Here is a 70845-nt window from a genome sequence, read left to right on the forward strand (position 1 = left end):
CAAACATAAACACAATTACCAAAACTAAATGGAAAACTTCCCCTAACACTTTTGTCTTATCTAGTCACCCTCCTTTAGAAGCCATTCTTATTGAACATAAATGTATCATTCTTCATGCTTCTCCATTTAAACTTCCTGGTTAAGAATCTGAAATTAAAAAAGTCATTGAACAAAATAATTATACCAATCAATGTTTAAAAACTATTGGTAAGCAATTAGATAAAATAGAACTACTTTTGAAGATTACTCAACTAGTCATATTTCTACTAGCAAATCTTTAGATAAACCTCTTATTAATCTTCCTAGCATAAGGAAGCGATTAAGCCTAGTCACCCAAGATACTACTACTGTTGAAGACATTGAAAAATTATTTACTAAAATATCTACCTCTTCTATAGATAAAGGAATTGTCTTGACACAACAATCACTTATTGAATCCAACAGTGACTCCGACACATCTAATGATAACATTAATCACTTAGCCCAACAATTCCAGTGTAACAACCCTCGTCACTGTTTACCGAATAACCACTGATTACCGTTAAACTGAAACTGATTATGACTGATAAGTGAACTGAATAAACTACTGAACTGACTGACTGAAATCTGAAACTGATTGATTAACTGTATCTGTTTAAATGCATTTCTATCTGTTTGACTGTTTGACTATCTGTTCATATTTTTGTGTTTAAACTCCAAATTAAAGGCCTTATCGGCGGCCGAATCCGAAACCGATTGATGTTCTACGATCGTTAGAATTTATGCGATTTTATAGCATATTTAATTAAAAGGTGATTTGGTATGATTAAATTGGATTAAAATGAGTTGAATTGCAATAGTTGGCTTAATTACAACATTGCCATCCCTAGTGGATCACTTAGGCAACATACTTGGAGGTTTGTATACATGTAAACAAAACATTTCTTCTCCCATTTCTTGCACGCAACCGACCAAGAGAGTGAGAGTGAGGGAATTGAGTTCAAGTGAGAGTCTAGCTTGGAGACTTGGAGAATTTGTAGGAGATTTGCCTAATTGAACTTCTACTCTTGTAATTGAAGACCTAGGTAAGGAAATTCAACCCCTCATTATTGTGTTTAAGTTGATTCTTGCATGGTTCATGTCTAATTGAAGGGTTAAGTCACGAATTGGTTCAAAAGTGTTGAATTGAAGCTTAATTATTGCATGCATGGTATACTCTTGCATTTTAGAGCTTGGTCTTCATAAATTTGCCACATGCATGTTCATAATTTTACATTAGTCCATGAATTCATCATGTTTTTATAAGAGTTAGCTCATTTGAGCTTGTATTTAAAGCTTTGAAATGATTTAAATTCATGCATGTTTGCATGTTCTTCATATTTATGGAAATTGGTTTGAATTGGATTTATTTGAAACACCCTTGGGCTTTGATTTTACAAATTGAGCTTTGAATCGTGTTAAAGTATGAGTTTTGATGTGTTTTCTGGAAAATTGGCCTAAGAGGATCGAATTTATGGTTTAAAAACTTGGTTTTGAGCTTGAGGTTCAAATCTGGAATTTCCAGAATTTGGACTCACGCTCGAGCGGGGTGACTGGCGCTCGAGCGTGGAAATCGTGCTCCCAGCATTTTTGTTCTGTTTTGAAGTCCGCTCGAGGGGAAGAATTGACGCTCGAGTGGGATGTTGTGTCTTACGCTCGAGCGGGTGTCGAGCGCCCAATCGAGCGTGATTTTCACCTATCCAGCACTTTTGACTGTTTTGCAGAACGCTCGAGCGGGTAAGTATACGCTCGAGTGGAAACCTTTGTCTGCATGTCCGCTCGAGCGGAGTAACCTACGCTCGAGTGTGACCCCTGTTTTCTGAAAATTCCGAAAATGTTTTTAAAGTGCATCTTTGCATCCTCATCTCATCCTAGGCATTATTAGGCCTAGTTTAAGACATCTTAATGAGGATATAGATGTAGAACACACCGAGGCAAATTAGGGATTAAGTTGTTATCTTTTCCAACTGCGTAGCTTAGTGTGTGTTCAATCTGTAACTGTGTAGGGTTGGCGACTGGGGACGCACTCTAGCTTACTGTAGCCCAGAACTCTGTGAGTAACAACTGTGTAAAGATATGTTCAAAATGATTATCTTCTGAACAACTGAACTGTACTATTTTCTGAACTGATTACTGTTAACTGAATGAATGTATGTCCTATATTCTGAACTGTATTGTGGCATCCTTAGCAACTACTGTTTACTGTTACTGCTACAGAGATCTCTGTCGGTTCCCTCGTTGGAACCACTACTGTTTACTGATTGATGGCCATCATTTACTGTTCGGTCTTTTAAGACCTACTGTTTACTGTACCGTTATGCTAATGGATGTACCACATATGACTGTACTGACTGAACGACCGAAATACTGATTTAATGAACTGTTTTCATTACTGTAGGGACATTCATTCTTAACCCCTTTACGCATTGTGTTATTCACTGGGCTTTAGCTCACTACTCATATATATATGTAGGTGTACAGGCACCAGACCGCAGCTAGAAGCGTCGGGGTAAACTCCAGTTTTGTCAAGCCAATCGTTGTGCCTCACTGCAAGGTTCCGAGCCTGTCAAGCTACGGCTTAGGGGTGTTTTTAATTTCCCCGTCTGTCTCTGTATCTATTTTGTGCGACTGTATAGACTGTTACGACACTGTTTAATAGGGATTAGGTCCCTGAACTGAATGATTGTATATATGTACATACTATTTTGTCTGACTATATGTATTTGAATGAAGAGTCCTTTTTGCATACAGACTGTCACAGCTCATTGGACATTGCTTATTTACTGTATTGGCTTCTACCAGCCCCTGTACTCTGTACTATTGTTTACTGTTAAGCAGGCCTTCGGTAATCTTAGATTACTAGCCGGTTACAGTGCTAAACCCATAAGGGCGGGTTTGGGTCGTGACAGAGTGGTATCAGAGCGATACTTACCACGAGTTATACCGCATACACGTGTCCAAATGAGCTATAGAGTGTCCTAGAAAAGTAAATAAGGCATCACATGAGCATGATAAGTGTGTGGTTATGACGTGACTGAATATATGCTAATGTGTTAATCTGTTCAAATGAATGACTGCCTATGTTAATAACTGTTATAACTGCATATAGTGAAATGGATAATGCGAGAACCGCAAATGAATCTAAATCCTCATCCTCTGAGGCAAGAATGGCAAGACTGGAAAGAATGATGGAATTAATAACTGAGAGATTAGATAAACAACAGAATCAACAACCCCCACCTCCTCCTCCGGTATAGCCGGAACAGAATGTGAATATTAATGATGGGGACATAATTGCTCTTACCCATAAGTTCAGCAAAATGAAACCGCCGTCTTTTCAGAGAGGCTTTGAACCGTTAAAAGCTGAAGCATGGGTTCTTGAGACTGAAAAATTGTTTGAGGTTTTTCCGTGCTCTGAAGCACATAAAGTGCTATTGGCCACCTTTACTCTGCAAGAAGAAGCCAGAAGGTGGTGGATGCTTATCCGTAATAACAACACCGTAATGACTTGGGCTCAATTCAAATGAGCCTTCTTCGAGAAGTATTTCCCTCAGTGTGTTAGGGATAGAAAAGTGATTGAATTTGAACAGCTGAGACAGGGCACAATGTCTGTTGCTGAATATGAAACAAAATTTACTGAACTTGCCCGTTATACACCACATATGGTTGACACTGACTACAAGAAGGCCAGAAAGTTTGAAGGCGACCTTAATGTTGCAATACCGGACAGAATTAATGTTTTGAAGCTACCGAACTATGTAAATGTTCTTGACCGAGCCTTGATGACTGAATCGAATATCGAAGCACTGAAAACTGAAACACCAGCGTCTGAATAACGTGATAAAAGGCAGGGTTTTAAATTCAAGAAAGGCAAGCATAACCCATTGAACAAGAAACAGAATACAGGGTCAACAACTAGCCCCAGCCAAGGGAGTGGTTTCATACCACCCTGTTCTGAGTGTGGCAAGAAGTACAAAGGGGTCTGTTATAAAATATTTGGAGCCTGTTACAGGTGTGGCAAGGTGGGCCACATGGTTAAAGACTGCCCCTCTGCTCCACAAACCAGTAGTAAAGCTGCACCAAGCGTGGCAGCATCAACTGTTGCACCAAAACCGAACCCCAAAGCTACCAGGAAAGAGCCTATGAGGCAGGGCCGAGTGTTCGTTCTAGTACCGGGAGACGTGCAAAATACCAAGACCGTTGTGTCAGGTATTCTCTCTATCTATACTCAAAATGCTTATGTACTGATTGATTCGGGATCTACGCATTCATATGTGTCGCATGCTTTTTCGCAAAAACTAAATAGACCATTAGAACCCATGAATTATCTGTTAGCTGTATCATCACCCATTGGGGGATCTATGACCTGTTGTAATAACCCTCACCACTACTTACCGATAAACACTGATTACCGTTAAACTGAACTGATTATGACTGATAATCGAACTGAATGAAATACTGAACTGACTGACTGAAATCTGAAACTGAATTGACTGAGTATATCTGTTCAATTGTAATTCTATCTGTTCAATTATTTGTTATCTGTTCGTGTTTTTAGTGTTTAAACTGCTAAGTGAAGGCCTTATCGACAGCCGAACCGGAAATTGATTAGTGTGTCTTGATCATTGTAATTTATGTAAGTTTGTGGTGTATTTATCTAAAATGTGATCTAGTATGATTAAATTAGATTAAATATTGATCAATTTCTTAAGTTGGGCTTATTTACCAAACTAGCCTTAGTGGCCACTACTTGATTCATTGTGAGCTTCTTTACACTTGAGCAAAACACTTCTTTAGCCCTTTCGTGAAGACCCTTAGCCGACCATAGAGAGAGAGACTTGAAGAGTTGATTTCGTCTCTATATTGCTTAGAATTTGAAGGAAATTGAAGTGTGGTTGCTAATCTAGTTCCCTTGCCTTTAATTGAAGACATAGGTAAGAGAAATCAACCTTTATTGATGTGCTTGAGCTTGATTCTTGCATGGTTTATGTCAGAGTTGAGAATTGAGCCAATGATTAGTTCTAGCATGTTGAAATAGAGCATAATTCATGCATACATGTTAGTATTGTTAGATTTTGAGTTGAGTTCATGGCAAATTGTTACATGCATGTCCATGTTTTGAGTATAGGCCATGTTTTCATCTTGTATGTGAATCAATTGGCGCATTAGAGCATGTTTTGAAGCTGGAAAGTTGTTTGAAGATCATGCATGTCATGTTGAGGATTGTTCTTGAAAATTGGTTTGAAATTGGGTTTGATTAAACACCCTTGGGCTTTGACTTCTCAATTGAGCTTTGAATCATGTTATTCCATGTGTTTACAAGTGTTTTTCTAGAAATTAGCCCAAGAGGATTGAAAATTATGCTTTTGAACTTGGTTTGAGCTTGGAGGTGCAATCTGGGTTTTCCAGATTCTGCACTTCCGCTCGAGCGGAGGCTAGTGACGCTCGAGCGGGGAATCCGAGCATCCAGTATCTCTGCACTGTTTTACATTCCGCTCGAGCGGAGGATTGGGCGCTCGAGCGGAGTCATGTGTCTCAAGCTCGAGCGGGCGTCGAGTGTCCGTTGAGCGGAGATTTCACCCATCCAGTACTTTTACAGTACGCTCGAGCGGGATATTTGACGCTCGAGCGTGTACCTTTGTTGCATGACCGCTCGAGCGGGGAAACCTGAGCTCGAGCGGGACTCTATTTTTCTGAAAACTCCTGAACTGTTTTCTGATCACATCTTTACATCCTCACCTCATCCTAGGTATTCTTAGGCCTAGTTTAAGACATCTTATTGAGGACATAGATGTAGAACACACCGAGGTAAATAAGGGATTAAGTTATTATCTTTCCCAGCTGTGTAGCTTAGTGTGTTCAATCTGTTAACTGTGTAGGGTTGGCGACTGGGGAGGCACGCTCTAGCATACTGTAGCCCAAACTCTGTGAGTAACAACTGTGTAAAGATATGTTGAAATGATTATCTTCTGAACAACTGAACTGTACTGCTTTCTGAACTGATACTGCTAATTGAATGAATGTATGTCCTATATTCTGAACTGTATTGTGGTATCCTTAGCAACTACTGTTACTGTTACTGTTACAGAGATCTCTGTCGGTTCCCTTGTTGGAACCACTACTGTTTACTGACTGATGGCCATCATTTACTGCTCGGTCTTTTAAGACCTACTGTTTACTGTACTGTTATGCTAATGGATGTACCACATATGACTGAACGACTGAAATACTGATTTAATGAACTGTTTTCATCCTGCAAGGACATTCATTCTTAACCTCTTTATGCATTATGTTATTCACTGGGCTTTAGCTCACTGCTCATATATATATGTAGGTGTTCAGGCACCAGACTGCGGCTAGGAGCGTCAGGGTTACTCCAGTTTTGTCAAGCCAACTACCGTGCCTCACTGCGAGGTTCCAAGCCTATCATGCTAAGGCTTAGGGGTGTTTTAGGACTTCCCCTTCTGTATTGTCTTGCTGTTTTGTAATAATCGAATGGATTGTATAGACTGAATGTTTATTGTACCGTTGCATAGGGATTGAGTCCCTATTCTGAATGATTGTATATATTGTGTATACCTTTCCACTGAATGTAAATATGTTTGGAAAGTCTTTTTGCATACAGACTGTCACAGCTCATTGGGCATTGTTTAATTACTGTATTGGCTTCCGCCAGGCCCTGTACTCTGTTTTACTGTACTACTGTTAAGCAGGCCTTCGGTAATCTCGGTTACGGTGCTAAACCCTTAGGGCCGGGTTTGGGTCGTGACACCTGTGCATATATGTATCCTGCTTGTGAAATTATTGTTGGAGACGCATATTTGTTTATTGACTTACTGCCTCTGAACATTGATCATTTTGACGTAATATTGGGAATGGACTAGTTAACGAAATACCATGCTGCCATAGACTGTGTAACGAAACAAGTAGTTTTCCGTCCATCGGGTTTACCCGAATTTGTGTTTAATGAGGTTGGAGTAGTACCTCCTCCGTATTTGATTTCATCTGTGAAAGCTGTTAAATTGATTAGAAAGGGGTGTAAGGGATATCTGTGTTTTGTATTGACTGTATCTACTGATGATAGTGCTAATGTGAACAGTATTCCTATAGTCAAAGAATTCCCAGATGTTTTTCCAGACAATTTGCAGGGGATTTGATTGACAGGGAGATTGAATTTACCATTGATGTGATTCCGGGAACGCAGCCAGTATCTAAAGCTCCTTACCGAATGGCTCCAACTGAACTGAAAGAATTGAAAGTGCAACTGCAAGAACTGCTGGATAAGAAGTTCATCAGGCCTAGCACTTCACCATGAGGCGCTCCTGTTTTATTTGTAAAGAAGAAAGACGGCTCACTGAGATTGTGTATTGACTACCGTAAACTGAACAAGGTAACTGTGAAAAATAAATACCCATTGCCACGTATTGATGACTTATTTGATCAGTTACAGGGTGCTCAAGTGTTCTCTAAGATCGATCTCAGGTCAGGATACCACCACTTGAAAGTTAAACCAGAGGACATTGACAAAACTGCTTTTTGAACGAGGTATGGACATGACGAATTTTTAGTTATGCCTTTCGGAGTTACCAATGCACCTGCTGCATTTATGACCTCATGAACAGAATCTTTAAACCATACCTTGATGACTTTATTGTAGTATTCATTGATGACATACTGATTTACTCTAAAAGTGTAGAGGAACATGAACATCATCTGAGACTTGCCCTACAGACCCTAAGAGAACAGAAACTTTATGCTAAACTGTCTAAATACGAATTTTGGCTTGATCATGTTATGTTTTTGGGGCATGTTGTTAGCAAAGATGAAATTTCTGTTGATCCGCAGAAAATTAAAGCTGTAGTAAACTGGCCTAGACCAACAAATGTGACAGAAGTCCGAAGCTTTTTGGGACTAGCCGGGTATTACAGAAGATTTGTCAAAGATTTCTCCAAAATCGCCTTACCGTTGACTCAACTGACACAGAAGGGGATATCATTTGACTGGACTGACCAAAGGGAATCTGTTTTCCAAGAGTTGAAAACTCGACTTGTGACTGCACCGGTTCTTACCCTACTTTCAGGTACGAATGGTTATACTGTATTTAGTGATGCTTCTCATAAGGGTTTGGGATGTGTTTTAATACAGAATGAGAGAGTTATTGCTTATTCTTCCCGACAACTAAGACCGCATGAAAAGAACTACCCAACTCATGACCTGGAACTTGCTGCAGTAGTATTTGTACTGAAAATCTGGCGTCACTATCTGTATGGGGCGACATGTGAAGTATATACTAACCACAAGAGTCTGAAATATTTCTTCACACAGAAAGAACTGAACATGAGACAACGGAGATGGCTAGAACTGATTAAAGATTATGACCTACAGATTTTGTACCATCCGGGAAAAGCCAACACCATTGCTGATGCACTGAGCCGAAAATCGATTAGAAATTTAGCCTGTTTGCTTACCAAACAGAAGGAATTGCTTTGCGACCTTGAAAAATCTGAAATTGAAATTGTTTTACGAGAACAAGGTGGAACCTTAGCTGCTATTTCTGCTCAACCAGCATTGATTGAAGAGATTAAAGAGAAACATCAACTGGATGACTTCTTGAAGAAGATCATCGAAGAAAGGGAAACTAAACCCAGACCGGGTTTTAAATTTGAAAGTAATGTACTGAAATTTCAAGAAAGACTGTGTGTATCAAATGATACTGAATTGAAAAGAAGAGTTCTGTAAGAGGGCCACAATTCGAAATTTTCTATCCATTCAGGGAATACGAAAATGTATCAAGATCTGAAACTAAATTTCTGGTGGCCGGGAATGAAGAAAGAAGTTGTTGATTTTGTATCGAAATGTCTTCATTGCCAACAAGTTAAAGCCGAACATCAACGACCCGCAGGCTTATTGCAGCCCTTACCCATACCGAAATGGAAATGGGAACATATTACCATGGATTTTATTGTGGGATTGCCTCGCTCCAGTAAAGGTATGGACTCAATTTGGGTTATTGTTGATAGACTGACTAAATCTGCTCACTTCTTACCTATTAAGACAATTTATAATGCGGACAAATTGGCTATACTCTATATTGATGAAATTGTTAGACTACATGGAGTGTCTGTGTCCATTGTTTCTGACAGGGATTCGAAGTTCACATCGAGATTTTGGCAAAGCTTACAGACTGCATTGGGTACTAAATTGAGACTAAGTAGTGCTTATCATCCTCAGACCGATGGCCAGTCAGAAAGGACCATCCAAACTCTGGAGGATTTACTGAGAATGTGTGTCCTTGATTTTCAGGGAAACTGGGAAAGCCATTTGCCATTGGCTGAATTCGCCTACAACAACAGTTATCATTCAAGTATTGGTATGGCGCCTTTCGAGGCATTGTATGGCAGAAAATGTAGATCTCCGATTTGTTGGGCAGAAGTTGGAGATGGGCCTTTCTTGGGCCCGGGATTGTATATGAAACGACTGAGAAAGTGAAATTGATACAACAGAGACTAAAAACCGCACAGAGCAGACAGAAAAGTTATGCTGATGTCAGAAGACGGGATAAAGAATATGAAGTGGGTGATCACGTGTTTGTGAAAGTGACACCGATGAAAGGCCAGACTCATTTTGGAGTCAAAGGCAAATTAGCGCTGAGATACGTCGGACCATATGAGATAATTGAGAAAATCAATCCGGTGGCGTATCAAGTTGCGCTTCCTCCTGAAATGGAGCATATGCACAACGCCTTCCACATTTCTATGTTGAGGGACTACCTCCGGGATCTTTTCCACGTGATAGAGCCTACTCGTGTAGTGCTAAGTGATAACTACACTTACGAGGAACGGCCTATTCAGATTGTAAACAGACGGATCAAGAAATTGAGAAACAAAGAAATCCCGTTAGTGAAAGTTGACTGGCAAAACCATGGTGGCGTGTATGCTACTTGGGAGAGGGATGACGACATGACTAAAAGATATCCTGAACTGTTTCCACTGAATCCTGTTTTCTTCCAAAATGAAGGTAACTCGAGTTTAGAGGACTAAACTTTTTTTAAGGAGGGGAGACTGTAACAACCCTCGTCACTGTTTACCGAATAACCACTGATTACCGTTAAACTGAAACTGATTATGACTGATAAGTGAACTGAATAAACTACTGAACTGACTGACTGAAATCTGAAACTGATTGATTAACTGTATCTGTTTAAATGCATTTCTATCTGTTTGACTGTTTGACTATCTGTTCATATTTTTGTGTTTAAACTGCAAATTAAAGGCCTTATCGGTGACCGAATCCAAAACCGATTGATGTTCTACGATCGTTAGAATTTATGCGATTTTATAGCATATTTAATTAAAAGGTGATTTGGTATGATTAAATTAGATTAAAATGAGTTGAATTGCAATAGTTGGCTTAATTACAACCTTGCCATCCCTAGTGGATCACTTAGGCAACATACTTGGAGGCTTGTATACATGTAAACAAAACATTTCTTCTCCCATTTCTTGCACGCAATTGACCAAGAGAGTGAGAATGAGGGAATTGAGTTCAAGTAAGAGTCTAGCTTGGAGACTTGGAGAATTTGTAGGAGATTTGCCTAATTGAACTTCTACTCTTGTAATTGAAGACCTAGGTAAGGAAATTCAACCCCTCATTATTGTGTTTAAGTTGATTCTTGCATGGTTCATGTCTAATTGAAGGGTTAAGTCACGAATTGGTTCAAAAGTGTTGAATTGAAGCTTAATTATTGCATGCATGGTATACTCTTGCATTTTAGAGCTTGGTCTTTATAAATTTGCCACATGCATGTTCATAATTTTACATTAGTCCATGAATTCATCATGTTTTTGTAAGAGTTAGCTCATTTGAGCTTGTATTTAAAGCTTTGAAATGATTTAAATTCATGCATGTTTGCATGTTCGCATGTTCTTCATATTCATGGAAATTGGTTTGAATTGGATTTATTTGAAACACCCTTGGGCTTTGATTTTACAAATTGAGCTTTGAATCGTGTTAAAGTATGAGTTTTGATGTGTTTTCTGGAAAATTGGCCCAAGAGGATCGAATTTATGGTTTAAAAACTTGGTTTTGAGCTTGAGGTTCAAATCTGGAATTTCCAGAATTTGGACTCACGCTCGAGCGGGATGACTGGCGCTCGAGCGTGGAAATCGTGCTCCCAGCATTTTTATTTTGTTTTGAAGTCCGCTCGAGCGGAAGAATTGACGCTCGAGCGGGTCTTTGTGTCTCATGCTTGAGCGGGTGTCGAGCACCCAATCGAGCGTGATTTTCACCTATCCAGCACTTTTGACTGTTTTGCAGAACGCTCGAGCGGGTAAGTATATGCTCGCATGTCCGCTCGAGCGGAGTAACCTACGTTCGAGCGTGACCCCTGTTTTTTGAAAATTCTGAAAATATTTTTAAAGCGCATCTTTGCATCCTCATCTCATCCTAGGCATTATTAGGCCTAGTTTAAGGCATCTTAATGAGGATATAGATATAGAACACACCGAGACAAATTAGGGATTAAGTTGTTATCTTTCCCAACTGCGTAGCTTAGTGTGTGTTCAATCTGTAACTGTGTAGGGTTGGCGACTGGGGACGCGCTCTAGCTTACTGTAGCCCAGAACTCTGTGAGTAACAACTGTGTAAAGATATGTTCAAATGATTGTCTTCTGAACAACTGAACTGTACTGCTTTTTGAACTGATTACTGTTAACTGAATAAATGTATGTCCTCTATTCTGAACTGTATTGTGGCATCCTTAGCAACTACTGTTTACTGTTACTGCTACAGAGATCTCTGTCGGTTCCCTTGTTGGAACCACTACTGTTTACTGATTGATGGCCATCATTTACTGTTCGGTCTTTTAAGACCTACTGTTTACTGTACCGTTATGCTAATGGATGTACCACATATGACTGTACTGACTGAACGACCGAAATACTGATTTAATGAACTGTTTTCATTACTGTAGGGACATTCATTCTTAACCCCTTTACTCATTGTGTTATTCACTGGGTTTTAGCTCACTGCTCATATATATATGTAGGTGTACAGGCACCAGACCGCAGCTAGAAGCGTCGGGGTAAACTCCAGTTTTGTCAAGCCAACCGCTGTGCCTCACTGCGAGGTTCCGAGCCTGTCAAGCTACGGCTTAGGAGTGTTTTTAATTTTCCCGTCTGTCTCTGTATCTGTTTTGTGCGACTGTATAGACTGTTACGACACTGTTTAATAGGGATTAGGTCCCTGAACTGAATGATTGTATATATGTACATAGTGTTTTGTCTGATTGTATATATTTGAATGAAAAGTCCTTTTTGCATACAGACTGTCACAGCTCATTGGACATTGTTTATTTACTGTATTGGCTTCCGCCAGCCCCTGTACTCTGTACTATTGTATTACTGTTAAGCAGGCTTTCGGTAATCTCGGATTACTGGCCGGTTACGGTGCTAAACCCATAGGGGCGAGTTTGGGTCGTGATATCCAGGCCACTATTCTTAACCGAATCACATATTCTAAAGTTAATCCTATTACTCTTACCAAAAATTGGTATACTAAACCTACACCTCCCTATCCTTAATTCGAAGAAACTAATATTAGCAATCAATTTTCTGTTTCTACTAAAAAATTATATGAATGGAATATAGATGGTCTTAGTGAACATTAAATCTTACAAAAATTAAATCATCTGTCTATGGTTGCAAATAGTTACCTTAGTAATTATCCTGATTACACTCAATATGAAATTGTTACTCTGATTACCTCTGGTTTTACAGGTATGCTCAAATCTCTGATCAAAGAGAATCTATTCAACATGCTGTTTAATTAGATGAAAATGGTTTTCCAATCTTTGACGAAGATATAGGATCTAGTACACCTGATGATATCAATACTTTAATTTACACTATAGTCAAACATTTTATTGGAACACCTACTAACATCCATTCCCAAATCCATGATCAACTCAGTAATTTAACTTGCCTTACTTTAAGTGATTTTAGATGGTATAAAGACATTTTTACCTCTAGAGTAATGCTTAGAGATGATTGTACTAAGTCATTTTGGAAAGAAAAATTTATCAATGGATTACCCAGTCTTTTTGCCCTTAAAATTAAAGATGTTCTTAGTCAACTTTCTAGTATTATAGAATATGATAATTTAACTTATGGTGACATAATTAGTATAATTCAAAAAGAAGGTTTAAAAATGTGCATAGATTTGAAACTTAGTCAAAAAGCTGCTAAAGACAAATATAAAGCTAAATATGAATTAGGTAATTTCTGTGAACAATATGATTTACCTCCCGTAACACCTTCTCAAAATAAAAATAGTAAAAAGAAATCTTCCTATAAATATTCCACTAAATATAAAAAGAAATATTTCTTTTCTAAATCAACCGATAAATATTTTACTAAACCTAAAAAGAAATATCATAAGAAATCTACTAACTTTCAGAAAAAGTCACCATTTATCCCAAATGTTACTTGTTATAATTGTGGAAAAAATGGTCATTATTCCAATAAATGCAAAGTAAAAAAAAAAACTTAAGGCTAAACTTAACCAACTACAGATTACTGAAGAAAATCAACAATAAATATTTGACATATTTAACCTAACCAAGTCTCCCAATCAATCTCCTGATACTTCTAGTGACACATCTAGCGATACTACTCCTTCTAGTGATACTTCCACTTATTATTCTCCCAGTGAGAATACGGATGATGAAATTGAATTAGGATGGAATGATATTTACTGTAAACAAGTCAATGTTCTTACTAATCCTCAACAAGAAGAAGATTTTTTAATAGAATTAATTAGTAAATTTAAAAATTCTGAATTAAAAAGAAAATATACGAATAAACTCAAATCTTTGCTAATGAATAAAGATAAAAAACCTCATCAAGATAAACCTATAATTAGTTTAACCAATATTTTAGAAAGGTTTAGAAAAGATAAACACAAAGAAGTAACTTTGCAAGACTTACAAAATGAGATTAACCAAATTAAATTAACTATTCAAGAATTAAAAACTAAAGATAAATTCTTAGAAAAAGAAATTGCAATATTAAAAATCAATAAAAGTTTTAGTGATTTCCAACAATCGAATGATAGTTCTTCAGAAGAATCTAGTTCTAGTCCTAATCCTAGCAACATCATCTTTGATAATCGATCAACTAAATCTAATAGTGATAATCACAACGATGGTCATTGTTTAAATATTATTAATAGAATTCATATTCAAAAATGGCATTCGAAAGTCAAACTAGTTATTAATGATTTTAAAATAGAAGTCATAGCCCTCATTGATACCAGCGCTGATTTAAATTGTATTCAAGAAGGTTTAATCCCCACAAAATATTATTATAAAACTAGTGAACAATTAAATTATGTTAATGGAAGTCAAATGCATAGTAAATATAAATTACCCAAACTACATATTTGTCAAAATAATGTTTGTTTTAAAACATCCTTTGTTCTAGTAAAAAATATGACCGATAAAGTCATCGTAGGAACTCCGTTTATCTTTTTACTATATTCATTTACCACTACTAACCATAAAATAACCACACAAGCTTTTGGTCAAATAGTGACTGTTAAATTTTTGTCTCCTCCTGAAATCAAAGAATTAAATCAATTAAAAGAATATTCTATATCCCAATCTATTAATAGATTAACTAAACAATTCAAATTTCTCAAAAAAGAAGTAAAATACAAAAGAATTGAAACTCAATTGACTAATCCAATTCTTATATCAAAAATTGATAAATTTAAAAACCAATTAGAAAATACCATTTGTTCCACTTTACCTAGTGCTTTCTAGCATGGGAAAAAAACATGTAGTTACACTCCCTTATATTAAAAATTTTAATGAAAGACAAATTCCTACTAAGTCTCGACCTATTCAAATGAATCGTGAATTAGTGAAAATGTACAAAAGAGATATTAATGAATTATTAAAAAATAACATCATTGGTAATAGTAAGTCGCCTTGGTCTTGTCATGCTTTTTATATTAATAAAAACACTGAATTTGAACGTGGTGTTCCACGATTGGTCATTAATTATAAACCGTTAAATAAAGTTTTAGAATGGATACGCTATCCAATCCCTAATAAAAAAGATCTTATTAAAAGACTTAGTCAAACTGTCATCTTTAGCAAATTTGATCTTAAAAGTGGATTTTGACAAATACAAATTCATCATGATAATCGATATAAAACTGCCTTTACTACACCTTTTGACCATTACGAATGGAATGTCATGCCCGTTAGATTAAAAAATGCTCCTAGTGAATTTCAAAACATTTTGAATGAGATTTTTAATCCCTTTAGTCATTTTTCTATTGTCTACATAGATGATATTTTCATTTTCTCTAAGTCAATCGATGAATACTGGAAACATCTTAATTCCTTTCTTCATATTATCAAATGTAATGGTCTAGTTATTTCTGCACTGAAGATTAAGCTATTCCAAACTAAAGTTAGATTCTTAGGTTATGATATCCACCAAATTACTATTCTTCCTATCAGTCGATCTGTTGAGTTTGCTTCTAAATTCCCTGATGAAATCTTTGACAAAACCCAGTTACAACGGTTTTTAGGTTCCTTAAATTACATTGCAGAATTTTACAAAGACCTTCGGAAAACTTGCCAACCCCTTTTTGATAGGTTGAAAGATAATCCTCCTCTTTGGTCTTCTACTCATACTGCTATTGTTCAACAAGTCAAAAAATATGTCAAGACATTGCTTTGTCTTGGCATTCCTACTGAAAATTCATTCAAAATTATTCAGACTGATGCTTCTGATGTTGGTTATGGTGGCATTCTCCTTCAGAAAATCACTCCCCAGTCATCTGAACAAATTGTTCATTTTTATTCTGGTGTTTAGAACAAAGTACAAAAAAATTATAGTACTATTAAAAAAGAAATTTTATCTATCGTTCTATGCATTAGTAAATTTCAAGATGACATTTTAAATCAAAAATTCCTATTATGTGTTGATTGCAAAAATGCTAAATATGTTTTGGAAAAAGATGTTCAAAATATTGCTAGTAAACATATTTTTGCTCGATGGCAATCAATTTTAAATATTTTTTATTTTGATATTGAATATATTCCTGGTAGTCAAAATTCTATCCCTGATTTTCTTACTCGAGAATTTTTACAGGGAGGATAGAGCATAATGCCTATTCCTTATTGTTCTACAAACAGATTACAAGTCACAATATACCGTAAAACTATTCGTTATTATAAGTTTAAAATATCCTATTTAAAGTCACTACAAAATGACCCTTACCTTCAATTCAATCAGATTATAAGCTATCGCGATTTCATTGCTCATTACACTAATCTAGTTAACTTTCATATAGATAGATTAGATGTTCTCAGTGGATGCTAATCTACTTCTGTCATTTTTCTTACAGACGTCAAGCCACAAACCTTCTACAAAACCTCTTGCTATTGTGTCATCCAGTCAACCCATTATTGCACCTCTAATTGATCTATTCAACCGATACCAAATTCTTGGTAATATTCCTAAACCTAGTTACAGTTCGGCTCTAGCTTCAGACTCTTTTGCTTGCCAGTCAATTACGCCAATGCCTCAAGAACAAATTATGTTCTTAAACAGTCATTCAATCTTTTTTACAAAGAACTAGTCCACAAAAATATCCACAATGTTCTTGATTTAGTCAAATCCTATTTCCCTAATGGATGGCATTTCATTCATTCCCATCCCGATAAGTCAATAACCTTTTATAAGGATATTATTTTCCATCGTAAGTCAATAGTCATTAAATCTATCTATGATTGAGTCTAGACCAGTAAAATCATTTATCATTCCTTGTACATTTATAATATTGTTTCCATGGAAGAATGGGGTCTCTCTTTTCTACTTCGAGACCTTCCCAACCATGATATATAATATAGTTACTATGATTACATTGATGCCTGGTTCAAAATCCTTATACATTAAAATGAGTCATATAATCATTCTTGGTTTTTCTCATTTGATCACAAATTCAAATAAGAATTCCCTTCTTGGTTCCTGAGATGGTGGTCACAGCATGGTGCCATCCTAGACATCATCCCTTCTGAGTTAATAGAACAAGTCAATTACTTCTCTTCAATTTATAAGCTCAGCCAACATAAAAGTCAGTTTCCTTGGTTACTCAATTTCATAACCAAATATAAAGTCCCTTGGATTTTTAAATGGCAATAGAGTCTATCTAATAACATAGTCAGTCGTCAACATTTTGTTAAATGGTGGGATGCTTTCAAAGTCCATCGTATTATTGAACAAGTCTAGTAGGAATTTCCAGTTAACATTTATGCACCAACTCCTGTAATGGTCCAGTCTCAGCAAAACCCAAATGCTTCAGTCACATAAGGAAGCCCACTTCCTCTCACTACATTCAGGCTTGGAAGCCCATCAACCAGCATTGGACCTTCCAAATCCAAGTCATCCAAGCCCAAGCCCAAGCCCAAGCCCAAAGCAAAGCCCAAGTCAACCTCTAGTGATGAATTGATCCAAATGGCCAAATTATTGATAGCCCAAGCAAAGTCACAAATTGAAGATGAAGTCTCGGACGATTTAACCTCCGTTGAAACCTCAACCAGTCATGATCCATATGGTCCACAATTTCAAGATATTCAGGACCCATATGCCTAAAAAAGTCATTGGATTCCATATATATACATTAGCTTCAGTCATTACTTTTACATTAGCTACTAATATATATATATATATATATATATGTATATTGATTCCCCATCAGTCAACTATGCAGTCAGGTTCCCTCATTGCAAGTAAAAAAAAAAAGAGTAGAAAAGTTCTCGGTCACAGAAAGATGCTCTTAGCACCTATGTACCTCTTATTTTCAGGCTTTTCAGAAGTCACAAGTTTCACAGTATTTTCTAGCTTTTGAAGTCACAAGTCTCACAGCTCCAGTTACGGGCCTCACTGTTCCAAGTTTACATACTTAACAGTTATCCACTTTGCCTATAAAAGAAGCTCCTCGATCAAGGCCAATTCAGAGTGGAAAAGAGTTCACAATTTTCTTTCGCAGTTTCTCGCAGTTTTTATAAAATTTTTGTTTGCTGTTTTAAAATTCAACTTTTAAGGATGCAAGTAGCAGCTGTATTTTCCAGTTACTTCCAGTAAACAATTCTACATTTTCCAATTACTTCCAGTAAACGCTTGTAAGTTAATTGTAAGTTTATTTATGATTGTAAGTTTATTTTATTTCTGCTTATCTGTTCATATTTAAAATATTCTATTTATAAGTTTATTTACTTTTCTTTATTTAATTTAGTTTATTTAACTTGTAAGTTTATTTACTTTTCTTTATTTAATGTAGTTTATTTAACTTGTTCTATTGTGCTGCTATCGCCTCTCTTTGAACTAAATTAAATAAAGAAAAGTAAATAAACTTATAAATAGAATATTTTAAATAAGAACAGATTAGCAGAAATAAAATAAACTTGCAATCGTAAATAAACTTACAATTAACTTACAATCGTTTACTAGAAGTAATTGAAAAATACAAAATTGTCTACTAGAAGTAACTGAAAAATACAGCTGCTACTTCCATCTTTAAAAATTGAATTTTAAAACAACAAACTAAAAATTTTACAAAAAATGAGAGAAACTGCGAAAGAAAATTGTGAACTCTTTCTCACTCTTTGGAATCAGACCCAAGTTATTGATATGTTGAGTTATTGTAAAAAATAAATATAAATATATTTAACAAATTAAAAATACTAAGGTACGCCATAGATGATGTAAGATTTGTGATACGTAAAATATATAATGTGAGAAAAGTTTCATTGGAGGCCAAGCACTTGGAAATATTTAAGTGGAGAGGGTTGGAGAGCATTAAGCGTATACCATTCTTTTGATCCATTGTTGCACATGCTCTTCCAAACCATACATACATACATTATGGTCGAGCTCAATAACCAATATTTGTCTATAAATCAAACATAAAGGATGTATATATAAATATTCAGTCTTCATTTGGCATAAATTAAAATAGAGTTTTTTAGTTAAAATAATCACAAAAAAATAAAATAAACTTTTTAATTTAATAAGATAAAATATTACATCTAAACCATAATCATTTTATTTTTTCTCTTAAAAAAGTCAAAAAATTTATTCCAAACGAGACTTTTTAACATAAGCTAAAATAATCAAAAAGTTAAAAAGCCAATTCACATCCTAAATGAACCCTCAGATGAAAGAGGAGGTGATTATAAATTCAAGAAATTAATAGATGCTGATTTAACAATTTTATACACAAATCATATTTCAAATATATTTAAATCGAAAGCACGAGGGGTATGCTTAGTATGGGTATGCATATGAGATACAGATATAATATAATATATGCATGATAAAATATTAAAGTGACAAATATTTTATTTTATTTAATGAGGTAGAACAAATTGGATTAAGTACTTTAACCGTAGATCTTGTTGCCAATTTTTAGCACTATATTAAAAAATTAATTTTTTAATTTTTACATAACTATGAGACCTTTTTAATTTTGTAAAACGTCTTTGAAACTTAATATGGTAAAAGTTATTAAGTTTGTAAAATATATTTGAAATTTAATATGGTACAAGTCGGTTAACAAACTTAAAATAATTATATATTAACTATAACACATATAACGTAACATTATTTCACATTTATTAACAAATATTCTTAGAATAATAATTAACAAAATGTTTTATATTATGTTACTTTTATTCGCGCATCTAAGAAAATTAATAAGAAATAAATTCAGCAAGACAAAGAAAAAAAAGGGAATCATTTTATGTCCTATGCACACAACAATTGCACCAAAACATATCACCATCAATTTATAAAGTGTTAATCATATCAAAATTTCTTTAACTATTAATAAGGTCTCGTTTGGGAACAGGCTAATTTAGTAACTTTTTGGTTATTTGGCTAAAAAAATAAGTAAAAAAAATTTATATGTTTGGAATGACTTTTTGGCTAATTACGAAAAGATGTGCAAAAAGTAAAGAGAAAAGAGAATCTTTGACTTTTTTGTATGAGTTGTTGGCTTTTTGGCTAAAAAGGTAATTTTTTAACTAAAAAAGTAAGTCCCCAAACGGGGCCTAAATATCACTTTACTCTATCATATACAAATTTATACATATTGATCCTCTCAATTTTAAAAATCATATAAAAAAAATCCCTTTTGAAAGTAATATGGAAGAAATAAAAATGATATATTTTTATAACTAAAAAGATGATAAAGGCGTTGTTGTAATTAACTATTTATAAATTGAATAAAGATTGAGACCCCCTTTTTCCCACCCCTTTTTGACCTCCTTTCTTTTTTGATTGGTCACTTTTTCTTTTTCTTTTTCTTTTTTTTCTCCTCCTCCAATCACCACCCGCCACGTGTGTGTGGGGTGATGGGGGTTGAAATTTGAGGAGGTCTAAATCACTGTTGTTATAAATTTGTGTCATATTTGACATTGAAATTATATTTGGGGGATTTATGTGTGGTCTTATTAAATAGACTTATTGTTTAGTAAGTTTTATGATAATTAATGACATTTTTTATCATATATTATTAAAAAATATTACTAATTATTAAATTTTAGCGACAGTTTAAAATTTATCACAAAAAATGTCACTAATTATAAATGTTAGCAATAGATTAAAAAAATTGTCACAAAAAAAAGTCGATAATTTTTAACTTTCAGCGACAGTTTGAAAAATTTATTACAAAAAAATATCACTAATTGTAAATTTTAGCGTCAATTTATAAAAATCGTAACAAAAAAGTCATCAATTATCAATTTTTAATGACATAAAAAATCGTTACAAAAAATTATTTTTAGCAATAATTATACTAAAATTTATTTTCAATAGACCATAATAAAAATTAAATTTAACTATTAAAATGCATGGATAATTTACTTATTATATTTGGCCATAATGATGGGTGGTTGATTATGCCGTGGGACGTTGGTTTGGGTGTTAGGTGGCATTTCTTGAAACATAAGAGGATAAACGATTCTCATTCCTTCCTTTTTCAATTGGATGGATTTAAATTATTACTTTCTGTTTTGATCAAGTTTTGACCACCACAATTCCCATTTCCCATTCCTTTGCCTTTTCTCTTTCTGAGTTTTGACCACCACAATTCCCATTTTCCATTCCTTTCTCTCTTTTTTTTTTTCTCTCTCTCTCTCTCCATTAGAACTTTCGGAAAGTGAGGAAAGACAACCTTTTATCCCAATCCCATTGTTGGAATATCCTTTCCTTCCCCACTATATTGTCATTTTTAACTTATTTATTTTTAAAAAGTAAAAAATTGACCAATAGCCCTCAATACGTAATTTTATAATTGAATAAGAACACTTCAATAAATTTAATGGACCTTAATTTATTACTTGAACATAGATTAAGATTTGTACGATTTTACCCCTTATCTTTGTGCTTCTACCACCATGACAACGATGATGAACATTGTCATTACCTTTGCCTCTCCATCTAACGACACGATGACTCGTTTTCGCCTGCATCACTGTTGAGTCTCATAGTCATCTTGCATGCATGGTTTCATCTTTTTTCGTTCTATGATGAGTCAGAGCATCATTGTAGCATACAGTGCTCTCTCTCTCTCTCACTCTCACTCTTAGTATTTGATTTCGAGTACCAAGTAATGAATTGTTGTGTGCTCAATAAAATTTAATGGTTTGTGAAAATTGTGTCAATTACCAATTGCGGGATTGACAAATGTAGCCAAATGGTTTATACAAATCTTGGTAATTGAAATAGAAAAATGTTATAAAAAATTTAAAATATATTATAATTTTTTTTACTAAGAGATACAATAATGATATTTTAAAATCTAAAACAGAACTCACTTCAATATAACCGGTGTCACATCTATAGGTAATAAAAATTTATAAAACTTATGAATTTGTATATTTACTCATTGAAAGATGACATATAACTATTGATAGTTAAAGTGGTTTATCTTATTTGAATTTTTTTTTTAGTCAATTTTTGGTCTCCATATTATTTGGAATAATTATCATTACTTTTTACAGTAATGCAATTTAATGTATTGATTTTTTTTTTTTTTTTTGGGGTCAAATTTTTCACTCCATATTATTTTGAATAATTAGCATTATTTTTAATTTTTAATTTTTATAGTAATGTATTTTAAATTTGCCTCGGTTTAAACGTGGTTAATGGGTAATTTTTCCTAAAAGAAACATGTCCATATCAATGAGTCAGCCGTTTATTTGTTTGAACGGTGAGTCAGCCGTTTAGAAAACCTGTATTTTGCTATACAAAAGTTTTTGATTCTATGTTTGGATAATATATTTAAATAAATATTTAATACGAATATTCAACCAATAAAAATTAGCAAGTATAAATAAATCATAAAGGAAGAAAAAGAGTAGGGAGATGTGGAGGCTGGGATGTTTGGATAGAGAGAAACCCTAGAAAACAGGTGGGAAAGCAATCTGGTTTTAAAATGAAAATAGAGGAAAATCTATTATCTATTATTATGATATTTTGCTGGGTTATACGCCTATTCACTACTGTCTTCGTTCGGGCCCCGTGACAAGAGGTGGTTTGACAAAAAAATTAAGATTTTTTTTAAGGAAGATATTATACAAATTCATAAATTTTGATTTTTTTTTTATTAATTGATGTGTCATATAATAGTAAAAATTGAAAAAATTCAAACAAGTCTCACTTTCATGATATAAATTTGTATACATACTCTTGTTTGAATTATAATTTTTGACACATATCACTTCTTTTAGTAAATGTTAAAAACTCAGCTAAATTTTAAAATAAATAAAGGGTATTATTATACACAAATGAATTTCTTATGAGATTTTTTATCACTAAATACAAAGACATAATTTTTTTATTTTTTTTTAATTGGAAAAGTTACATGGGTTCTTAGCTTCTTCTTCTTCTTCGTTTTATTTTTTATTTTTTATTTTTTTTATATATATATAACTGAAAACAAACAATTTTGGGCAAAACTACAAAATAAAATAAAAAATTGAGAATTTGATGCTTGTAACAAACTAAGTCATTTGTCTATTTTTATTAAATAAAACTAACTAAAAAAATAATATTTTATTTATTAAATTAAATGCAACTTTATACATTTTATGTATACAGTGAGTTTCATGATTAAAATAAACTTTTTCATTGAATTTATTTAACAAAAATTGATGGATGATTTATATTATAAATAAAAATTTATTATTTAAATTTATTAAATTATTATTCAAAATTTATTTTTTTATATGGCATGAGATTTTATTTATAATTTTTTTAATAATTTTTTTACTTAGGACTATTTTGAAAAGATAGTTAAAAACTATCTTTTAGCTTTTAATTAATTTTGAATCGCATCATATTTCATTTTATATATATATATATATATTTAAAAAGTAAAAAAAAGTAAAAAAAAAAAAAAACAACTTTTAACTATTTTCTTAAAACAGCCCTCGGCTCTGTTTGGAATGATTTCCAAACTATATTTCTACCTCCACATTCCAACATGATGCTTGGATACCACACTCAAATCGCATTTCCACAATATTTACAAAACTCTGCACAAAATTCTGTCTAAGGAGCGATTTTCAAATTTTTTTTTTTTAAATTTGGCCTAACCGGTTGTCTCACCAGTCGTCCGACCGATTGACCGGAACGGCACAATATTTATTTTTTTTGCAATTGACATATGTTAATTTTTATATATTCGAAAAAAATATTTTTCGAATTTTTGAATTTTTTTATTGTGCTTGAATAGAATTTTGAATTGTATGTTTGGTTATAAGTTGTAAATTTTTGTATCAAATATCATATGTCACATCAAAAATTTTCTACTGAATTCAAAACTCTTTCACCAAATAAAATTTTCACACTTAAATAATAATTTCAAAACTCACAAACTTAGCCTCTGTTTGGCAAGTTGGTTCTTGGGTTTTTTTGGCTATTTTAGCCACAAAAGACAAAATAGGCTATTTTAGCCATAACAAACAAAACATCACATCCAACCCATAATCATTACATTCTTCTCTCACAAAAAAACTCAAAAAAGCCAAAAAGCCAAAAAGCTCTTCCCAAACCAAGCTTTTAAGCCCAGGCTAAAATAGCCAAAAAAGCTAAAAAGCCAAAAAGCCAACCCACTTCCCAAACGGAGGCTTAAAATATAACTTATATTTTTAAATCATATTTATAAAACTCCATCAAACGCAACAGGCTTTTTTGAAGTTGAAATTGAAAAACCAAGGCGGCAGCCGGGTCGGGTAGGCAGGGTTTCAAAAATATATATTTTGAGGAGGAGGGTTTATAGGATTTTAATTTTATTTTCTTCAATTTGACTTATAATTTTAATTTATGACTATATTAAATGGGAAATCGTTACAGGTTTGGTTGTGTGTCTATGATACCTATAAAAGCCGCCATTGCCTCTCTCTACCTCTTCCACGCCACCGCCACATCTCCTTTCTCATTCTTCCTTTAACCCACCGCCAATCTCCATTTTCTTTCTCATTTCCCTTCTCATTTCCCCTCACTTTCCTTTCAATATTCCACTCCCCCAAACACTCTCTCTCTCTCTGTTTCTTTTCCTTCTCATACTCTCTGTTCCTTTCACTCTTCAAATATCCATCTCTCCGTTTGCTCTCTAGGCAAAAATAGTTACCCATTACTCTCAATCTTTGCTTTTTCCCAATATAGCCACTCAAGTCAATCTTTACAGGACAAGAAGAAGAACAAGAGGGCTTCTTGTGAGTTAAGTTGATTTCAAAACAAGAGAAAAACAAACAAAAAGAGGGGAAAAAAAAAAACAGAAAACAAGAAAGAGAAAGAAAGGGAGAGATGAAGTACGTGTTGGTGACTGGTGGAGTAGTGAGCGGTCTTGGTAAAGGAGTGACCGCGAGTAGCATTGGCCTCATTCTCAAGGCGTGTGGCCTCCGTGTTACTTCTATTAAGATTGGTCTGTTCTCTTTCTTCAAACACACTCACACTCACACACACACGCACACACACTGAGAACATGAAGGTTAGAGAGAGAACAGAGATATGCATAAATTTGTAAATATATAGATGTATATACATATATACCCATTTTGTGTATTTTTGTTTTTTGCTGTGTTTCTATTGAAATCTTGAAATCTGCCTTGTTGGGTTTTCAATTTTTAGGTCTGAAGAAGAGAAACCGTTGACCCCTTGTGTTAAAAAGAAAAACCAAAACCATATTCTGTTTTTCTTTCTCTTTCTGTTCTGGGAAATTTGTTTTCTGTATGTTTCTACTCTCTTTGCACTAGTCTTTTAGTCCTGGAATGTGGGTTTTGTATTATTGGAAAAAGAGAGGCTCTTTTGTACTGATTTTACTTTGTTCTATATCCAGAACTTAGCTGGGAATCTGGATGTCTTTTTTACTACTTTTTATGGAGTTTTTTTTATTTTTTATTTTTAAAGCAGCATACTTTTGTTTTGACCTCCATCTTATATGAAATTTTGTTTTGTGAATTGCAGTTAACTTCAAATTAAAACTTCTAGAATTTTTTCCCCTACATATTGGCAGCATTAGGGGGTGTAATCGCCGTTGATTTGTTCCGATATTGCAATATTTGAAGAAAAAAAAAATTGCCTTTGAGACCCCTGTTAAATTTCCAGTCTTGAAAAATTTCCTAGTCTTTCTCTGTTTTTTATTTCCCCCTTATGAATGGGCTTTAAAATTGTAAGGTTCGAAAAAGTTTCTGTCTCATGGTTTTTGCTTTTTTATTTTTTGTTTCTCAAATTACAGAACCCAGTTGAGAAAAAAGTAATTATTTCTTAATCACCGTTTGTTCTTTCATTCAGATCCTTACTTGAACACTGATGCGGGAACGATGTCTCCTTTTGAGCACGGGGAAGTGTTTGTCCTTGATGATGGCGGAGAGGTATAAGAAGCACCCTTTATTTTACTCTTGTGACTTCTATTTTTATGTAGTTTTATTGTAATTTCTTATGTTCAAGGTTGGGCTTGTTGTTTTCTTATTATTCTTGGAAGTTCAGACTTCTGAGATCTGAGGAGGAAGATTTTATAATTTGAGTTGTTAATTTGAGATCGTATTCGTATGAGGTGTTTTGTTTCTTTGCCGGAATAAAATGTAGGTACCGGGTCATTTTGGCATCACATTACAAAATAGTCACTGATGATGAAAGCAATGAAACTTGGATAAGTTTGTTTCATTATACTAAATAGTTACTGATGATGAAAGCTATGAAACTTGGATAAGTTTGTTTCATTATACTAGATAGTTACTGATGGTGAAAGCGATGAAACTTGGATAAGTTTGTTTCATTATACTAAACAATATTTCTTTTGCCCCATTTATTTATTTATCTACTTTTTTTTTTTTTTTTTTTTTTCCGATGCCCAGAACACCTCAAGGCAGGATCCTTAACACCTTTGCAATCTCCCCTTACAAGTCAAACTGAGGGAAAACTAGTTGATTCACTTAAATTGTCAGACTTCCGGTTGAGTAATAGGGAATTTGAACCTTGGTCAATAAGGAGAGGAGCAAACTCCCTTACCAACTAGGACGATCCCTTGGTGGTTGCCCCCTTTATTTTCTCTAATTAAACTTTAAAGATTTTATGGACAAAGATAGAAAGCAAAAGCAGAGTCAACAAGTCAAATATCTCACTTCTTGGTCTTTAAATCCCTCAATCACTAAAGACACCCGAGATTTGTGCAATGAGATTTGTCAATTTATCTGTCTCTTGACTTGAAATGCCTTGAAATGGGGTGACTAGGGATGGGTTAAGAGGTTCTCTCTCTTTTTTCTTTTTTTTTTTTCCTTCTTTTTTTGAACAAACTAAGAAGTTCTCTTGATGCCATATTTTTTCTTCTCATCGGAGTTATTTCACAAGGAGTTATTTATTCTCATCCATTAAATGAATTCCTGTGACTTTGGAGGTTACGGTTGAGATGAAATGTGGACTTATATGCGCTATTGCTTTGAAATCGACAAAAAATTAATGAAGTTGACAAATTTGATGGAGATTCCACTTCAACATCATATATAATTCGCAATTTTTATAGCTTTTTGCTACTCATGTTCCTTGTTTTGCATCTGAAAACAAACTCTTGTTTTTGCCTGAAATGGATTTGGAGAACTGCAGGTTGCGTTTGGTAGAGTTTTGTAAATATGATTTGAGAGTATGAGTTGTATTTTGAGTTTGTGAGTTGTGGAATTATGATTTGAGTGTAGAAAATTTGTTTGGCTATGATTTTTGAATAGAGTGTTGAATTGAGTTTTGAAAGTTTTGAAAGTTTGATTTGACATGTGAAGTAAGAAAAATTTGTTTGGTTATGAGTTTTGAAAAGAGTTTTCAAAATTTAATTTAAATTGTTATAATTCATAACAAAACACACTACTTTCACACTATTAAAAATTCTGATCAACACTTATAACCAAATTCTTTTTAAAATTCAATTAAAAAAATTTATTATTAACAGAAAATAACATTAATCAATTTTTTAATTGAAAATACTATAATGGAAATAATTTTTTTTTTCAAAATAAATATTCAAAAAATCTAAATCATAAATATTTAAATAATCTAAAAAATTTAATAAGTAAAAAATTAAAATAAATATTCAAAAAATTAAAATCGTAAAAATTTAAATAATTTAAAATGTTAATATTTTAAATTTAAAAACAATTCTACACTCAAATCATAACTAAACATATAAAACAAAACTCAATTAAGAAATTAGTTTTAAGTTTTAAAACTCATAATCAAACACATAATTTGAAACTTTATACTACTTTCACAACTCTACACTCAAATCATAATTAAATACATAACAAAAAAATTAAAATATTTAAAAATATTTTTATAAAATAGAGTTTGAATTTATTTTTATAAAATATTTTAAAATTTAAAAAATTAAAACCGTAATATTTTGAAATTAAAATATTTAAAAATATTCAAAAAATTTAAAAATTAAAAAAATCGTAATATATTTAAAAATTAAAATATTGATTTGAATTGAGTTTTGAAAAGAATTTTGAATTATGTGTTTGGTTATGAGTTTTGAAAAGTAATGATTATGTCTTGAATTGAGTTTTGAGAAATGTGTGTAGAATTATGATTTGAAAGCTCAAAGCAAACAATACACTCAAATCAATGTATAGAACTATAATTTGAGAGGCTTACCAATCGGAGCCGCAAATTTTCATGTAATACCGACAGAAGTACTAAACCATTTTGTTTGAAGGTGGACCTGGACCTTGGAAACTATGAGCGCTTCCTAGATATCAAGCTGACACGGGACAATAATATCACGACTGGAAAAATTTATCAGGCAAGTGATATAAATTGGGCATGATCTTATCTATTTTATTACACAGCTCAATTTGGTGCGAACCTTTGTCACACAATTTTTTTCCCAAAAACCACAACACCACTATATTTTTTTTTTCCAAATATTTACTTTTGTCTATCAGTTATTGCAAGGACTAAAAAGTAAAATCAACTGTTTGCCTCTGCAAAAACACATTCTCTCTCTCTCTCTCTCTCATCCATGATCTTATTGACAGTTTCAATTGCACACGTAGTGTGCTCAGTCTTCTAGTGTATCACATGGTTGCTGCTGGAGATTCTTAAGATCCTGGATTATTGAATCATTTACCTTTTGTTGTTGTGTGATAGTCCGTAATTGACAAGGAGCGAAGGGGAGACTATCTGGGGAAAACTGTTCAGGTCTTTCTCTACTGTTGAATTCAAATGTTAAAAGTGTACATTGTACTCTCTCTTAAAAGTTACCTCCCATGCATATTCCCTGTTTTCAAATTTTGTTTCCTTTGGACAGGTTGTCCCGCACATCACCGATGCCATTCAAGAATGGATTGAACGTGTAGCAATGATTCCAGTGGATGGAAAAGAAGGTTCAGCTGATGTTTGTGTCATTGAATTGGGTGGTACTATAGGTATATTAACAACAAAGTCTTGATGTGTGGCAACATGAGTTGATTTACTATTTTTGTTAGCTAAAAAGTTTCTATTTTTTTATGTAGGGGACATTGAGTCAATGCCATTCATTGAGGCTCTAGGACAGTTCTCCTGCCGTGTGGGTAAGCATATATGAATTCAATTTATAGTACAAATGTAATCAACTACTTTCTTTTCAAAGAGCTAGAAGTGGTCAGATCACCTTACCTATTACATCTTTAATCTGTTTGATTTCTTTTTGTAAATGCTCCCTTTTTCAGGTGATGGCAACTTTTGCTTGATACATGTCAGCCTGGTGCCTGTTTTGAATGTCGTTGGTGAGCAGGTAAAGTTCTAAGACGCATAATTCACACACTCTGCCTCTTATACTGTTGAAGCAGGGGCATTTTTTTATGTTTAACTATTACAGAAATTGCATTGTCAGTATAATGACTAGTAATTTTATTTACCATGTTTTAGAAAACAAAACCAACTCAGCATAGTGTTAGGGGACTAAGAAGTCTGGGGTTGACGCCAAATATATTAGCTTGCCGCAGCACAACGGTCCCTCTCTCTCTCTCTCTCTCTCTCTCTCTCTCTCTTTCTATGTATCTATCTATCTATCTATCTATCCATCAATATGTGCATCGATCATACTTGTTACCTTTGCATGTGTGTACTTGTGCATGATTTGACATGTGATGATACCTGAATGCATTTTCAGGAACTTGATGAAAATGTGGTGACCAAACTCTCTCAATTTTGCCATGTTCCGGTATTTTGATTTCTTTCTTGCTTTCCTTTTTGAAAATTTCTTTTGGCTGTCACATTCCTTGGTATATTTATCTATCTGCTTGGCAAGTTGTACTTCATTAAACCCACATGTTTTCCAGGAACAAAATATCATCACTCTCTATGATGTGTCCAACATCTGGCATGTTCCTTTGCTTTTAAAAGTAAGTGATTTCTGTGATTGATTTGAAGTTTATTCTCATCTCTAGTTTCCACTAGTCCATTTTTCAGCAAGCCCGTGAATATGTGTTTTCCCTCTTAATTAGAATCAGAAGGCACATGAGGCAATCTTGAAAGTGCTGAAGCTATCAAGGTTTGTCTATTGATCTCAATTCTTCGTTTTCATCTGTTATGCTGGACGAAATTTTTGTGATTTAAAGTTTTGGTCTTTTGCTGGCATAGTGATGAGATTGAGTTTATTTCATGTAGTGTTGCCGGCATACCTACATTGAAGGAATGGACATCTAGGGCTGAACTCTGTGACAGGTTACACGAGCCTGTAGGTTCCTAGCATTTCTTGGATTCAGATTTGTCTATTGTTTGCTGCCCATGTATTACGATTTATGTCATTTTTATTCACAGGTCCGAATTGCCATGGTTGGAAAATATACAGGCCTTTCAGATTCTTACCTGTCTGTCCTAAAGGTGAACTCAGCTATTTATGCCTTCCAAGTTACCTTGTCAGCTATATTTGTGCTTCCAGTAATTCATATACTGTAGTTAATGACAGCATTCTATTTGCAATATAAATCTCCTTGCATCTTTTTCTAGGTTATGAATGAAAGATTTTATCTCTAATGCCATTACTTTCTAGGTTTTTTTAATGGCTGATAAAATGCCATTTTTTTGGGGGGATCAAGTCAGCCTTGTGCTGTTTTGCTTGTCAACAGGAAAAGGATGGTTTTGATTATCTGCAGCTTCCAGAGAATGGAGATGGATTATCTAATTTTCTGTGAATGAAACATCCTATCTCTGATGCCATTACTTTTTAGTTTTTTTTAATGGCTGGTAAAATGCCATTTTTTGGGATCAAGCCAGTCTTGTGCCATTTTGCTTGTCAACAGGGAAAGGATGGTTTTGATCATCTGCAGCTTCCAGCGGATGAAGATGGATTACCAATTTTTCTGACTTTCTTGAGCAGCTGAACTTGGCATGACTTAATTGGTCAACCAGAATTGCTGCAGCTTCCAGTCTAGGGTAGCGCTTCAGGGCGAGGCTGTTTTTTAGAAGCACTATTTATGATAAAATTGGTGCTTTCCAGTATGAATGAAGTGTTGGTCACTTGGAGAAGGGTATCGGTGTTATAGTTGGTAAAGATAAGTTTTAAGGATTAATATTATAAAATTAAATGAAGCCTTCAAAAAACAAATTTGGTCGACGAATGGAAGCTCTGTTGTTAGGATCTTATGATTAGTGATTTGATTCGTGATTCATGTATGGATTGATGCGAATTTATGGGTGATCTATTTTGGGATATAATTTATGGTGAATCATACGATTTACAATCAATTCACATGGGATAGAATTTATGTTGAATCATACGATTTACAATCTTTTCACAATTTGATTAACTTTTTATGATTCATGCAATTCTTGAAACTATTGGGTCCAACAGATTCTGATCCCTTTTTTTTGCTGTTGTTTTGAATATGACATAATACAACTTTTAAATAGTGTTTAGTATGAAAATAAGTAATACTTATGCATGATTTTTTGTTCAAAGGATTTTTAGTAAGATCTAATCAGATTCAACATGTTCTTTAACATTTTTTTCTTTTTTTTTTTGCCTCAGAAAAATGTTATAATACATTGTTCAATGATGTTTAAGATTAATGTAACTTGCACTCATAAATTATTTATTATTATTTTGATGAAATGATTATGGTGTAATATTATGTTTGCTCGTCAGACCCAATAGTTCTGCAACTGTTTGTTTTTTTTGTTTTGTTTTTGTTTTAATAATTTTTTTGAACAATTAGCATACACAACTTTTGAAGTGTTTTAGGTTTTAAACTTAAGGTTTCACTTAGGTCCATTTTTGAATGTTAAGAGAGATGTTGTAGTTTTTGAGTAATGTTATGATTGGAGTGATTTGGATCCACATATCTTGCTGTGAAGGCATGTCTTCCTAACTAGGCATTGTAATCATCTTCTCATATAAGAACTACTGTATAACAAATGTCAAAATCATATATATATATATATATATATATATATGTATATATATTTGTATATACAATTGTTTGACATTATTTTTTATAGCTTGTATTGAATCTTGATGATTCTCTATTCAATTCGATTTAGGATTCATAAAATTAGGATTTCTATTCATGATTTGATTCTCGACTTGACAACTACGAATGAAAGTGTAATTTAGAGGCTTTTCCTAAGAGTCTGCATAACTCATGTAACCTAAATGTTTATTTTACCACTGAGCTTGGGAGAATTTCAACACTTGGGTCCATCTAACCTGTCCTGTAGGTTGTCCCAACCAATACAGAAGATGTAGCCCATTAAGACATTTGTTAGTTCTAGTTTGTATTTTATAAGATTGCCTGACTCATCTTGCAGAGTGTTGTCTAATTATTATGGCTTCTGTCAAATGTTGCTTGTCTCGAATTGCATGTGGACGGTGGATAGCCTGGAGTGGAGCCTTATGGGAAGATGGTAGGTATTGAGCTGGCATACCGCTGGAGGTTGCCAAAAAAAATTGGACCGCTGGAGGTGTGGGAGGTGAGAGTAGAGACAATCTTAGATGGAGAGTGGCAGTCCAGATTCAAAGCTTCTTGGAGGAGATAATCTCTAATATTACACATGAGAAAATGAGAATGGAAGCTAGGAGAAAGTATGTGTGCTTAAGGTTAATAGCTCTTCCCTTTTGTTTAGTTGCAATATCCTGCTTTATACTTGAAGGTCAATAGTGGAAGCTATCCAGTAGGTTGTAAGATGGGACAATTCTTGCCAAGCTAAAATGGGAGCTCTGGAAGATAGTTCGAGTGCACTTGCACTAAGTATGTTGAAGTCATGAGTTGGATGGTGGTGTAACAAGAGAAAACATAATAACATAGGAATGCTTTGTGGGGAGAATGTCTAAGATGGTTCAGCCATATGTGACTATAATAACTTTCCCTTCCCTCTCTCTCTCTCTCTCTCTCACACACACACACACACACACACACACACACACACACACACGAATATTCACTCTGTTCTAATTCATGTATTGAAGATCTCCAACACTTGTATACATGGGATAATGTGGAGCCTTTGTTATCTAAATCCAATGGATGAATAAGTGCATGTTTTTGCATACATCTTGTGTTGTGGCTTGTGAGGAGGCAAGTTTGATGTTGCTACTGACTAATCTGTAAGGTATACTATTTGCAGGCTCTTTTGCATGCTTCTGTTGCTTGCCACAGGAAACTGTGTATTGATTGGGTTTTGTCCAGTGATCTTGAAGATGAAACTGCTATAGAGGTCATTATCAATTTTAAGTTCTTGGTCATGTTTCTATATATGTTTTATCTTCTTACAAATGTTTTCTCCATGCAGAACCCTGATGCTTATCAAGCGGCTTGGAAGTTGTTGAAGGTTGGTACATATTAGGGTTTAACAGCAAAAAAAAAAAAAAAAAAAAAAAAAAAAAAAAATGATTAGTGAAGCTACTTTCTTAGGAGTAGTGGTTCATAATTTCCTCTTATGTTGCAGTCGGTTTTTCTTTTAGCTCTATGATAAGCCTCTTTACCTTTAGGGTGCAGATGGCGTGCTTGTTCCTGGAGGGTTTGGTGACAGAGGGGTGCAAGGGAAAATTGTTGCTGCAAAGTATGCCCGGGAAAATAGGATTCCATTCTTTGGAATATGCTTAGGAATGCAAATTGCTGTCATTGAGTTTGCTCGATCTGTTCTTGGACTGCAAGATGCAAACAGCGCTGAATTTGATCCTAACGCACGCTACCCTTGTGTTATATTAATGCCAGAGGTTTAGATCTCTTAGCACTCTGCTCTAGAGGAGGATAACTTTAATTACTTGTCAGTTTTCTTCCTCTCTCTCTCTATTGACAAATCTGATTTTGTAACCATTTATAGGGCTCAAAAACTCATATGGGAGGAACTATGCGTCTTGGATCAAGGAGGACTTTTTTTCAGGTTTCAGACTGCATATCTGCAAAACTGTAAGTACTCTTGGCTACAGTGGCATAGAAACCTACTCAGATGCACGCATATGTGTTTACTAGAGGTGGGTATAGTGTGCAATTTGTAATTGGATCTGACAACTATGGCAGTTATCTGAAGCAGTTTATAGTAGTTATCACATTTTGGGGGCATTTTTTGGAAAAAAAAATTATGTGACATCTACACCCACAAACAGATGTGCCACCAACAGATGTGTTTGCTTTATATATTAGCATAGATTATACACCTGATGCATGCTTTTGGAGAAAGTGTAACGTCTAATTTTTGTGGGATGAACCCTAAGTTTACCCCTCGAATGCAATAAAGTAGTTAGCATAGAAAGATATGCATACACTTAAAATTAATGAGTCGGGATCTTTTTAATTTAAAATTGTCATGAAATGGACCTCATGGGACTTGACACGTGTGAACAATTAACACATAGATACATATGAAGGATTTTTTATGCACAAGTATCTAAGAAGTAACACGGACACGCGACACGACTCGGATACAGGACATGCCAATTTTTAAAAAATACAGGACATGACACATGGGAGACACATAAAACAACGCCCAATTAGTTCACATTAATATGTGTTTGGGAGGGAAAAGATTGAGTACACACCTAACCTTTGGTATAATGTACAATGTGGTGGCCCTAAGACCTGAACCCATAACCTCAAGGTTATTAGGCCAAGTCTTAATCATTGAACCCATGATACGTGGGGGACATACATGAAATATATAATTTTATATATTTATTATATGTTATATATATGAATATATCATTCAAAGACAATAAAAAAATGCAATGTGACACTAATTTTTATAAATTTATATGATTTTTGTTTTATTATTGTATTTTAAGTTGTTTTGTTCAGACTTATAATTAGTTTCACTTGTGTTTAATCGGTAGACATATATGTGTTTAAGCAATAGACATGTGTGTTTAAGCAATAGGCATGTGTATTCTCCATGTGTCAAAAGAGTGTCCGGATCTTTAAAAAAATTTAAAAAATAAGACATGTTTTGAAGAATGTCGGACACGTGTCGAGAAAGTGTTCAAAGAGTGTCAATGTCCAACACGGATACGTCACTTTCGTAGAAGTGTTTGTGCTTCGTAGACAGGTATTCTGAACTAACATGCCTAGTATTGTCTAATTGATAACAATATGAATTCTGCTAGGTATGGCAATAAGAGTTTCGTTGATGAGAGACATCGGCACAGATATGAGGTACTTATCATTCACAAACATATTTCGCCAGAGCTGTTGTTTGCGTATTGGTGCAACGTCTATTCAGTTGGTATTTTGGCTGGAGAAATAATTTTTTCATATGTAGGTGAATCCTAATATGGTAGCACAATTTGAAGATGCTGGCATCTCTTTTACTGGCAAAGATGAAAGTGGTCAACGCATGGAGGTAGATATAACATAGTCATGGAATTATCTCTTGTAATTTTTTGAGTTGCCGAGATAGTTTGACACTACTGTTAATTTATTTACTTATATTGGTGTATGGTCTTGCAGATCGTTGAACTGCCTAACCATCCATACTTTGTTGGTGTCCAATTCCATCCGGAGTTCAAATCAAGACCAGGAAAACCTTCTGCTCTTTTCTTAGGTATTTGCTTGAGTCATCTCATATTCATCTGGCAAGGAAACATTGAGAATTTGCTGAATTTTGCTTCTGTTAAAATGATGAGAGCCAGATATATGTTTTCATTTTGCATTCATTTTGAACTTTTACCCTTTATATAGGTTGCTGGAGTTGTTCACTTGTTTCATTTGATGCTTATAGTTATATTCTGTATGGAAAAAGATTGAGACCCTTAAGAAATCTTCTCTAATTTACTCACAATGACATGGCATGTTATGTGTCAACCTTTAATTTGTTACAAACTCAACCATGTAAGGCCCAAATCTGTTGTCATGTCGTTGTGCATTCTAAATTGTGGGTCTGTAGCTCCTCGCCCTTGTTCAAGGCTGTCGACTGCTTTGCTAATTGGCAGTAGAGCGAGAACATGAGGGTTTCTTTTTAAAAAGTTCCTTAGGATACAAAGTGGCTTTTGACGACATTGCTTATTGTACTCATAACCATGTACTTTGTTAAGCCCAGTGAAACTAACTTGGTAATACGGTGAACTTAATAATGTTTAACTTTCCTCTAAATTATCATCCCATATTATTCACTGCATTTATTAATTATTTGTAAATATCATTTGTAGGTAGGCGCTTATGCCTGAAAAGGCAAAAACATTACCATCCCACTCGCAATTAAATAGTCATACCCCATATTTCCTCCAAAGGTTTTAACTACTAAGAATTTATATCTTTATAAAATATTAATTCATAAATAGCCTTTTTTTTTTAAAAAAAATTATGCATTTACTCTTTGTATGCAGACACCAAAATCTGAAAGTTATTCACAAATAATAAGTGAAATAAAAAGGAGTAGGTGGCTTTAATGTAATGTTTTGTTGGAGAAGGATTTTCTAGGAATCTAGCCTTTTGATGGTTGAGACTTGTAGCACTGGTTCAGTGACTGAAGGTCTGCGTTTAGTAGGCATCTGAAGTAGTTCATTCAAGCTGTGTGTATGCCATATGCCATATTCCACAAGGAATTTGAGTTCCACCCTACTGACCTAGTTAAATATCTAGCCCTGCTTATAAAAAATTAAAAAACTACACTCGTTATTAAGTCCCCATTGAATGGGGGTGTGGGAGGGTTAGATTGGGTACAGACCTTAACCTTTGGCATAATCTGCATGATGTAGCTTCCCTCAAGTTCAAACCTAAAACTTCAAGGTTAGTAGGCCGAGTTTTAACCACTGATCTAGTAAGCCCCCTATTAGCCCTACTTATAACATATTAACCAATAAGTCAAGCTTGTTAAGTTCTACCTTCTCTGCACATCATTGTAGTTTTTTCTAATATAAAGGCCAGAAATTCAATCCATGTACAGTTGCCATGTTAGTGTCCACATGCTCCTCTTTAGGAATTAGGAATTGCTCAGCAGCAAGTTTTGAGTAGTAAAATTCCCAGATTGGGCATGTTTTGTGCTTGAATTGCCTCCTAGTTTTATTGGGTCTTTGAATTTTTTAGTGTCTCAAGTTGGGAACATCATTGTACATATACTGACAAAATTGTTGTTTATTAAATGCGAGCAGGACTTATAGCTGCAGCTTGTGGGCAGTTAGATACCCTCTTGAAGAAGGGTGTGACAAAGGCAAGTGTAAGGAGCAATGGTACTTCTGCAATAAAATCACACCAGTACGGAAATGGAGAGAAGGCTGCCAATTGGTCATTGGGCGTCCCTTATAGTAATGGGAACGGCGTGCACTGTTAAAAAGGAAATAGTTTTCCATGCTTATTTTCTCCGTGAGTGGCCTATTGATTTTGCTTAGGAGCTTTTTAGTTGGTTTGTACAGTCTGTGTGGATAGGCGTTTTATTACAGCTCTCAAATGGACTTTGATTTCATAGAATAGAGCTGGATTCCGGTCTTTTAAAACGGAACAGCCTGTTGTATTTACAGCAAATTGCAATATCGATTGAGGGGACAATACTCTTTTTATTAGTTCTATATCTGTATTTGTTGTATCATCGCTGTTTTGATTGTGTTATCTATTATTGCTGTGTATGTGAGGACCCCTGCTATCAGGCCAATAGTTTTGTCAACTATCTGGCAACCTTAGGTTTTTCCGGCTACAAGTAGCTATGCTGTATGCTTTGCTGGTTGCAAGTCGACCTCAGTTTGATGGTTTCTGATGGATATTGAAGAAATTTGTGGGCACCGGTGTCTTAGATTCACTGAAGTTCAGGTAACCATGGAGTCTGCAATTTCCATGGAAGTCATTGTCAAAAGTGTATTTCACAGCATATATATATATATATATAAATATTTCTGTCTCTATTGAGAATACAACAATGATTCATCCCACAAAAAATATCACCACTAATAACACTAATGCATTAAAAAAGTAAAAAAAAAAAATGTAACTCCAAGACCAAAACATCACATCGTTAATGGCGGGACCCACTACCACCTAATTAGTGAGAGCATTAATTAGTGCTCTCAAGCATTTTTCATTGAGAATATTAGATGTCTCCCTTTCTTAGCATCCTAGCATTTGCAGGGCTGAAAGCAATCTTGTAACATTGCATATTCTGAACCTAGTGGCAAAAACCCAGAAACAGAGGAAACAGCCTTTGCTTGAATCTCTATATTTGGTTTGCTGGAATAATTTTTTGGTGGGAATTATATTGACTTTCTTTACCTCTTGATGAAATGATAATTCTCTTAAATTAGTGAATATTGATTGCATTTAGAATATACATTCTTTCCTTTTTCACTTATAAGAATAGAAATAAGTGTTTACAAAATGTCCATTCCGTTCCAATTTTATTGCAATGAACCAAATACACTCGTTCATTTGAGTAGGACAACCTTTAATTCAACAGCATGAAGAGTGCATAAGCCTCGACAAATATGTAGCCCAAGCGGTCTTTACTTTATGTATCCATTTTCTTATAATCGACAGCTAAAAGTTAGAATGATTACTTGTATGGAGAGGTTGCTTTGAGCTAATTTGTCAACCAAAAAAACAAAAGGCCCAAATGATAGACAACACCACCATTTGATAGATCAAGCATATTTATAGAAGGGAAATTTACAAACCAGTAATTATAAGTTTGCTAACCTGCAAAAAGTCAATAACCATAGAGTGGTCACAACAATGTATTTATTCCGGAGTTTCATATTAGCCTTGTTAAGAAGACAATCAAAGGAATCCATATGATTTACCAAGGAATCTGCCTCTTATCACCTCTTCTAAATATGTGGATTACTGACCAAGATGCAACTTACCAAGTAGTCATTATATCAAGACTGCATAAAAGGGAGGGGGAGGGGAATGTGAAAAAAACAAAAACAAAAAACTCAACATGATACAAGGGAATTCTTCTGATATCTTTTTGGGAGATAATTAATACAAGAGAATTCTTCTGAAAGTCACTACACCCATTCCTTGGGATTGATGCAAGCATCCAGTAGTTTCCACTCTTCACTCCCCTCTTCTGGTTTCTGCACCACAAAAATAAAAAATAAAAAAATAATAATAATCCTTTTAAACCTCTTAGATGAAACATCCACATAGAAAGATCAACAAAGCTGAATAAAAGCTCACATGGTCATATTCCCACCGTGCAGATAGTGGAAGAGAAACAAGAATACTCTCAATTCTACCTCCTGTCTTGAGACCAAATGTTGTTCCCCGATCATAAACCTGTGAAAATTATAAGGGGGAAAAAAGCTCAGATTAGAGATTTTATATTTTAAATAAAATACATCTCTATGGATCTTCAGAGATAGTTTTGATACCAAGTTGAATTCTACATAGCGCCCCCTCCGTAATTGCTGCCATGCCTTGTGCTGATCTGTGAAAGGCGTATCTTTTCTCCTCTCTATTATGGGTATGTATGCAGGAACCACTGAGTTTGCACATTCTGCAGATCACCAATGAATATGTAAATGACAAGTAACCTTTTATTTCCTTTATTTATTTATTTGTGTGTGTGTTGGGACTTGAGGATGTTCGCCGATATCTACCAACACGCATCAGGAAACACTTGGATTTCTCAAAGTAGAATGATTGCTATCTAGGGTTAACAAAGTAAAACTTCCACGAACCTACTGAAACTTTCTAAAAGCACAGAAACAATAAATATTATTTCAAGCAATTACCAGTGGCAAAGGAAAGCAGCATTTCCTGATCATAGTCATTAAGATCATCAAAAAATATTCCCCCAAGCCCTCGTCTCTCACCCCGGTGCTGCGTGCAGTGCAAACAGTCAGTACAATGCTAAAAATGTACATAATCTTTTATATTTTCAAGACTCAGTTAAGAACAGGAAGTAATCACCATAAGGCACACAATGAATTTGAGACACCCTTTCTCCACTTAAAGGATTAGGAAAACTATAAGGCCTCGTGCCTGATTTCCATTGCCCATAATCCAAAACCTAGTAAAAGTCAGATTTACCAACAAAAAAGAAGAAGAAGATATTTACGAACAAACAGACTCATCATGACAACCGACTGTTATATATCATTCAAACATGGAATTTGCAGAAAACTTTGATACCACGGAGAATAAAAGCATGAATTAAGTCAAGTTTGTTAATGGTCAGACTCATTAGTTTGGAATTGGCAAGATCACTCCTGGGCAGAAAAAGCTATTCTAAAACTACAAAAAGAGGCACCTATTTGCAACCAACGAATAATAAAAATTGAAAAGTAGCTGCAACATTAAAATTTGAAAATAATGATAAATTAATCAAAATTTACTGAACATATTTTAATTTAATAAATATTTTACCATAAAATAGTACATCATTTAAAAAACTAAATTAGAGGGATACCTTGATGTAGAAGTAATCATCACACCATTTCTTGAACCGAGGATAGAAGCTTGGGTCAAATTTGTCACAAGAGCTTTTTTGAACCTACAAAGCAAGGCCAACGTGCTTACGTAAAAATTATTCATGCATAATCAAAGACCAAACAAACTAGTTTACGTGGCAAAACTATACAGGTGTTGCAATTCTTTCTGTGGCAGTTTACTGTATACTGCAACTTCACTAGCAACTGGTTCTTTTACCTTCTTCCTCAGCAGACTAAGTTACAGAAGGTCTAAGAAACAAAGTCTAGCACATATGATATTGGGGAACTATGTTTTGTTCATATGAGCAAGAAAGTTGCATTGTCATTGTCATCTAAACATGGAATCTAGTAAAAAGTAGCTTAATTTCAGCTTACAGACAGAATTCAAGATTGTGAGCATGCTTATTATACCGAATGAAAGTGCTTGACATCCTCCTCAAAGATGTACGCAGGTGTCAAATCAGTACCACCACCAAACCACCATTGTCTTGGTGCTCCAGGAGCATCTGCATATAAATGACATAGCTTGATCTAGAAGTAATCATCACACCAGTTCGTACAATTTTACCAGTGTAAAACATAAGATGACATAGCATCACTACGGGTAAACATACAAATTTTCAATGATGTTGCCCAAGAAGAAAAATAATTCCCGGGAGAAATTTGCAAACGAGTCCTCAAATGCAAATAAAAGGAAATGAATATATTCTTCCAATTGATAATTGCCGATTTCTAAAAGGAAATTATTCAAACAACATGATCTAGAATGTTTATCATGTATAACATTATTCAAAGAGTTTTTTTTGGTTTACATGTTCACTGTGTTACTTGGTTGCAGTACTTTAACATTTTATTCTTTCAAATCTTCTGTTTCTGTCATCTGTTTTGCGACTTCTTGGGAGCTTCAATTCAGGGTGCAAAACATTCCTTTCTTCTCCATTTTCCCCTAAAGTACTATTTTTGCTTGACACAACAATGTAGGACAAGGGTGGTTAAACACTTTTATATAAGCTCTGCCACCAAACTGATTAGAGCAGCACTAGCAAACTTTGAACTACTGATGATCTCCATAAGAAGAACAAGGAAAAAAAAAAAAATTAAGGAAACATTCAAGTTTGGATATTCGTTAAATTTCAAGCCGAAATCATTTGGGATCAATTAGAACCATATTTTAAACACTTTTTAGTCTTAGATGAGTCTTATTTTAAGATTATTTGGGTCAAGTTTAAAAATGTTTTCTAATATGTTTCATAGGTAAGGCGTATTTTTGGTAATTTTGAAATTTTCTAGACAAGGAATGTACCAGTGTCCCATGAGTAATACGTGATTGGGTTTTTATTCATGGGTCTTATTTGGAAGTCAAGAGTCTTAGTTTCCAAATGGGAATTAAAATCCTACAAGTAGTTCTCTAATGTCTATAAAAAACCATGTGATACTTCATCGTGCTTCTTTGTCTTCTTCTTCTTCTTGAATCTATTTATGATGCCTTTTTTGCACTACTAGCTTCTAAAACCTAAGGAAAACATAACAAAAACAAAACTAAACATATCCAACAGAATTCTAAACTATGAGACACTTAAAAATAGAACTTGAATCAACCCACAAGAAGTTTATCAAATACCTAAAAGCATATTCCATGTGAAATTTAGATTTGTTCTGTCTTTTCTTTTTCTTTCCCTTTTTTCTTTTTTATTATTATGCTGACATGAACTGGATTAGTTAATGATACAGTAGCATGTACAAACGATAACATTAATTTTCAACTAATTATCTTTCTATGACTATGGCCCCAAAAGCTAATGAAATGATAAAAGTTCAAGCAACTGACTACATACATTATTGCAAAAAACCATTATAAATAAAATGGTACAAGAATCAATACAAAACATTGATGCAAAACAAGTGCCAAGAAGTTATCATGAACAAAAATGCTCATAAAAATTCACAATACAACAATGTAAATTTGCAAGAATGATATGCAAGTCATATCGAAGGCTGCTTGAATACCGCTTGGAGCATCAGTCTCAAAATACCGATAATTAAAATGCAATGTCGGGGCAAAAGGGTTCTTTGGATGTAAAACCTGAAAAAAAAGAAAGGGCAATGATATTAATGGGGAAAAAAGATTCCATGACATATGTACAACGATAATGAAATGATAGTTTGCCAAATAATAAGATCCCTGAAGTCAGCAAAAGGCCAAACTACTAAAATCAACTCTCTTCAGGTTAATATTAATGTAATGGCTTAGTCTGAATTGACGAGCCAATTCAAATTACAATTGTAAGTACCGATACAAGATAGTGATAAACCAGGTGTAAAATACAAAGTTGTACATGACTTCACTCAATCAAGCTACAATGCTTGTATGCAAACCAGTTGTATTGACAATTTGAAATTGAGTTGTAATAGAATTTTAAGTTGTTTCATTATACAAATCAGGAATCCAATGCTTATACAAATGGAGTTTCCATGTTCCAACAATCAAAAAACAAATGTGCAGCTTTTGCCTTCAAAGAAGTTCATTTTCTTACAATGATTTTGGGAACTTTCTTTTCTTTTCTTTTTTTCTTTTCTATATTCAAGGCCAATCAAGCAAAACATTCTTGGAATCTTCGGTCATCGTCAGCTGAATGGACGAAGAAGATTATTCAAACTAATTAAGTTCAACCTTAGTTTTCTGAACAAAGTTAGGACACTTGGCGAATAAGGGTGGCGAATCAAGATTCTAACTAAACTCCATCTACATTTTTCCAAATGGCTCACATCTACCTCAAAATCATGCAACATCAAACCCAAATCATGATCATCCTATATATATATATATACGAGTTAGAAAAGAATTACATAAATAGAAGAGAAATTACCGAGCTGATCCCAGCAGCGAAAAAGGGAACAGGACCAGGCTTCACATCAGAGGAATTAGCAGGCTTGGCGGCTCTATAAGCTTCGGGAGGCATAACTCCATACACAACAGACACATTCACACCGGCCTTCTCCCAGATGTCCCCATCCTGCAAAACCCTACTGATTCCGCCGCCGCCGCCAGGCCTCGACCAGACGTCCTCTTTGAACTTTCCACCTCCATCCACCGCTTCAATGGCCAAGCAAACGCTGTCCTGCGCCTCCCTTATCATCTTCTCAAACCGAGCTCTCACAGAAGAAGAAGGAGTTGAATTCGAATCTGAGATGGAAGAAAGTTCATCGTCCGATTCACGGAGGAATGTGAGAGGCCGTTGGCTCTCCGGTCTCTCCTTTTCAATCATAGATGATGATGCTCGCACTCGCAGAAGGATAGGGTTTCTTGTTCTGGTCCTGGTTAGGGTTAATGAAGAAGAAGTGGAATTGGAGGAAGAAGAAGAAGAATAAGATGAAGAAGGTAATTGTGTAAATGAATAGGTGACTGGAAATGTGGTGGTGGTGGTGGTGGTGGAGGAGAGAATAGTTGTTAGCATTGTTGATTCAGGTTGGGAAATGCAGACCTAGTGCTCGATGAAATTCCGAAGAAGAAGTTGAAAGTCGGGAATGTCAGACACAGGGTTCACGGACAGTTGATGATAAGGCAGGCAGGCCCGCCCAACAGGAGTTACCCTCTGAATTGCGTTTTCAGTGGACGGATCAAATACTTCGTTCTTCTATATTTTAGTAATTATTTTAATGTTAACAACGTCCCTACATCTACCGAATTTAAGCTTGCTTAAATTATTTAAATTTGTGTATGTGAATTATTCAATTTGTCAGTTGGACGGTAGTTTTTATATATACTAGTTGATATATATGTAGACAAAAGAGATAATCGCGGTTAATAAAAATAATGTCAACCGTCTAATTTGTATAATTCAAAAGAATTCAAATTTAGTGCATCAATAAGTTTTTTTTTTTTAAATTTTAAATTGTTACTATTAAAACACAATTTTTGTAGACTTCACAAGAAATATATAAACTTTTCTTAAATTTTCACAATAAGAGTCCACTATTATTATGGACACATAGTCCTTCACAAAGTTTCTAAATGAAAAATTTTAATATTATTCTTTCAATGAAGGTTCTTAAAGTTTAACCTCCATAAACTTGAAATAATTAGGTGGTTATAGTTATTTGAAATATTTCCTATTTGTAAAAGAAAAAGAAAAAGAAAAAAAAAATAGAGAAGGTGGGAAGGGAAAATAAAGTGAAACATGTTTTTCTTTTTTCGTTTGGTTGGACTGAAATAAAAATAAATAAATGAAGAAGTAATTATCGAAAATTGAAAAAAAATGGTAAATTACAAATACATTTTTTGAAATTTGTTTAAAGTACAGATTGTCTCTTATGATTTAAAAAATTATAAATATTTCATTATCAGAATTTTTTATTTAACATAATTAATTAAAAGAATAAAATTTATAATTTCTCTACTATACAATAATAAAATTACTTAAATTATTAATTAAAACATATTTCAAATATCATTAAAAATTATTAATTAACTTGATAATTTATTAATAAAAAAAATAATTTATTATAAAATTAAAAACCTCACGAGGTGAAATGTAATTTCCAGAACTATTAGAAGCGATTCATATTTTAATCAAATCTCAAAAAGTGCATTTGTAATTTATCCTTGAAAAAAATAAAAATAGCCAGCCATGTAAATGAATTAAGTAATTTTTCCTTCTTGCTTGAAAAATCCAACTATTCCAAAATATCCTGAGCACACTCACATAATGTTTACCCTTCCTATCAAATTGCTATTTGATTATTGGTAAGAACTCAATTCACAGAAGCTCATCAAGAAAAGGATAAATGCACTTGCAAACTTCATTGGGATCGTTAATAAAAGACGAGTGATTTCACAAGCAATGTATATGGCCTTCAAATGAACAAATTCATAAATACCATTCCAATCTCCAAAACAGGAAAAAACGATCCCACAACGCAGTTGAAAGTTCAAAACATTGTTGCTAAAAGTAAACTTACATTTGTTTTCGTATTGATCTCATTTTGGCAACAAATTCCTCCTTGTATTTACTTTCAGAACCACAACACACATGTATTGAGCGAAATCAACTTGACCGATTCACAGTAACCTAAGTGGCATAAACCCAAAACAGACGAGGGTTGCAACCATGCCACATGATCTATATGTGTAATTCATCAAGCACAAGTTCCTCCTTGAGGAAATCTAACATTACACAACCAAACGACAATCAAGCCCGTTATAGTCCCAGCACTCAAAAAGCTCTTGCCCACAAAGAAAAACCCAACCCATCTGTGACCGCCTTCAACTAACTGGATCCACATTTGCAGACACAACCGTTTCACTCACTTCCATGGTTTCCACAACAGATGCAAGTGGACTACTACTTACAGGTGTCCCGTCACTCATCGTACCACTAACAGTCCTTATGGGGTTAACATTGCTTGCCATTACTGAAGATACAATACGAGGGGAGTCCGAATTGGGAACACCTTCTTGCTGTTTTGACCTATTCAGGGCATTGCAGTGTGGGCAATAGTAAGTAATGTAAGGGAAATCCTCCTGCCTTGCAAGCCCTGCACAAAACAAGAGGACAAAATTACTTCTGATCATTTCACCATATTTTGCAAGAAACCAAACTGAGGGCCTATTTGGTGCAGCTTATTGTAAAACTAAACGCTGATAATAAAAAAAGTAGAAACCAAAAGAAACACCTCCCCCAACTTTAGATAGTTCGCTTTTTTCAGCTTATTTAAACTTTTTCTGCCTAATAAGTTATAAGCAGTGCTACATCAAACAACTGGTGTCTATCTTTTTTTCTTTCATTTAAATTGAAGGATGGGCACCACAGACCACTCACCATTGTGCATATGGCAGTTGCCACATATAAGTGCATAGGACTGTGTTGGATCCTCACCCACCAGCAATGCTGCAATCCGAGCAATCCATCCTCCGTCATGTGTGGTTGATCCTGGTTGATGATGTTCAACAACCAGCTGATTACAGTTAGAAGTATCAGCACCCTCAATCCCTGCTGTATTATGGAGCAATTCTTCATTAGAGTGTTGTGACACAGTGCTCCCTGCGCTACTGGATCTTGTATGTAACTGTTTCCGATTTCGGAGCCCACTAGATTGGACTAATTCGACATCGTTGCTCTTTGCTGTGGGGTTGAGATTAGACTCATCTCCCACATACAACTTTAAGCCAGAATCTGCACCCAGCTTGGATGCAAGGACAGTTGCAGCAGCAGCCTTTGCTGCTGGGTCAGGGTCATACCTCTGCATTTAAAATTTTGTAGTCAGCAGGCAAAGCAGTTTCAGGTATCGAAATATTTTATTTGCAGGAAATTGTTACACTAGATACAGAAAAAGGTCAATCAGCTCAACTGTAAAAGTATAGATTTTATGCCTGATAAGACATTAACATAGAAATATAAAATAGGCTCCATAATAATATACCAATTATTTTTCCTACTGAATATATAAACTCTTCATTTCCAGAGACTGTTAGACCCAGAAAAATATAGTAGTTTTTTTCCTTGTATTTTTAAAGTAATGTCATAATCTCATCCTAATCCTCACTTTTCAGCAACTCTTTCACGTAAAATTTCTAGAATTTTAGAATAGAAAATAATTAAAAACGACGGTAAGATTTGTAACTCATCCTTAATTATAATATTCATTCAGTACTGCCTCATTTATTTCATTTATTAATATATATATAGAGAGAGAGAGAGAGCAAACAGAACCCAACATGATATTAAACCTTGTCCAATTGAAAATTACCCCATGCAATCACATTTTGAAATAGTACAAATAAAGCTCCACAAAAAGAGATCCATCATGTAGTAGCAGATTATGACAAAGGAAGAATAAAAAAAACTACTTGGTCATATCACCTGAATCAGCTGCTGTGTACTGTAGTAATTTGTCTTTTCTTTAAGCTCATCAATCTTTGCTTGCCTTTCGGTCCGAAGCCTTTCCAAGGTTTTCTGGTCCTTGCGGTCACCTATGAGATCATGTCAGTAAACATGAATAAATGAGAAGAACTATTTCTAGTCAGGATGCTATTCCACCAAATCATCAGAAGCACAACATATCAAACACTGAACGAAATGCATCAATATGCAGATGTATAAGTAAGCATCTTTTAGGATTTAAAGTAGAAAAGAAAACCTAAAAAAAATTAGGGTAAATTACCAACACCCTTCTCGAGGTTTGATTAAAATACAGATTCCCTAAGGTTTGAGAAATTACATCCCGTCCCCTGAGGTTTATATTTGCATAACAAATTGTCCCCTAAGGTTTATATTTTGCATAACAAATTGCTCCCTCATTTGTTATGCAAATATAAACCTCAGGGGGCAATTTGTAATTTTCCAAACTTCAGGAGGGAATCCGTATTTTTGTCAAACCTCGAGGGGGGTGTTGGTAATTTGCCAAAAAAATTAATCAAGAACATTTTCTGCATGGAAATTATTCCCCTTACAACAAGAAGAATAAAATGTACACATACATAGTAAATTTAAAGATAACAGGGTGGGGCAAGTTTTACCTTGTCTCCTGAAATAGAAAATACAAAGGAAAACACACAATTATTAAGATTTGCATTAAAAGGATCATCAAATAACTACACCACATAAGATCCTTCTTTCTAGGCAAAACTTGAGTTATCATAAGCAGTGGTTAACCTCAAAGGCCTGTTGTATTAACCAATACACAGAATGCAGGATCCTGTGTAAATCTATGAATATGTGTCTTTATACATACTAAAATCAGCACCAAATTTTGTGATTACATTAAGATAATAAATAAGCTCTTTCTTTTTTCTTTTTTCTTTTTTTGACTCAACAAGCCTTGGTCCTAGTTACTTAGGTGAGCTACATTGGCATTTTTGAGCAATTTGCTTTTTTTCAAACTTGAAAGCCGTATTCTTACTTAAATCTGAAGGAGGGGAAGAAAAAATGATGATTCCCCTTAAATTCTCCAAAGATATTGTTCGCTACAATTTTAATGCAACTAGCCATCTCACACAACATATTTTTTGGCTTCTCATCTCATTCCTTGATCATTCTATGTTTCAAGACATAGCTGAACCAAATAATTCAAACATAGCTTAGGAAGATCTTTTAAGCAAATAAGGATTCAAAGAATACAACTCAAAACTCAAAGGATTCAACATGCTATATTTACTGCACCCAAAGCAACAAAACAAAACCCAAAACATAGAATACAGACAAACACCCAAATCAGAAGGGAAATCAACAGTCCCAGTAGTAAAAAGTAAGAAGAAAAACAACTAAACAAAATAGTAAACAGAAAATCAATAATGAAACTGTAATAAAGGCCTTAGGGCAATATAAAATTCTCACTAGGAGGGTCAACGTTCAACTTCCCCTCCCCCTCCCCCTCCCCCTCTAATGTACCAAAATAAAATAAAAAGAAATTGGGGCCACACCGAAGGAAACCATCAGTCCAAGTATTAAAATGAATATGAAAATAAAAATAACTTCACAAAGTAATAAATGCAAAATCAATAATGTCAGGCAATATAAAAGTGTGAGAGAGTTTTAAGATACTTACACATCCTTGTGAAGCTTACAAGTGCCGAGTAAGTAACAGAAGATAGTGCAGGCAAAAGAAACATTGGCAAAACCCGAAACGCCCTCATTTTCCAGTTCAAATCTACCGACCTTGTTGTCATGATAGCATAACCCACTGCAATAATCTGACAATGAAAACTATCTTAAAACTAAGCCTGTAAGTAACTAGAGAAGGGACTGCATAAGTAGAAAATGCCATAATCAATCAACAATGCACTAAAAACGCAATGATAGAATTTCAACATTCAACAAGGACTTCTCACCTCGTGCCCCTAGTCTACTAACAATGGGTGGTGTCCTAATGCCTCTATTATATAGCTTTGACTCCTATGGGTGGGCACGGAATTGATGGATTTTCAGCCCATTGGTTTGGTGAGTTGCATCTACATTTCGATAGATAAGACTTTGGCTTGGAGATTGAGAGTACTAAACTGGGCCATTTCTGGCTGTCAAAATCCCTTTGTGGGAAGGGGGCAAATTCTTGATGCTATGCTTGTAGGTGTGGGCTCCAAAGCATCATTTGCGAGCTTAACACAAAGAAAGCGTATGATCATGTAAATTGACATTTTCTCTTGCATATTTTGAATCCTCAAGGCACCTCAATGACAGTAAGAATAAATAATTGGGCCTCTTTATTGTCCATCTCTGATGATGTTTCCTTATGACCTCAGGTTATTAATAGAAGTTTGTGGTCTTTTTCATTCTTCGAGAGCATTCTATTGCAAGTCAATCTTTGATAAGATTGTTGATAATCCAAATACATCACCTTCTAACTCTCCAAGATGATTTGCAATGCAATTGTGCCTTTAAAAGTTAAAGTACTTGCATGGTTTATGGTTCATAAGAAATGACATGTTTCAAAAGAGGCATAATTGTCATCTACTTCTATAGAGGCATGTTATGGGTAGGAAAAATGAGAGCATGTATCATTTGTTACGACTTTATAATACAAACTATTTCAGATGGTGGGAATTTATCAGGTGGCACCTTTTGCTTGTGTTCAGATGGTCTTAATTGACTATAGGGGTTCTGGTTTTAACAAGAAGGATCGAGTGCTTTGGGATTGTGTAATTTGTGTTATTTTTTAGGTGATTTGGTTGGAAAGAAATACAGGAATTTTCGAGAGTAAGTTTTTTTTTTTCTGATAAATAATCAAACTTTATTAAGAAAGCATCAAGGCGATGCAAAAAATACAAGAGCAAAACCAACACCCCACACCAGACACAAAACTAACTAAACAAATCTTCTACAAAATTCAAAACATCGGGATCCACCAAACCCTTCACCCAACTATACATGACCAAGAGTAACCTACTTTCTAACCAAAGAGTTGAATGGCTCGAATCCTGAAAAACCTGCCTATTAAGCTCCAACCAAATCATCCAAAACAAACAATGAGAAGCAAGTACCTAAGCCTTCTGACACCTCTTGCCTACCCTAGCCCCACCCCAACTATGAAGAACCCTAGCACAGACCCCGGCTGCACCCAAACCAGACCAAATAAAACAACAATCAAATTTTAAAGCCGAGACACAAACGGGCAATGAACTAGCAAATGATCCACCATCTCCACATCCCTACAACACATACAGCACCAATTAACACGTGGCGCCGCCAAATTAAGTTATCAGTAGTCAGAATACGGTTCAAAGCAGCTGTCCAAACAAAGAAAGCAACCTTGGACGATGATCCCACCACCCAAATGGTCTTCCAAGGAAACACCCCAACTCCACCCCCCTCAAGCAGCCTATAAAACGACGATACCGAAAAAACCCTTTAGCCCTCAAACCCACCCATAATAAAGTATCCTCGCCATCCCCTCCAAACCGAAGCTTATACAACAAACCCACCAATTGGTCCAACTCCCAATCTTGCACATTACAACGAAGCCGCACTCGAACCGAAGCAACCAACTCCTCCACATCAACTGTAATAGCAAAAATCAATGGAAACATGGCCGTCAGAGACAACTCGCCACACCACCTATCTACCTAAAAGCGAACGTGATCCCCCACCCCCACTTTGAATTGAACCCTTTCCCAAAGGGCTGTCCTCCCTAACCAAATCCCCTTCCACAGACTACACCCTTGGGATTGGCGCACCCTATTTGAACACCCCATCCCATACTTGGCCACCACCAACCTCCTCCACAAGCGCTCCCTTTCCATCGCAAACCGCCACAACTACTTCCCCAAAAGAGCACGATTAAACACCACCAACCTCCGCCCCCCCAGGCCCCACCTCTCCTTTGGAGAACAAATCCTCTCCCAAGACACCAAATGATAATGAAAGCCCTCCCATTCGCCATCCCACAAGAAATCCCTCTGTAACTTCTCCAACCTCGTAGCCACCCCTGCAGGAATTACATGCACAGACATGAAATACGTTGGAATACTGGAAAGGACACTTTTGATCAAAGTGATCCGCCCTCCTTTGGACAAGTACTGACGCTTCCACCGCGCCAAACGCCGTTGAACACGATCCACCACCCCATTCCATACCTTAGTCTCCTTAAAAGAAGCCCCCAACGGAAGACCTAAATAGGAAACTGGCAACATGGTCACCTTGCACCCCAAAACAGCCGCCAACACTGGAACATTCTCCATCTTGCCCACCAGAATCAATTCTGACTTTGCCAAGTTAACCCGAAGCCCTGACACTGCCTCAAAACACAATAACACACATCGCAGATAGCCAATCTAATCCACATCTGCCTCACAGAAAATCAACGCATCATCAGCATAGAAAATATGAGAAACTAGCAAAGCCGCAGACCCGCTCCCCACCTCAAACCCTGATAACAATCCTCCTTGGACCGCTCTGGAAATATGACGACTCATGGCCTCCATAACTAGAACGAACAATAAAGTAGACAAAGGATCACCTTGCCACAAACCTCTCCAAGTCGAAAAGAAACCCGCTGGCGTCCCATTCACCAAGATCGACAACCGCACAGTGGAGATATAAAACTGCATCCAAGACCTCTATCTTTCCCCAAAGCCCATTCTCTCCAACAGATACAACAAAAACTTTCAATTTACATTATCATATGCCTTCTCAATATCCAGTTTGCAAATGATACCCCCTTTCTTTTGACAAAGCCGTGAATCCACACACTTATTGGCCACCAGCACAACATCCAGAATCCACCCACAAAAGTATTCTGCGACTCCGACACCATCCCCTCCAAAACCGTCCGAAGTCGATTAGCCAGGACTTCAGCCAATAACTTATAAACGCTGCCTAACAGACTAATCGGCTGAAAATCTCGAATATCCTCCCCTCCCCCCCCCCCCCCCTTCTTAGGGATCAAACTAGGAATATGGCATTGAAAATCTTCTCAAACTGTCCCGTGTGATAAAATTGCTCAAACGTAGCCATCACCTCCCCTTTCACCACCTCCCAACAATGCTGCAAGAAAGCAATAGAAAAACCATTTGGCCCTAGCGCCTTATCACTAGGCATACTCAACACACCCAACACCTCCTCCTCAGTAAATGGACTCTCCAGCACCAAGCCATCCACCTATGATATAGTATCAAAACCAACGCCATCCAACGTTGGCCGCCACACCTCCCCCTCATCCCGAAAAAGATGCTGATAAAAACTCACTATACCAGCCTTAACCTCCCCTTCTAAAGAGAACAGCACACCATTCACTCGTTCTTTCCCTATCTGATTTGCCCATCGATGAGCATTTGCCATCCAATAAAAAAATTTGGTATTATGGTCCCCATCTTTCAGCCATAAACATTTGGATTTCTGCCGATAACTGATCTCCTCCATTCTAGCCACGTGTGCATACTCCTTCCAAGCCCCCACTCGGCAAATCACATCCGCCACAGAGAAACTCCCCTCAGTTTCCTTCTCATCTAGCCCATGTAGGACTGCTAAATTATTCGCCTTCTGAACCTTCACATTACGAAACACCTCTACATTCCATCTCTTCAGATCAGCCTTAAGGAGTTTCAATTTCTGGGCCAATCTACAACTCGACACCCCAACCACCCTATAACTCCTCCACCATCCACCCACCATCTCTAGGAACCCCTTTCCTTGTAACCACATATTCTCGAACCGAAAAGGCGACAGAGCCCCCAAACACCCCCACTATCCAACAGCACTGGCCAATGATCAAGGATCGGATGCTGCAACCTCAATTGAATTGACTGAGAAAAGTGCTCCTCCCAATCCCCAGAAACTAGAAATCGATCAATCCGAGACATAGCCCGGCCTCCAGACCAAGTAAAGTCCCCACCCTGCATCGGCAGATCAATCAACTCCAATGTATCAACAAACGTAGAAAAAACCCGCATAGACCCCGTCATCTGGCTCCCACCAAACTTTTCCTCTGGTCTCTGTACCACATTAAAGTCACCCCCAACACACCAAGGCAACCCCCATCGAAAAGCAACAACCTGCAATTCCTCCCAAAAAGCAGCCCTCTCACCCCCTCTCACCGGCCCATACACTTTAGTGAACACCCACCGAAAACCATCCTCCACACATTGAAACAAACAAGACAAATAAAACCCCCTATCTCTTCCCTCTCCTTCACCACCACCCCATTGTCCCAGCACATGAGAACACCACCAACCACCCCTAATGCTGGTTGAAAAGCCCAATCTACATGCCTCTCACCCCACAACTCCCGCACTACCCCCATTCCAGGGACACCATTTTGGTCTCTTGAAGACACACCACATCCGCCTTGGCACTCTTCAATAAGGATTTAACCACTGTCCTTTTCCCTCTGTCATTTAAGCCCCGCACATTCCAAATCAAAATTTTCAAACGCATGGTAACAAAAGTTGATCCCCATTCTCCTTTCTGAACCTCCGATCACTCCCCTTCATGTTTCGATCATAATTTATGGAACACTCCAATCTCCGTAGTTCCCGAGCCCTTTTGTCCTTCTGGCCAACCATCTGTAAGTTTGAATCTCCCAAATTACTCTGTTTCCATGATGCCTCAATAGCGGAAAACAATTTCAGAGCATCACCCTCATGTCCCTCAAAAGAAACACCCAAAAGTTGACTAACCTCTTGTATACGAGACAACACCCAATCAGATACCTCATTCGTCGTGGGTAATTGATCCTGCTGAAACTCCACCTCTAATTCATCCTCCGAAGTGTGAGCCGTATATGGCGACCCAGAATGCCTAACGTTCACACCTACTGGTCGCACCACCATCGCCAGGCCATCCCCCATATCAGCCCTGTCAGTCCTACACGCAACCCCAATACCGCTGCAAATCCGTAAACTTGCTGTTTCTTCCCTATGAAAACACTCGGCTGATGGAGTCACAGCCTTCGACATGGACTGCCCCTGACCCAAAGGCGACCGCGAAAGAGACACCCTCTGGGGAAGCCTCTGGAGAAGCTCGCGACCCCCTCCCTCCTGTCGGAATTGCCTCAGTACTAACGTGTTGTCCTTGCGACCCGAAACCAACTCGCAATGTCCCAAATACCCGGTCTATAAGCGGGTTGACATGTTGACCTGATGTCCTCCTTGGGCGATCCACGACTGGCTGCCTCAATCGTGGGTTTAAAAAACTTTAGGCCAACTCCAAACCCACACAACCCTTGCCATCCCTCAACACTACTCTATTAAGTTGGCCCATGGATAATTAGGCCCATTCTCACCCCCACGGCCCAAAAAGTTTGGACCACCACCCACTGGACTCCTCTTAACAAACCTGGGACCGACTTCTTTACTTAATGGCCAAGATTTATCCCGAAGCCCTATTCCTGGCATCTCCCTCCCAAATCGGGATTGAGATCGCCCAAATCCTCCAGTCCGTATATCGCGCTGTTCATCACGTAGCCAAACATGATTACCCCGCTTCATCCGAAAACCCTCTAACTACCCCATCTCCGACCGCAAAGCTTCAACTGTCGGCCCAACTTCCAGCCATAGCGAGATCATGTACTGCTACGACTCCCAAAGTAACAAAACCCTAGATGGGATGTTGCCGCCCTGTCGGACTCACACTTGGACAATACCTAGGTCCGCCAAGAGCTCGTCAACCTCCACAAAGCCACCACACCTCTCCCCGATGGCCCTGTAAGTCGCCATCCCGTGAAGGTGGATGGGTAAACCTATCACCCTCACCCACACATACTCCTCCAGCGAAGCCAAGTGCCCAGAAGCACAGAGAACTGTTGGTGACCACCAGCTCAAGTGTAGATCATGGCCGTCAATGACCCACTGTCGCCGGAGCACATTCTCAGCGTGTTGTTGTGAGGAGAACACAAAGCGGAAGTCTTAACCCCCAACTGGTCGAATCTCCACCTTCCCCAACCGCTGCCACCACAGATCTACCCATTCCGTCATAGCAGCAAAACCAACCCCCTTCAACCCCACCTCACCTACTCTACCCACCAAGGCCCTTCCCAACAAATCAAACCATCCCTCCTCTGCCACTGCTTGTATCACCTCACCTCTACCATCTTTGGGACTTGAGACCCCCACTGCCACCGTGACCCCCCTTTGATCCACCACCGTCCTCTTCACAACACCCATCCGGGACACCCAGTCATCCCCTCGGGTAAACCCCTCTACCACCAACGCCACTCCTTCCCAGCCGTCACCGAACTCAAAGATGGAAAGAAAAACCTACGTCCGTTTGCCAACTGCCGTAACCACAATCTGAAATGAAGTACCCTTATTGCCCTCTCCTCGCATCCAAACTGCCACACTCCGTCGTCTCCCTCCAAATGGCCCACGAACGATTGACTCTTTGGACTTCTTGAAGCCATCCGCAACTTCGTGCCTACCCATCGGGCTTCAAAGCCGACCAACACCACTTCCTGTCGCAATCCTTGCCCCCTCTCCACAATCGCTAAACGTCGATGTCCCCTTTCATCTACTACCGCCTCTTCAAACTCGAACGAGTGACCACTAAGGAAAAGGATCTGACGTCACGGATCCATCTCCGCCTCCACCGAAACCATCCCAGGTCAGTAACCCATCACCCCGGAAATCTCTCGTAATTCTCTTATTCCTGTTTTTGCGGAGTTCTATGTTCAGAAAATAATTTTCATTGTAAAAAAAACTCGCTTGGATTTTTCTCCTTAGGTGGCCTTTTTAGATGTCTCAAAAAAGCTTAAGCTGGGTCGCCTCTGTGTTTAATCAGCATGTAGACGTATAATGTCATGGTGGAGACATGAACAGAGTGACATCTTGTGAAGAAGGTGTCGACAACGGTGGCGTAGATCGCCGACGGCACTGGTGGTCTTTGGCCATGGTGGAAGCTTCGGCTATGGTGAAAGAGAAGAGAAAGGAGAAGAGAAGAGCCATTTTCGAGAGTAAGTTTGACAAATAACAGCTTTATAAAATAGAATTTGTTCTTATTTTCGGGCTTCAACCTTATCTCCTTTCGAGGGATTCTTTAATTTTTTATTTGTAAAGACTGGAGAGAAAAAAAAAATTGGATCAAAGATTGGAGAGATATGTGACGTGTAATTTTGGTTTTTAATTTTTCTCTTTTCTTATTGAATGGAATTTTGGTCCTCAGTTTGTTTTTTTTTTTTTTTGGGTAACATTTCCCTTCCCTTAATCAATTATAATCTTTTAACTAACTCTCCCTTCACCTCTTTTATATGAATGTAGAAAATAATCATTTCGGCCAACATGGCGATGCTAAGGAAACAAGGGCTAATATTGTTAAGGTGTCTAAGCAAAGTATAGAGAATCATAATAAGGGGTTGTTTGGGATGACCTAAATAAGTGTACTTTTCGTCTTTTTACGAAAAGATGTGCAGAAAAGTAGAGAGATGATGTGATGGAAAAAAGATAAAAAGATAAAAAGTGTGTACTTATTTAGGATAGCCAAACTTGGCCTAAATCACAGCTTAGGGCAAGGTAGTTAAACCTAGTGTTAACAAAGGCACAAGGCGCACCGAGGCACAGTTGAGGCGCCTCAATACCCCTGAAGCGAGACGACTTTAATGAAGTGCGGTTGAGGTGCTCAAGGTGTGTGAAGCGCAAAGAGACACGTGCATTTTTCAATTTTGCCTAATTTGTTAAAGATGTGATATCAACCCTTCGATCTAATGCAGTCCATTATAATTTTATAAGTTGTTCACATTCTATGAAAGCCCTAGTAATAAATAGATAGCCTCAACCCTAAATAACAAATTAAATATAAATACGTAACCTTATATATTTTAACTTGCATATCATTTTTGTTTTAACTTTTCCTTGCCTCTAGACAGTGACAATGACCAAACAATAATTTGTCATTAACCAGGCAAACTCAAATTTTCAAATTTGAAGCTTGCCCTTACAAGCAACCTTGTTTTGGTTGGTTCTAGGTTTGAACAAGCACCAGATGAAACGTACCCCAACCAGATAAGTCTAATTTCTCCAAGTAAAATGGAAATAGACAATAGACATCCATCTGTTACTCCTTCTGATGCACAGAAGGATTAACTAAGAGAAAACACAGCTGTTGTCCCTATTTACAGAAACAAAAAGGAAAACACATGTTACCTCGAAAACCACAGAGAATATTATCAGATGCCTGATCATCCTTCTCCAACTCTGAGATCTCTTCTTCATTTTAGCAACAACAGCAGCTTCCTCTTTGGAAATGTTTTGCAGCCTCTTCTCAAAATCATCACCATGTAGTCTAAAGAGTCTATTCCAAATTCGAGATATTACTCCTCTCTGCTTCTTCTTTACAACGGTCACACTATCTTTCTTTTCAGTAGCAGGGACATCCAAGCTTTTTCCAGTGTCCTGGGCCTTGTCGGACTCTCCAGCCATTACCTGTGGGTCAGGTCCAAGTAAGCACAAGAAATAGATCCATTTTCTACAGGTGACATCAAAATCTAAACTAGCAAGCAAGAAATACAAATACCAAAATTCTAGACTAGTTTTGAATGGAGATTATTATAAACGAAGTTCATTATAAAATAGCAATCACTTCAGGGAATCAGAGGGAGGGGGGGGGGGGGGAATGAAGTTATTTTTTTTTCTCTTTTGTCTCTCTCGACCACCTCTCCCTTCCTCCCTTGCTCATTCCCTTTGACCACCAGCAGCACCACCACCAACTATCACTGATCACTGCCACTAAACACCAAAACCCACACCCACACTGCAACTACCATCACCAACCGATCACTACCAACAATGAGACCACCACTGTTTGCCAGCACTTCACGCCCACCACCACCACCAGCTAAAGCCCCCTCCTCCTCCCTCCCCCTCTCCTTCCTCCCTCACCCACCACCATCCCCTTCCCCGTTGCAACCCCATCATTCCTCCCTCACCGAAAACTTATACGTAATTTATCTTCAATTTTCCTCCGCAAACCCACGATACACACTTAAAACTCTTTATATAGAGCTCTGTTTTTGGAGTTGTTATAGATTACAAAATGAAAAAAAGACAAACAACAACACTAACAAACAAACAAAATTTGCAGAGAATCTAGAATGGGTCTGGAATCTTGTAGATTGTAGCAATAAAAAATTCTTATACCAAGGGTAATCTGACACTAAAATCATGACTGTAGTTAAAGAAATGGTCTTTAACTTACATCCAAGGCTTCTAGATCTCAACAGTTGAACCAAAATTTATAGAGAAAAAAAAAAAAAAATCCTTAGTTTCGCCTGGATCGAGATTCAAGACCATTAACACTCTTATTAATTAATAATAATAGGGGAAAATGCAATCACAGGGTAGAACACAATCCGTCCTGCCTGAAAAAGAACATCATATTGACAATCTACGAGCATCTAAGATCAAGGCTCTACCATATATATATATATATATATATAATAGAAATTTCGAATAAACAACAACGAAGAGAGAGAGAGAGAGAGAGAGAGAGAGAGAGAGAGACAGACCTGGTGAGAGATCGCGTAACAGTGGAAAGAGAAGTGAGATCGGGAGCGGAAGGAGGAGACTGAAACCGGCGGTGGCGATCGTCGGTGCTCTGAGGTGGGCGGTGGTGATGATGGACAATAGAGTGCAGAGAGAGAGAGAGAGAGAGAGAGAGGAAGGAGAGAAGTCTTAAAGAAAGAGAAATGTAATTGACGCGGTTTAAGGCGGGTAGGAGGGTCTTTCGCCGTCGATGCTCAAGAAAATGCTTCCTTCGCCGTGAAGAGGATTCGATTCGGGAATCAACGCCCAAAGTGGCTTTTAATTTATTTATTTTTATTTATTAAGCCCCCTTTTTTAAACAGAAACTTTTTTGATAAATTCATTTTTTAAGAACTTTATTCCATTTAATTCATATTCTTTTTTATTATTCCATTAGGTTCAATTTGAGATAAGAAGATCAAAATATCCTTTTCATCTACTTATATTCTATTTAGTTCACATTATTTTCTTATATTTCAATAAGCCCTATGGTTGACATAATTACCAAAATACCCCTAATGTGAATGTTTACACTGTCAATGTGAATGTTCAGGTCGTCAATGTGTAGGGGCCCGGCCCATGTCGATCCTCGTGGGTGCCGGGAAAAATTCGAGTCGGGCCGAGCCGGCCCACAGGCCAAAAAAATAGACCCGGGTCGGCCCATTGATAATGTGAATATTCACATTGACAAGTTAACATTCACATTGATAGGAGTGTAAAATTGGCCTGTGGCCCATGGGCGGCCCGAAGCCAGCCCGCCGTTCGGGGCCGGCCCGTTCATAATGTAAATATTCACATTGACGTATTAACATTAACATTGATAAGAGTGTAAAATTAGCCCGTGACCCGTGGGCAGCCCGAAGCTTGGGCCCGGGCCCGGGCCCGGCCCGTTGACAATGTGAATATTCACATTGACATGTTAACATTCATATTGATAGGAGTGTAAAATTAGCCCACGGCCTGTGGCCGGCCCGAAACCCGCCCGCGGCTCGTGGGCTACCCTAGGCGGGCCCGGCTCGACCCGTTGATAATATGAATATTCACATTGACATGTTAACATTCATATTGATAAGAGTATAAATTAACCCGCGCCCCGTGACTGCCCGAAACTAGCCCACGGCCTGTGGGCGGCCCGGGGCGGACCCGGCCCGGGCTGTTGACAATGTGAATATTCACATTGACATGTTAACATTCACATTGATAAGAGTGTAAAATTGACTCGCGTCCCATAGGCGGCCCGAAGCCCGTGGGCGGCCCGGAGCGAGCCCGGCCCAGCCCGCGCCCGTTGACAATGTAAATATTCACATTGATATATTAACATTCACATTGATAGGAGTGTAAAATTGGCCCGTGGCCCATAGGTGACCCGAAGCCCGCCCGCTACCCAGGGCGGGCCCGGCCCGACCTGTTGACAACGTGAATATTCACATTGACATATTAACATTAACATTGATAATAGTGTAAAATTGGCCCGTGACCCGTGGGCAGCCTGGAGCCCGGCCTCGGGCTGGGGCGGCCCGGCCCGTTGACAACGTGAATATTCACATTGACATGTTAACATTCACATTGATAAGAGTGTAACATTAACCCGTGCCCCGTGGCTACCCGAAACCCGCCCACGGCCCGCGGGCGGCCCGGCTCGGCCTGTTGACAGTGTAAATATTCACATTGACATGTTAACATTCACATTGATAAGAGTGTAAAATTGACTCGCGTCCCATGGGCGGCCCGGGGCGACCCAGGTTTGGGTCCGGGCCTACCCCGGGCTGCGGGCGATCTTCGGACAGCGGACAAATTTTACACTACTATCAATGTTAATGTTAACATGTCAATGTGAATATTCACATTGTTACGGGTCGGACCAAGCCTGCCTCGGGCTGCGATCTGGCTTCAGGCCGCCCACGGGCTGCGGGCCAATTTTACACTCTTATCAATGTGAATGTTAACATGTCAATGTGAATATTCACATTGCCAACGGGCCAGGCCCACCCCGGCCCGTGGTCGGGCTTCGAGCTGCCCACAGGTCACGGGCTAATTTTACACTCTTATCAATGTGAATGTTAACATGTCAATGTGAATATTCATATTGTCAACAGGCCGGGCCGGGCCCGCCGTGGGCGGGTTTCGGGCAGCCATGGGGCGCGCGGCTAATTTTACACTCCTATCAATGTAAATGTTAACATATCAATGTGAATATTCACATTGTCACGGGTCGGGCCAAGCCCGCCTCGGGCTTCGGTCGGGCTTCGGGCCGCCCACGGGCTGCGGGCCAATTTTATACTATTATCAATGTGAATACTAACATGTCAATGTGAATATTCATATTGTCACCGGGCCTGGCCTGTCCCGGGCCGCGGCGCGGGCTTTTGGCCGCCCATGGGCCGCAGGCCAATTTTATACTCTTATCAATGTGAATGTTAATATGTTAATGTGAATATTCACATTGCCAACGGGCCGGGCCGGGCCCGCCCCGGCCCGCCCATGGACCGATGGCGGGTTTCGCGCCGCCACAAGACGGGGGCCAATTTTACCTCCTATTAATGTGAATGTTAACATGTCAATATGAATATTCACATTGTCAACGGGCCGGGCTGGGTCGAGCCCGCCCTAGGTTGCTGGCCAATTTTATACTCTTATCAATGTGAATGTTAACATGTCAATGTGAATATTCACATTGTCAACAGGCCGGGCCGGGCCGTCCACGGGCCGTGGGGCGGGTTTCGGGCAGCCACGAGGCGCGGGTTAATTTTACACTCCTATCAATGTAAATATTAACATGTCAATGTGAATATTCACATTGTCAACGGGCCGGGCCGAACCCTCCCCGGGCCGCGGGCGGGCTTTTGGCCGCCCATGGGCTGCGGGCCAATTTTATACTCTTATCAATGTGAATGTTAACATGTCAATGTGAATATGCACATTGTCAGTGGGTTGGATCGGGCCCGCCCCGAGCCGCCCATGGGCCGCGAGCGGGTTTCGCGCCGCCACGGGACGCGAGCCAATTTTATACTCCTATTAATGTGAATGTTAATATGTCAATGTGAATATTCACATTGTCAACGGGTCGGGCCCGCCCCAGCTCGCGGGCGGGTTTCGGGCCGCCCACGGGCCAATTTTACATTCCTACAAATGTGAATTTTAAAATATGAATGTTCACATCATTAAATTGCGAATCGTTCAAAAAATATTTATAAAGGTATCAAAATTGAATATAATGGCATAAGTGTCCAAGAAAATAGTGTAAATCAAGAAAATGGACTTTATGGAATAAAACTATACATACATGGGACTAAATGGGTTAAAAATTTCCTTCATGGACTTCTTGAGTTAAAACACTTCTAAATTGGACTTATCAATAAAAATCCCTTTTTTAAACCGATTATTTTAATAATTTTTTAATTTTTTATGAAAAGATATATAAAAAAATAAAGAATAATAAAATAATTTATAGTATTTTTTGATTTTTTATTAAAATTGAAAGTTGTCAAACGAGGCCTTAAAGGTTGGTTTGGAATAAACTTCTGAGAAAGATTATTATGTACATACATTTTATAATTAAAGAAGAAAATAGTAAAATTTTATATTTTTTAAATTATGATTAAAAAAAAGTTACAATTCAATATTAGATGAGGTATATTAAAATCTCATGAGTCATAATTAAAATAATGTCATAATTAAAGAAAAAAAGTAATTGTAACTAAAGAAAAATAGCATAACAAAGCTGCATATGGTAGGGGTATGTATGGTAGAATTCTCCTAAACTTTTTTATCCTGATTTTTTAAAGTTTTTTTTTTTACTTATTTTAACCTAATTTATGTTTGAGATAAATTTTGAATTTTTTTATAGTTGATTTGATGGTTATGAGAGAAAAAGTAAAATGATTATAGTTTGAATATGATATTTTATCTTATTGACTAAATTAATATGTTTTGTCTTTATTGACTAATGTGGCCAAAATAATTCGTGTCAAACGAAGCCTAATTCATTTATTTTGTGATTTTGAATGGTTTAATTTAGTAAATAATAAAGAATATTGGCTGAATTTAAAAATAGTTTAGAATAGTTATTGTATGTGAAATTTATAATTAATAATTTTAGAAATATTTTTGAAAATGAAATTTAAAAAAGTCAAATTTTTTTAAACCCGTCTACCAGTCATAAGATGAAACCTCAATTAGAAATTTTTATAAATTTTAAAATATTAATTTAAATAATTTTTTTTCTTACATTTACAAAATATTTTATGTAAAGTTCTTCAATTTTTAAACTAAAATTCTAGACTAATACCAAAAACTCCTTTGGATAATGAGTAATTTTACTAAAATTATAGACTTTAATACCAAAAACTCATTTATTAGTTCATTAGACCATCTCCAACGGTGAACCAAAATTGATATCAGATTTAAATTTTGATGAAAAATATACTTTTTCATGCTCCAACCGTTGCATCAAATGAATATCAAAATGAGAAATCAGCAAAAAAAGTATCAAACTGAGAACAAGTTCCGGATTTTACCAAATCACTGTTACTGACCGTTGAAAGAGATACATCGGTTGCCCGGCCGGTTGCCTGGTCAACCGGTTCCCTTTGAAATAACTAGGTTCAAACCGGTCAAAAAATGTTCAAACAGGTAAAAAAAAAAAAAAAATTGCCCAAACCGGTCGACCACCTCCCCAATTCTGCTTTGATGCTCACCGTTGGAGCGCCTCGTATCAAATTGAAAAAATCGTCATTTTTTTTATCAAATTTGATGAAAAAAGAAGTTAAACGTTAGAGATGCTCTTATATAATGAAAAGTGTCCTTACTCAAAACAATAATGTTTGAATTTTTTTAGTTTTTCAAAAAAGAGATGTTTGAAACACTTTGGACTTTAGAATATCGGTTTTCTTTTTCCCATATTTCTCGATTTTATAAATCTAATAAAGTGTCATTGTATTTGGTGATTGTGATTTTGAGCGATCCTATCTCAAGAAAGTTGGTGAAGTTTAGGTGGTCATAGTGAGACAAAAAAAACCCTTAAAAGCTGTGGCTGCACTGATTGATGAATGCATACTTTAGACTTAAATTTATTGAGATAATAACTATTTTGTGCAATACATATATATTTTTGTGCAAACACAGTTTTTGAAATTATATAAAAATAAAATTTTACTTATTTTCACTAAACTAAGGGTGGGTTTGGAAAGTAGGTTGACTTTTTGACTATTTTAGTCCGAACTAAAAAACTTGATTTGGGAAGGATTTTTTGACTTTTTTTGTGAGAGAAGAATGTAATGATTATGAGTTGGATGTGATGTTTTGTTTGTTGTGACTAAAATAGTCTATTTTGTCTTTTGTGGCTAAAATAACCAAAAAAACCAACAAAATCCTTTCCCAAACGGTGCCTAATTTTAACAGAAAACAGAGTATGAAAAGAAAGCAAACAGAGCTACTATGTTTTCATGTTTAAAGGCAATAGCTAGATACTCAACTTGAGACCTTGTGGTTGAATATCAACTCAGAGACATTTGTGATTTTCGAACAAAGAGTAATGAGATCTTCTATTAAACCCTTTGCACAAAACAGAAGTACCAAATTACCTGAAGAACCCTTTTTATCTTTACCGGTACCTCATAGAACTTCATGAAAATTCACTTTATTCGATACAAGAATGTCATTTCAAAGTCTAGCCAAAAGGGAAAAATGATGTTTACAATCTAGTAACTATAGTAGGAGGCGATCAATGTTCCGCTTCCCTTCGGGGCCCTTTGTGTACCACGATAAGACATAATCACCGTATGTAACTTGGCAGTATTTGGGAGGAGAAGAGTTGCTGATGAGCTCAGCAGCAGGGGAAATTATCGTTGTCTTCACAGGGTCATGAAATGTGGCAACTGAGAATCGTGCCTTGTTGACATTAGTTATGGCCCGATGTTCAGCACTTCTGTACTTGCCGTTAGTTATAATCTGCAGGCAAAGGATCCTCCAATCAGACATGAAATGAGATATTACCATTTGGAAGAAAAAAATAAAAGTTCTTTCAAGCTCCCATTTATCTCAATGCATATTTTATTTTCAAATAAAAAGAATTCTACCCCATTCCTTTCAAGTCCTTTTTTTTTTTTCGTGATATAATATCCAGCTTTTTTTATATTCAAGTATTCAACCCTCCACAACTGCTTCAAAATAGTGTATGGATAGCAATCAGCTCTACGTGCAAATCTCTACAATGATAAGGTAGCAAAACTTTACCTTCTAACTAAAGAAAATAGCTAGCTAGAAGCAAGCAACCACATTTGTATGCAGAAATATATCTGAAGACTAGGTTGGATAGATTTCCACTTCAAATTCAGCTCACATTTTAGGGGTAAAAAAAAAAAATAAAAAATAAATTCTAATGCTACAAATTAGTGGGTCTAGGGAATGGTCACCAAAATTGCTAAGCCATTAAATCATTCCTCTTAGTTTCCAAGAGAAAAGTCCTACATTCATGCATGTATTGGTTTCCTACTATGTACACTGGTGCGGGTGTGTATCTATTGTTGGACCCACCAAACTTTTAATTGAAGAATATGCAGATTTGGAAAAAAAAAGTACAAAAATAAGACAAAAATACATGGATTGAAGGGAATAGCCTGGTCTGAAATGGTGGCCTCGCATGACAGCCTAGTCAAACATCAGTAGCATAGTAGCCTCGGTTAAAATGGGCAGCATGATAACTTGGTCTGGGATATGCGGCATAGTAGCTCAGTCTAAAATGTATGGCATAGTAGCGTGGGAAAATTCAGCAGCATGACTGCTGGATGGAGTCTATGATAGCCTAGTGGTACAAATTCATAAATCCACTAGACACCTGCTGCACACCAAGTGATCTTAAACTTGGTCAGTTTGTATATCATTATTCATTCACCCATGGGGTATTACATAACTGCAATCCAAACATCCAAGTCATCCACATCCTTCAGGATTACCAAAAACTATCACGTAAAGAAATTCATCACTACTCACTAAACAGCTCAAACAAAATCATTTAGTAGGGGATACGAAAATTGCTATTGTCCTAAAAATTAACACATCATCATGTAAATATCCATTGTCAGAAACATCTTAATCCAGAGTCATTACACAAACCTTTAAGAAAGAAAATAAATCATGAAAACAATCCAGACTAGAACTGCAGAGAAAGATGAGAAGCAATACCTCAGTTTGGTCAGCCAAAATGACAACAATGGCATCAGATAAAGGATGTACATTTACCCATTCACCATCCTTGAGAACTTGGAGACCCCCAACATCATCTTGGATGAGAAGGGTAATGGCACCCATGTCTGAATGAGCTTGCAGACCAAGAGTGAGCTCTGGCTGTGGGCAAGGTGGGTAATAGCTAACTGTGATATTCTGGTAGAATTCTCCAACGGCCTCTTTAATCCGTGAAGATGGCAGGCCTAGACTCTCAGATATCAAGCTCAAGAGCCCCTGAGCGAGGACCTTCATACGATCACCATACTCTGCTACAACTTCCCTGTTTACAGCACTTAGCTTAGCTTATTTCACATAGAGATTTAAATTGCAGTACACTACTAAATTCACACCAAAGCCAAATACCCAAAAAAAAAAAAAAAAAACAAACAAAAAAACCAACAATTTGTTGTTATTATTTTTTTTTGTTTGTTTTGCATCTCGTTTGTACCATTTCCTAGAACCCACCCACAAATAATCTCTAGTAAAAGCAGCAGCCAAACCAACAGAGAGCCTCATACAAGAGTTTTCTCTTAACCAAAGTTGATTTGCTTTAAATCATATTTCCCAAATAACAGTTGTTATGAATTTATTTTCCAAATTCATGCTGTTTCCACAACTTCAAAAAAAAAAATTTAAAAAATAAAATTAGTTGAAGTTGTGTTTTCAAAAAACATTCCTTTCATCGAAAAATTATTTCAAAACAAGTTTCTGGGAAATATGATTTGAAAAAATTCAACTTTGGTAGAAAACTCTTCATACAAGTATTTTGAGTAAGAACTTGGAAGCGATTTTTGAATCGATTTTAATTTTAATTATACTTATTATTTTTTAGCTTTTACAGAATGCCTATAGGGGGAAAAAGAACAAAAAATCACATTGGATTTGGAATTTTCTTTTCCTTTGTTCATTTTCTCAGCAACCAAACACAACAGTGAAAGCAAATTAACAACATGAACGAGAAGATCTAGAGCAAGAGGCCGAGAACAGACCTATAATTAGGAGGAAAGTGAGGCCAGCGATCGGGATTCCGGCGAGAAAGAGGCAAAGTATGATGATCGAAGTAATCTCTCCAATCCAACACTGCATCATTGGATGAAACCAACATACGGCTTCCATAGCCTTCAGAAGCAAACGAATTGGAATCGGAAGAGTACCTGAGCTTCTCAGCCATTGGACACTCCTCGAAGAACAACACACCGACTCTCCTCATCTCGTTCAGCAATTGGATCGGAACACCATGGTTCGTCACGTGAAACGCACCCCAATCTTTGCAGGCTCGATCCAACTCCGCATGAAGGTCAGCCCTGGTGGCGCCGAGGTCAATCGCCGGAATACTTTTATCGCCGCCACCTCCACCGCCGACTGTGTCGGCGTTGTGTCGGTACTGTGGAGGTTGGATGTACTGTGGGGGGACATGGGGTTTATCGTTTTGGGAGAGGGATTGGACTCTGATTTGCTCTCCGGCGACTTCCATCGATATATATAGTGCCTCTGCTACCATTGTCTGCACTGAAACCACCCAATATATCAAAGAAAATATTTTTAATTTTATTATTATTGTTTATTTATTTATTTATTTATTTTGGACAGAATATGATTGTTAATATATAAATGGGTAAATTAGATCGACACCTATTGAGGTTTGGTTTAATTACTACTTATCCTTTGGCGTTTTGAAAAATTACATTCACACCGTTATAGTTAATAATCTCATTTCAAAAATTTCTGTTTATATAAAAGGTAATAACTTTCAGTAGAAAAACAAAAGAAATTACATTTTTAAAAAAGAAAGTAAAGAAAAGGAAAAAAAAAAAGAGAAAGTAAAGCAAAGCGAAGCAAAAGAAGAAGGAGTACATGAGTTCAATATTTTCATTCCGTCTAAATAATTACAATGACAAAGAGTTAGTGTAATTTCCCAAACGTCAAGGATAATATGTATTAAATACAAACCTCAGGAAGTGTAAATGTAATTTACCCTATATAAATTATACCTTTCTCTTAAAAATTTAAATAAAAAATATAACAAATTCATAAATTTAACATAATTATATAAAATTTTAGAATAAAGATTAGTAGTTTGAATTGAATTTGTTCGAATGGCTCGAATTTATACTTGTCGATTAACCGTCCAAACGATCAGTACAATAATTGTCTATCACAATCACTTTGTCAACCACAACTGTCAGTTTTCTTTCCGAATAACACACCAATCGATCGACAAACAAAATTTAAGACATTCGAACAAAATAAAATTGGAGCCGCGCAGCAAATTTTTAATACATAGAAAGTGGGCATCTATTGTTACTAGAAGTCTAGGAGGTTAGTTTCAATCCCGAAGTTAATTTTTGTGTGAAGAAATTTCTTCTGACTCATTTTCCTTTTTTCTTCCTGAATTTCAAGAATATTCCCATTCATATGTCCGATATCTATAATTGTTAGGATCAGGTGTTTTGAAAAATTAGTAAAAAATTAATTTTTGACTTTTTATTAAGTTTTTTGACTTTTTTGAAAGTGATTTGAGAAATTCGTAAAAAGTTAATTTTTTTATTTTTAATTTAATATTTTTTAAAAGTGTCACATCACTTCAAAATGACCAAAATATCCTCCTTAACATTTATTTTTTACTTTTTCAATTTTGTCTCATAGGCCCAAACTGTAATTTCAGTGTTGCGTTTTGGAAAGTTGCCAAATAAATAAAGTGACGTTTTGGGCCGGGAGCTTTTTTGGAACATGAATAAAAAACGTGGCGTTTTTTATTGCTTCCCAAAAGGACACTCAATAAGTTTTCAACTGGTTGATTTGAAAAAACAAAAACCTTTCTTATTGGATGATTATGATACTTTCGAAAATTTTAAATTTTATTTAATGTAAAAATAGTATCACTATTTTTTTCAAAAAAATATCAAAATAGATCATTAACTCATACCATACTAAAAACAATCGAGGGCCTTTTTCCAAATTAAGTCAAAATAGCAACTTATTTTTTAAACTAGGTCTAGTTTGGACAGAATTCTCAAATTAGGCTAAAACGTGGTTGTGAACCGCGCTTTCACACTTTACCTAGTCCTCGCGCGAAAAATTTGTAAAATCCTAAAAGTGTGGTTACAAACCATGCTTTTAATTAATAAGATGTGGTTACAAACTACACTTTAAAGTAAAATTTATTTTTCAGAAAACGTGATTACAAACCACACGTGACAAAATGTGAAAACGTGTTTTCAATAAAAAAATAAATCACACTCCTCTCTCTCTCTCTCTCTCTGACATATACACACACCCACCCACCACACTCACACACTCACATATATAATTTTTAATATATATAAATTTTATTTTATAAAATTGAGACCAATATTAAATATATATAATAATTTATAATAGCAAATAATAACTTTTATATAATTTTTGTAAATATAAATCATTTTTATATAATTTTCATCTTTCGAGTGGTTAGAGATGATTTTTTATAAATTAAATTGAAACAACTATACATACGTATGTATATAACATGCTCAAAAGTTAAAATGATAATTATTTTTTACCCTTAAATGATAATTATTTTTTATTTCTTAATCAAATTAATTTTTAATTTAAAAAAAATTCTAAAAATCAAACCATACATAACCTAAAAATCTTTTGATAATTCATTTCTTACGTTGATTACTTATTTAATTATTTGCTAATTTTAAGATATTTTTACCATCTGAGACATGTTTGGTAACCATTTCGTTTTCAGTTTGATTTTTAGGCTATGTATAGTTTGATTTTTAAATGCCTTAAAATCAAACTGAAAACGAAATGGTTACCAAACATGCCTCATATGGTAAAAATGTCTTAAAATTAACAAATAATTAAATAAGTTATCAACGTAAGAAATGACTTATCAAAAGATTTTTAGACTATGTATGGTTTGATTTTTAGACATTTTTTATAAAAAAAATTAAAAATTAATTTGGTTAAAAAATAAAAAATAATTATCATTTAAGGGTAAAAAATAATTATCATTTTAACTTTTGAGCAGGTTATATACATACGTATGTATGGTTGTTTCAATTATATATGTGAGTGTGTGAGTGTTGTGGGTGTGTATGTGTCACACAGAGAGAGAGAGAGAGAGAGAATGGAGTGTGATTGATTTTTTTTATTGAAATTGTGTTTTGAAAACACGTTTTCACATTTTGCTTAAAAAGCGTGATTTGTAACCACGTTTTTTAAAAAATAAATTTTACTTCAAACCGTGGTTTGTAACCACGTCATTTTAATTAAAAGCGTAGTTTGTAACCACATTTTTAGGATTTTACAAATTTTCCGCGCGAGGGCTAGGTAAAGTGTGAAAGCGTGGTTCACAACCACGTTTTAGCCTAGTTTGGGAATTCCATTCAAACTAGACCTAGTTTGGAAAATAAATTGCTATTTTGACTTAATTTGGGAAAAGGCCCAACAAGCGAAACCCTTTGATAACATGGATTACACGATGAAATTTTTTTCATAATAGTGACAATTACACAACTTCATGGGGTTTTTCCCAAACTAAGCCTACCTACTAAGTTATTTTCCAAACTAAAAAGCTTAGTTTGGCCGAAATTCCCAAAATAAGTTGAAGTGTGTTTACAAAACACACTTTTAGCATGTTTCTGGTTCAGGCGTAGAAAATGAATAAAATCATAAAAATGTGGTTACAAAACACGCTTTTAATTAAGAAAGCGTTGTTCTTATTAACGTTTTCATATATAAGTAAAGGCGTTATTTCTAAC

General features: G+C 36.1%; 4 protein-coding genes across 5 annotated transcripts; 1 reads left to right on the forward strand and 3 right to left on the reverse strand.

The window, feature by feature from the left end:
- The first annotated feature begins 24442 nt into the window (after positions 1-24442).
- On the forward strand, positions 24443-37563 carry LOC114309295 (uncharacterized). The gene is made up of 21 exons (XM_028255006.2): positions 24443-25026; positions 25896-25975; positions 28306-28392; positions 28740-28790; positions 28900-29017; positions 29105-29161; positions 29300-29364; positions 29499-29582; positions 29743-29793; positions 29912-29974; positions 30077-30123; positions 30240-30309; positions 30393-30455; positions 33198-33287; positions 33363-33401; positions 33562-33789; positions 33897-33982; positions 35173-35221; positions 35328-35408; positions 35516-35609; positions 37156-37563. The coding sequence occupies exons 1-21, from the start codon at positions 24909-24911 to the stop codon at positions 37332-37334; spliced, it is 1800 nt and encodes a 599-aa protein (XP_028110807.2). The 5' UTR covers positions 24443-24908; the 3' UTR covers positions 37335-37563.
- A 1059-nt stretch (positions 37564-38622) lies between these two features.
- Positions 38623-44573, reverse strand: LOC114309294 (coproporphyrinogen-III oxidase 1, chloroplastic). Of its 2 annotated transcripts, XR_014340925.1 has the most exons (9): positions 43296-44573; positions 42436-42511; positions 40840-40934; positions 40407-40490; positions 39730-39817; positions 39367-39491; positions 39173-39271; positions 38791-39069; positions 38623-38686 (listed from the first exon to the last, which is right to left on the reverse strand). XR_014340925.1 is itself a non-coding variant. In XM_028255003.2 (8 exons), the coding sequence occupies exons 1-8, from the start codon at positions 43881-43883 to the stop codon at positions 39001-39003; spliced, it is 1224 nt and encodes a 407-aa protein (XP_028110804.1). In that variant the 5' UTR covers positions 43884-44573; the 3' UTR covers positions 38712-39000. The 2 variants fall into 2 exon arrangements, 1 of the variants encoding a protein (XP_028110804.1); XM_028255003.2 differs by lacking the exon at positions 38623-38686 and having other exon boundaries at positions 38712-39069.
- A 703-nt stretch (positions 44574-45276) lies between these two features.
- LOC114309293 (uncharacterized protein At2g24330) lies at positions 45277-59153 on the reverse strand. Its single transcript, XM_028255002.2, has 6 exons — positions 58852-59153; positions 57491-57769; positions 48973-49117; positions 47289-47398; positions 46248-46668; positions 45277-45963 (listed from the first exon to the last, which is right to left on the reverse strand). Exons 2-6 carry the CDS (start codon positions 57764-57766, stop codon positions 45692-45694), a joined length of 1224 nt encoding a protein of 407 aa, XP_028110803.1. The 5' UTR covers positions 57767-57769; positions 58852-59153; the 3' UTR covers positions 45277-45691.
- Positions 59154-64489: 5336 nt separating this feature from the next.
- Positions 64490-67928, reverse strand: LOC114309292 (2-oxoglutarate (2OG) and Fe(II)-dependent oxygenase superfamily protein). Its single transcript, XM_028255001.2, has 3 exons — positions 67081-67928; positions 66050-66371; positions 64490-64816 (listed from the first exon to the last, which is right to left on the reverse strand). Exons 1-3 carry the CDS (start codon positions 67590-67592, stop codon positions 64574-64576), a joined length of 1077 nt encoding a protein of 358 aa, XP_028110802.2. The 5' UTR covers positions 67593-67928; the 3' UTR covers positions 64490-64573.
- Positions 67929-70845: the final 2917 nt, after the last annotated feature.

The sequence above is a fragment of the Camellia sinensis genome, chromosome 9, assembly GCF_055761805.1.
Source record: "Camellia sinensis isolate YWXY chromosome 9, ASM5576180v1, whole genome shotgun sequence".
NCBI classification, from domain to species: Eukaryota; Viridiplantae; Streptophyta; class Magnoliopsida; order Ericales; family Theaceae; genus Camellia; species Camellia sinensis.

Bases quoted from the DNA above. Each gene is read 5' to 3' on its own strand.
- LOC114309295 (XM_028255006.2), top strand. From the start codon at position 24,909: ATGAAGTACGTGTTGGTGACTGGTGGAGTAGTGAGCGGTCTTGGTAAA. The intron at 30,456-33,197 runs GTGAACTCAGCT...TACTATTTGCAG, and splicing joins CTTACCTGTCTGTCCTAAAG to GCTCTTTTGCATGCTTCTGT. The intron at 35,409-35,515 runs GTAGATATAACA...ATGGTCTTGCAG, and splicing joins AAAGTGGTCAACGCATGGAG to ATCGTTGAACTGCCTAACCA.
- LOC114309294 (XM_028255003.2), bottom strand. From the start codon at position 43,883: ATGCTAACAACTATTCTCTCCTCCACCACCACCACCACCACCACATTT. The intron at 40,935-42,435 runs GTATTCAAGCAG...ATTTATATGCAG, and splicing joins TGAGACTGATGCTCCAAGCG to ATGCTCCTGGAGCACCAAGA. The intron at 39,818-40,406 runs GTATCCCTCTAA...CACTGCACGCAG, and splicing joins ATGATTACTTCTACATCAAG to CACCGGGGTGAGAGACGAGG.
- LOC114309293 (XM_028255002.2), bottom strand. From the start codon at position 57,766: ATGGCTGGAGAGTCCGACAAGGCCCAGGACACTGGAAAAAGCTTGGAT. The intron at 47,399-48,972 runs GTAAGTATCTTA...ATGATCTCATAG, and splicing joins TGTAAGCTTCACAAGGATGT to GTGACCGCAAGGACCAGAAA. The intron at 45,964-46,247 runs GTGAGTGGTCTG...TGTTTTGTGCAG, and splicing joins CAACTGCCATATGCACAATG to GGCTTGCAAGGCAGGAGGAT.
- LOC114309292 (XM_028255001.2), bottom strand. From the start codon at position 67,592: ATGGTAGCAGAGGCACTATATATATCGATGGAAGTCGCCGGAGAGCAA. The intron at 66,372-67,080 runs GTCTGTTCTCGG...TGCTGTAAACAG, and splicing joins CACTTTCCTCCTAATTATAG to GGAAGTTGTAGCAGAGTATG. The intron at 64,817-66,049 runs GTATTGCTTCTC...CTTTGCCTGCAG, and splicing joins TTTTGGCTGACCAAACTGAG to ATTATAACTAACGGCAAGTA.